The sequence below is a fragment of the Natator depressus genome, chromosome 2 (assembly GCF_965152275.1).
Source record: "Natator depressus isolate rNatDep1 chromosome 2, rNatDep2.hap1, whole genome shotgun sequence".
Lineage (NCBI taxonomy): Eukaryota > Metazoa > Chordata > Testudines > Cheloniidae > Natator > Natator depressus.
The window spans coordinates 15,092,608-15,164,696 of record NC_134235.1 but is presented as its reverse complement, the minus strand read 5'-3'; the positions used below and the strand labels follow the sequence as shown (position 1 = coordinate 15,164,696).

Below are 72,089 nucleotides of genomic sequence, written 5' to 3'. Positions count from 1 at the left end.
AATCCCTCCTGGCCAGAGGAAAAATCCTCTCACCTGTAAAGGGTTAAGAAGCTGAAGGTAACCTCGCTGGCACCAGACCAAAATGACCAATGAGGAGACAAGATACTTTCAAAAGCTGGGAGGAGGGAGAAAAACAAAGGGTCTGTGTCTGTCTGTCTGATGCTTTTGCTGGGGACAGAACAGGAATGAAGTCTTAGAACTTTTAGTAAGTAATCTAGCTAGGTATGTGTTAGATTATGATTCCTTTAAATGGCTGAGAAAATAGCTGTGCTGAATAGAATGAATATTCCTGTCTGTGTGTCTTTTTTCTGACTTAAGGTTTTGCCTAGAGGGATTCTCTATGTTTTGAATCTAATTACCCTGTAAGGTATCTACCATCCTGATTTTATAGAGGTGATTCCTTTACTTCTATTAAAAGTCTTCTTGTAAGGAAACTGAATGTTTTTTCATTGTTCTAAGATCCAAGGGTTTGGGTCTGTGGTAACCTATGCAAATTGGTGAGGATTTTTACCAAACCTTCCCCAGGAAGTGGGGTGCAAGGATTGGGAGGATTTTGGGGAGGAAAGATGTGTCCAAATTCCATTTTTTTCAGGAACCCAGATAAAGTTTGGTGGTGGCAGTGGAAATCCAAGGGCAAAGGGTAAAATTAACTTGTACCTTGGGGAAGTTTTAACCTAAGCTGGTAAAAGTAAGCTTAGGAGGTTTTCATGCAGGTCCCCACATCTGTACCCTAGAGTTCAGAGTGGGGAAGGAACCTTGACACACACTCTGCCAGGATTAGGCTTTCGGGGAAGGTGCCCCTTCCATTTCAGTGGACACAATCTAAACAGGGTCCTCATCTCTTCCTCCCTTTGAGAAGCAGGATGGGCTTGTGCTTAAATCACTGGTGTGAGACTCAGGCTGTCTAGCTCCAGTTCCCAGCTTTACCACAGACTTCCTGTGTGAGTTTAGGCATGTCACTTAATCTCTCTGATCTTGGTTCCCCCTCCACAATACAGTGGAGAATGATAATCCCTTTCTCCCACCCTCTGCCTTGTGTGTTTACAGCACAGTCTCTTCAGGACAGGGCCTTCCCTGGGTTAATGTCATTCTCTAGCTTCTTCTTGATCCACTCTTGCTCCTCATGTTGCTTCCTTCTGAAGATGAGAACACCTATTGTGTAGGCTGAAAAGCTCCCATATTCTTTGACTCACTGCTTCTCTTACTACCATTCATAATTACCACATTCTTCTATGCACTTTCTTGCTCTATTTTAACTCTCCATTTCACTGTAGCTACATGAGGTGACTTTAGCTATGTCTTTTGTCCTTGATTTTTCTCTGTGGCTTCAATTTTTTTTGGATGCTCCTGTATTTTTTCCTCCAGAAAGGTGAAAACTTGCTTATATTTGAAACAAATGTATTTCTCCCTACTTGTTGAAGAGAACAAACACTACACCTGGAATTACTTGAGTTCTTTTGATATTTTTTCTAATCCCAGATACAAATGTGATCAAACAGCTTGGGTCTAGAGCTGGTTGAAAAATGTTTGGGACAGTTTTCTGTCAAATAATGTTGTCTTCTCAAAATTGAAATATTTTGTTGGTGCTGTCTAGTTTTTATTATAATTATGTCAAAAGTTTTCATTTCAACTTAATTGTTTTGTTTCTTTTTGTTTCAAATTTTATAATTTAATATTACATTATATGTATATATTTAATATTGTTTCAGCATTATTGAAATAAAATGTTTCAATGTGCCTGAAATGAGGATTGTGTTGTTTTTTAATTTCCATTCTGTGAAAAATTTCTATATTTTAACTTTTTATTCTCATGAAAAACTAAAACAAATTTCAGAGTGTTGGAATTTCCCACAGAATGGTAATTACTTTTTCTGACCAGCTTTCTATAGGCATTTGTGGTGAGTAAAAACCTATGTGGTAGCTTAGCCCATTCTCCTGCCAGTACAGAATTGTTTCCCAGAGGATATATACATTCGTGTTTTGCCCAGTATAATTGGCATTCTCCTGAATTTATAATGGAAGAGTTGTGATGAATAAAGGTCATTAATTTACTTACTCCAATATGTGTAGTGCATGATGATTTTGACCATAAAGCATCAGATTTCAGACACTTTTTTCTCTCTCTTTTTTTTTTTTTTTTTTTTAAGAGGTTCCACAGGACCCGGTCAGTTTTCAAATATCTTTAGATGGCTTTGAATACCGTGGAGGCCCTCTGACACCATGGCAATGGACAGTGCATAAAAACATCTGGTGACATCATGACTTTAAGGTCTCCTGGTGCTCCACCTTGGGTAGTGGTATCTCCGCATTGCCCCCAACACTGCTGTGGAACTAAGTACAGCTCAACATGAGCATGACCTGTAGAATCAGGCTCCAGAAGTTGGTGTGATTCTTAATGCTTTAGACCAGGTTTTCCTGATGAAAGGCAGATGAGAAGACAAAAAGCATTAGAATGAGCTAATTAAAACCACTGACAGGAAAGAGCTGTCTGATGCCTGGGCCGTGAGCGACTGGCAGGTGCCTTTATTATTTAAAGGGCTGGTGACATGCCACCTAGGAAATTACAGGGTAGCAAGTTTAATTTCAGCTGCGAGGAAAGTCTTAATAATGATCTAGTGAAGATGGAGTGGGAGGACTGCTAAGGGAGGCGCAGCCTGACAGCTTGATATTTTGGTATGTAGCACTGTTTCAGGAGCGAAAGGCTGGGCTTCTCCCAATCTTAATGATCTTCTTTAAGAGAAGAAAAAGGGAATGAACAAAATATATGATTAGATTTTAAAAAATGGTTCAATTAGGCTAAAGGTTCTAATACATGTTACAGCGAAGATCTAATGAGCCTGATTCACACCACACTGAACTCCATTCATTTCAACGGAGGCATTCCTGATTTATGCTAGTGCATGTCAGAGGTGAATCAGGCCCAGCACGTGCAACCAAAAATGGAAGAAAAGCAGCTTTATTGTTGTTAAAGGATAACAAACAGAGAAGGTGGCCCTTGATGGAATTGTTTGCATGGTAGAAAAATATTTCTAGGCTATCCATGGATTGTTACCTAAGTTGTGCAGGTTGGAGCTTTTATAGTTAATGACACAAAGCAGTTTCCATTCAGACCCTGTTTTCATCTCAGATCTGATCAAAACTGTGGGGGCTTTTGAGTGTGAAAATGTGTGAAATTTTTCACTGTTTTTTTTTCACATAAGTTCATACCAGTGAAATTTCAGGAGCTTTAATCACATTTTCCTCAGAAGAGAATGTGGAAAATACAGAAATCATGTGGCAAAAAGTGCACAGGTTAGTGGACAAAATACCAGATTGGCTGTTCAGAGGCCAGGTTTCTATTCTCAGCACTGATAATGGCCCAATGTATGACCTTGCTTAAATGCTTCTGCTTCTCTTTCCTCTTACACCCTTTATCTGTCTTGTCTTCTTAGACTGTAAGCTCTTAGGGGCAAGGACTGTCTCATATTATCTTTGTACATGGCCTAGCACTTGGGTCCCCCCTCAGTCTAAACCTCTCATCCTGCAAGCTGTCCTGTGTGGGTGCACCTCTGAGTCTGTGCAGAGCCCTACTGAATTCTATGGGTCTCTGTATAGGGGCATGGATCTGTCTGTGCAGAACCCCTTGTAGGATAGGGGCCTTAAGTTAATGGTGATAGAGAAAATTATTATTTTCAGCAGAGCAGGAGTTAAAGACCCTTTTTCAAGTTGATCTCAGAATGACAAAAATAATACATTAATGCTTCTTCACTCTCCATTGTGCTTATGCTTTGCAAGACACATGGTGTAACTTAACCCTCCAACTTCGGCATGTTTGATTTTTTTCTTGGTGCATGCCCATTGCTGGCAGTGTGCAGGGCTGGCACTAACTCCATCAGGGAGTTGACTCAAAGTTACTTTGCCTGCATCAGTTCATGTAATTACTTTTATTTCATTACTTGCTATTTTAAACAATATTAACAGGTGAAATAACAAGTGTTCAGGATGTACTATGCATATGATGCTGTGGCGGGCGCTGTAAAGCACAGACCTAAATATCATCATCTATATTTTGCATATGAAAAGGTGATGGGAAATGTGTTTTTGTTTACATAAGTAAAAGCTATTTTAACATCCCAAATAAATAATCCAATAGACCAGGGATCGGCAACCTTTGGCACACGGCCTGTCAGGGAAAGCTGCTGGCAGGCCAGGGCGGTTTGTTTACCTGCAGCGTCCGCAGGTTTGGCCAATTGCAGCTCCCACTGGCTGCAGTTCATCATTCCAGGCCAATGGGGGCTGCAGGAAGTGACGTGGGCCGAGGGTTGTGCTGGCCGCCGCTTTCCTCAGCCCCCATTGGCCTGGAACGGCAAATTGCAGCCAGTGGGTCCTGCAATCGGCCAAACCTGAGGACACTGTAGGTAAACAAACCGGCCCGGCCCGCCAGTGCCTTTCGCTGATGGGCTGTGTGCCAAAGGTTACCGATCCCTGCAATAGACTATGTTTAAATTTTAAAATAGCAAGGAAAACCAATTTTAAAATACAGCAGCTTCCTCCTCTGCTTGCCAAGCCTGGAGTTCAGAGTTTTGTGTTTTTCACTGCTGTTGTACTGTTACCATGAGGGTTTGAAAGCTTAAGTCTAACGTACACCCCCCCCCCCTCTCTCTCTCACTATGAGGGAGTGGGAAGTCTTCCTTTATTTTGAATTGTGTTTGTTGATTCATGGTAGTGATTGGGATGGATTGGAGGTATAATTTACTTTTTTGGTTTTGTAATTAGTTTTGCATTATACTTTTTGATTGATGTGAAAATGTCTAGAGCCTAGGCTAGAATCTCATTTTTGTGTTTAGTTAAATCCAAAGAAAGTAATTAAGCTTTGGCATACTGCAAATGTAACCTCTGGAAACATCTTTTAAATGACTATATTTGTTATGTAATACGTTGATGTAAAATGTTTTAGGTTCAAGGTCTTTGTCTCTTTAAAACTCTTAAATTAAAATTAAGACCATTTCCTGTGTCATGTGAGAGCAGAGGAAACACCTTCAGCAAAACTGGAAGGCATGTTGTAACAGCCAATTGGAATTACCAGCTGAGGTCCTCCTGTTCATATCTGGAGATTATGAAGCATCTGTAGTTTGGGATTAAGGGAGACTTGGAGGATTCCAAAGACTAAGTAAAAGGCAGTACAGGACACATCTGTAAGACGCAAACTTGAACAACAGACGTGGTTTTGTGTCCTCATTTGACTTTTGTGAATTACGGCAGAAGCTGATCATTTTCTAAACCTCAGACTGCAGTTGGAGCCATATGTATGGTAATCGGAGGAGCCAACTGCTCCAGAAGAAAAGCTGGTGTGTTCCACACAGAAAGGAACTCTGATTATTCTTATTTTTACCTTTTACCCTGAGACCCAGATTTAAGATGTATCAGTCCTTGCACACATTCTTTCCCTAATTACAGACTGTATGTCTGCTACCTAGTAAATATGGGTCACTAACTTTGCTACACCTCAAGCAGTGCAATGAAGCCCCTGAACTGTCTTAGAGGTTCAGAATGTCATTATCTGTTGTGGGAGCCAGAGAGTCCTGGCTCCCAGTTCTACTGTCATTGAAATCAGTGGGAGCTTTGCCACTGACTTTCATGAAAATAGGATTGGGTAAGTTAGGTCAGATCTTGGCAGGTGAAAAGCTTCTCAGTTCAATTTCCTAAGCATTAGCATTGGATCTATTTATTATGCAATGCCTAGTCGAGAAGAAATATAGAGAAACCATTATGGGTGAGGCACACTGAATAAAAAGTAAGTGATATTTCCTCTGAGATAAGAGAATACATACCAAGCTTCACCATGGGCAGTAAACACAAATGGGTTATTAACCCTGTAAAAATAGGGATTCATATATGGGAATTACCACTGAACCTTAAAGTGTGGGCTACTCTGAAAAGTGTCATGGCAAAGGCATCATGGATTCTATATTCCTTAACTCCCAAAGGATTTATTTAATTGTCAGGCCCATAGACTCAGCCAGCGGTGTGAGAGAGGAGCTGAATTCTTTCTCATACTTCAATTATAAAGGCCTTCAGTGATAACAGTACAACACCCACTGCTTTCAGCGCCGGGGGACAGGCGTAACTGATTGGAACTTAGTAAACATGCTGATGTTGATGCACAAGAAGGAATAGAATCCACCTCAGTGAATTTTAGCTATGTCAGCTCTGCTGGGCTAACAGGAGTGCAAAGGAGGAGAAATATCTTTTGTCACTAAAGTCAGCAGATCATACATGCTGGGAGCTCATCTGTTGAGCAAGAAGGTGCCATTTTTTTTTACATAGTGTCTTTTCAGTGTAGAATATCACTAGCATTTCAGATAAATTGGTATTATATGTTAAATGACTTTGTTCTCTCTAAGCAGACTAACTATATTATGTTCAATGTAATCAACATTTTAAATTAATACAGATACTTTCCCAAACCAGAATTTCAATACTTGTGTATGCTACAGGGGGAAAAATAGAGAGATCAGTGCATTATGAAATTCATATATATCACCAAAGAAATACAGGTCAGCCTGTTTTATCTTGGGTCCTAAATCCATATGTTGGATCCTATATCCATTATGTTGACATCAATGGGGCTTGCAGGGACTCAGCATTTCTCAATGTCAGGCCATTTAGATGCATAGGTTCAGAAATTCAAGTTTGAAAATTTTGACCTTAACGCCTGGCTCAGCAAGCTACTTAAGCACATGCATAACTTTAAGCATGTGAGCTAGTCCTATGGAATTTATATTAGGCATGTGCTTAAGTAACCTGCCGAGCCAGGGTCTTAAATCACAAACAGTTACTGAGATTTCCTTTACAAAGAAACTGGAATTTGAAATTTTCAGATACCCATTCCAAAATTCTTGTTATCTCCCTGGGTGTTTGTGCAATACCCAGCACAATGTGCATGTTGCTATATTTGTTAAGTCTTGGAGTATTCAGATGGCCAAGTGGCTCTGAATTTTTTTAATCGGAAACTATTTGAATTATAAAAGGGCAGTTTTCTCCCTGTCACTGCCTCAAAACATTGCTTCTCAGTTTTATAGCCTTCATAAAAAGAGAGGGATGAAGATGCACAAACCATAGTTAAGTTTAATGAGTAAAAACCAGACACCTGAATGTATCCCTTGTAGAAACTTGGTATGAACTCGGTTTAATTTATTTTCCTCTAAAACTAACCCCAGTGTAATAGCTATTAATTAGCCTTATTGATGTACTATACAGCTGAGATGATATATGGTTCATTATCTTGTTGTTTGTTTTTTTTTAATACAAAGTTTGCTGCTGCATCATAAAATAAATGCCATTTCAACTTCAAACTTTGGCTGGCAAATAGTAATACTTGCCGCATATAAAATGTTATTGCTCTTAAAAAGTCTTTGCAGTCTGTTGAGCTGAGATTTCAGTTACCCGAGGATGCTTCTGTACTGCTGAAACTGTCAGTTTGCAACATTCTTTGCTAGGATTACATTTTTTTGCTGACAAAAGCAGGATATTTAATTCTTACAAGAGGGGAAAGAGGTCTCCCCCTGACAGCAGTAACTATGGTTTCATACCTTTGTCCAAGTTCTCCAATATATTTCATAAATACTCATGGTTTAAGCCTCTCAATTTTTTCAACATTTTTGAATTGTCAAAAAAATTGTTTTCAGGTCAGGCCAAGATTTTTTTTGGAACTGACAAATCAGTTATTGGCACAGTTCTATTTACATTAATACCTATTTCTAATCTAAAATACTTTACTATTATCACTGAAACCTGGCTCTTTGCAAAACCAAACCAGTTTTTAAATCTGGCACCTATAGTCTTATTTAGACACCAAATCCCTATGTTTGTGTCTAGATACAGACTTAGGTTCTTACTTAGTCACTCACATTTGAAAACTGGGCCCTTTGCTGTGGTAGGAGGTGCAGATCTTGTCCCACATCTAGCAAGGAAAGTGGGTTAATTCCACAATTGCCTGACCTGGGTGCTAGGAGTCGCAAGGTAAGCGGGTTGGGTGGGTCAGCTGTGGGGAATCCATTAATTCCTCCAAGCACACCATATAACCTGCCTGTGTCAAGTGTGAGGGCCTAATTCTGGCAGCAAATAAAAAATAAATTAATTAAATTTCAGGAAGAAGGCTGGAGTTGAGGAGTTTCCTGGCCCTTCCATCTTTTTTTCTTCCTTGTAAGGAGTTGAATCTTTCCCCCTTCAATATGGTACCTTTCACTGAAGGATCTCAAAGTGACTTTCAAAAAGTAACCAGTTGAGTGTCTGAGGTAGTAAGGGATAGCCCTATAAAAGGATCACTTCTCTCACCACTAAAATGGAGCAGGTTGAAAATTTTCCAGTGGAAGGCTCCTCTATATTATAAGTAGCCTGCCTGTATGTGGTGGGGCGTCTGCCCTACGCTGGCAGAAGAGGGGTTAAAGCAGCCCCGGGTGGCTGAGCAGGAGACAGCCAATTAGGAAAGGGCTTGTAGAGACAGCCAATTGGGAGAAGGTTTAGGGAGACAGCCAATCAGGGCCAGGCTGGGCCATATAAGAAGGACTGCTGAACAGAGCAGCTTCAGTCACTCTCTGGAGCTCAAGGAGGGAGGACTGGCTGTCCTGGAGGAGGGAGAAGAGCATGCGCCAGGGTCAGGGGAGTGTTGGTGAGCTCCTGCCTGAGCGCTGCCAGACTGAGGCCCTGATAAAAGGGCAGAGAAGGCACTAGGGCTGCGGGGAAGTGGCCCAGGGAAACAGATGGCAGGGGTTTGAAGTGATGCAGTGTGTGCCTGCCGGCTAGAGGGTCCCTGGGCTGGAACCGAGAGTAGCAGGTGGGCCCAGGTGCTACTGATGCAGGTGGCTAGACCCTGGACTGTAGCTTGCCACTGAGGCAAGTGGCTGGACAGAGGACTGCCAGCCCCCTGGAAGGAGGGGGAGAGAATTGAGTGGGGCACAGCCAGAGGGCTGTGTCCAGAAGAGAATACCATGTTCCTGAGAGTGACACTGCTTCTGATGGCAGAAGCAATGGTGGTGAGATGCCACTAGGTGAAGGCACACTGGTGAACCAGAGTTAATTCCCAGGATGGCCAGCAGGAGGCACTGCAGTGGTGAGTTAAGCCCTGTTAGTGTGTATATCCTTTTTTGGTGGTGTTTTAGAAAATGTAATACCATTATCAGAGCCTTCCTGGGGACCCTGGTCAATGACCATGACTATCATTTAAAAATCTCCAGCTCCTTATAGGAAAGCCTCTAGTGGGGGTGGGCTCCCAGATCTACAAAATTACTTTTATGTTTTTCTCATGTCACACATCAAAGTGGATCCAGCATGCTAACACCCTTGCCTGCCCAAAAGGTCTGGCTTATTCCAACTAAGCGGTACCAATTTCATCCTTGCCATCATGGAAAAGCACCTATTTGATGCAACCCAGATTTGCAGATTGGGAACAAATTTATAATTTGGAAGAACTGCCTGAGATGGAGCATCATATAGATTTCCCAATTAGTCAGTGATCAGGGCTTTGTCCCTTGTCTAACACTAAAACAATGTCATGACCCGGCACTCTCAGCGGAGTGGCAGTACTTATAACAAAGACACTTCCTAACATATCAGTTTGGACCAGATGCTATGGGACTGTCTGAGGCCCCAGAACACCTGGGAACTTTAGAAATACTTTCATTAACTCCCCAGGTCCATGCCCATTATGTATACTTTGTTAACGAAGAGGAACTCTATTTGTCTGGTGTTCTTGGTAACATTCTTACCATGGGCGGTGGGTATCAAAGGCCAGGGCAGGTTAAGCCTCCCCTAACCCAGGCTGTGGCCCCACCAATGTTCTGCCCCAAGGCCCTGCCTCCCTTCCCCGCTCCTCTGAAACTGGCGGGAGCTCAACTCCCACTGGCAGCCTGGTGCTTGGGCCCACTAGCGGCCAGGGGCTGGAGATGCCCTGGGCGGCTCGGGCAAGCCCAGGGGGTGGTCAGGCCAGCAGCTTGGGGCAGGCAGGCCAGGGCTGCGGGGAGGGGGAGAAGGGGGCTTGGGGTTCCTCCAGCCGTGGTGGGGAGGGGCACTTGGGAAGAAGGGGTGGGGTTAGTGGGTTAGCCTCCCTGAAGGGGGCATTCACCAGCCACCCATGATTCTTACATAATGTTAAATACTTTTGTTGCAATAGTAGCCTGAGAGCCATAGAAGAGTTTATTCCAAATGTATTGGACACCATAGAGACCGCACAGGATATGCGCTGATTTGTGTTGGTACTGTAGCAAATAAAAAGGAACACTGATACATGTGCCGTGGGACTCTCCAACTGTCAGGCAGCTGTGGAAAGAGGTGGACACGAGTTAAAATAGTGCTTGGTTTTAGCAAGCAAACCTCAGCCAAAAATTATATCCTTAGGTTGTTTACCTGCTAAACTGGGCTTGCTGCTGCAAAGATGGTTTTTAAGGGCAGCAATGATCACCAAGTGCATAATTTTACAAAAATGGAAGAGTAGGTTTATGCTCAGAATCAGTTCACGTGAGCATTTCTATTAAACAAGTTTTGCTGGTCAGCTTCCCAAGCCTGACACTTTGGTTTGAAATCAGAGCTTTCCTTCTCCTAGGTGAGCTGTTTGTTAAGGATAATGAGCCTCACCTTCCTCTATCAGCCACCTAAAGACCTTCCTCATGCGAGTTGTTTTCTCCTACACAGGTGGTACCCAGCGACTGCATTGTGAGACAATGTAGGCTTCTTATGGACTTAAGAATACAGAGACCTCAGAAGCATCTGAACTCCTGGGCACTGGAAAGGCCTAAGTGATGGAAACTGAAAGATGGGAATGAAAATATCTTCAAACAAGGAGTAATGCATAGACTTCCTGACAACACAGAGAGATATGTGGAGGACAACTGGTTCAACTGAAAGTCAACTTTGCTGGAAAGAGCACATGAAGACCTGGGTCTGATGAAACCAGTACCGAAAAGGATAAGAAAGGAGACTTATTGGTGGAATCCTCAAGTTAAAGAATTGGTTGAGGGAGAAAAAGGGTAAACTTCAAAAAATGGCTGACCAATGGCTTGAGCAGTGATAAGGCTTCCATAAAAGCCAAACAGGAGACCAAAAGACGTGTGGACAGCTAAAAGTATGGCCTGTGATGAGCTATATAATCTTTTCTTCCTCATATCCTCCCATTTCATCTATAGACTTGCCAAGGAAAAAGAGAAAATGATTAAGGAGTTTGCTTATATTAGAAATGAATATGGTATATTGCAAACAATGGTGAACCAAACAACATTATTTGGAGTGATTGTTTTGAAAGAGTGCTGAACGAGGAGAACCTAAGGCAGGAATTAATGTGTAAGCCAAATCAGGGCATGATAGATTGCATACAGGAGGAAGAGGTTGCAGAGGCACTTAGGAAAATGAAAAAGGGGAAAGCAACCTGGACCAGATGAAGGGCCAGTAAATGTGGTGAAGATATTGGGAAGGGAAAGCATCAAGTATCTTACCAGTTTGTTCAATTGTATTTTTAAGAAAGAGAGAAATGCTGGATGAGTGGCATCAAAGCTTTGGGGTTAATTTTTTAAACATAAAGGAGATGTTAAACAGTGTGCTAATTATCACCCAGTTAAGCTGACATCACATGCTATGGAAGTATGAGAAGATTATTGAGAAGTGTCTGTAGAATGGTTGAAATTTGGTCGCTATAGATTCATGTCAAGAAGGAGTACAATTGATGCGATATTTGTGCTATGAATCCTCATGGAGAAGTTCAGAGAAAACAGACAGCAACTGGTTATGGTCTTTGAGGATCTGGAGAAGGTATACAATCATGTGCCAAGAAAACTAGTTTAGTGGAGTTTGCGATGGAGAGGTGTACCAGAAGGTTATGTCCTTCTTATCCAGGATTTGTATGATGGAGTGACTAATGTAGTCAAAACTAAATGGGGCTACAGTTGAGAATTTCCAGTAAACATTGGCCTGAATCAGAGGTCAGAGTTGAGCCCCTTTGCTTGTGGTTGTTATGGATATAAGTGAGTATTCAAAGGAAGCAGCCTCAGAACATGCTGTTTTGTGATTTGTGAGACCTGCAAGCCAACTTTGAACAGTGGCAATTTAGTTTTGAGCAATCTGGGCTTAGAGAGAAAGTTGGTAAAACAGAATCTATTACAACTGAGCAAGGAGGACTCCACCACAAAGAATGACAGGCAGAGAGCTTAGAGTGAAAAGACTTAAATACCTGGGATCAGTAGTTGCTGATGATGCTCAGCATCATACTAAAGCTGTGTGATGCAAATGGCAGGAGCTGACCTCATTCTCTGTGACAAAAAGATGAAAACAAAGTTAAAAGGTAGAGTGTATAATACTGTAATTTGACCCATCTTAATGTATAGAACAGAAATTGGTCAGTCACAAAGGAAATAAGTATGCTCTCCACCATGGAAATGAAGATGTGGAGCTGTTCAAGTGGTTGGAGACTCTGTGATAGGCCCTTTAAAACCTCATTTCATTTCCCATGTGGGTTGCTCCAACTGAAGACAAGTTGAGGGAGTCTAGGTGGTGTTGGTATAGGCATATTTAGCAGAGACCTGAGAGATGGCTCTTTCAATGATTGTGACCAGAAGACAACCAAGAGGGAGACTAAAGTCTTGGTATGTGGGCTGGATATCAGCTGACTTGAAAGACCAATCTTCATGGCATCCTGATGTACTATCATGAGTTTTGGAAGAAGGCTATAAAAGTTCCCAACCCTGAATAGGGAAGTAGCAAGAAAGAACAAGAGACCAGAAGTATTTGGATCTGTCTGAGTTAACAGCCAAAGAAAGAATAACTTATCACCATGGAGAGGAATTCTATGAATCTGAGAAATTTGGACCCTGTTTCTAGATATATTTGGATACAGTGTTGAGATGGCTCAGTTTTCCAGTGGACATTTTGTCATAGTCAGAACTTTCTGCAGGAACATGTCTATCTCAACTAGTTACATTCTGACATTACCAGTGAAATATTTCAATTCTTCATTTAGAAATTTTTTAGTAATCATAATTTATAATGTAAAATAAGAAATGTTGAAATTGGTACAAAATGTTTCAATTTTATTTAAAACATTGTTAAAACATTTTTTTTTAAATTTCATTTTGTGGGAAACTTTGGTTTTGTTCCCAAAAAACAGCAATCATGAGTCAACCACGTCTCGCAGCCATGTCTAGGGTGGATTGCAGCAAGAGTGTTTAATAACATGCAGTACAGACCAAGAAGGGATTATGGAGATAGTAAGAAGTTGATACATCAGTGGAAATTAAGGTAGCAGAATATCTTGCACTGGAATTTGTCCAGGATATGAGGATTGACACCTTCTACTCTGACCAAAAGAGTGACTATCATAGGCCAGGAATCTCACATTTAAGTGTCTGAAAGGTGACAAATCCAATATTGCTGTGGACCCTGACACCATACGAGCAGCATCGCTTCGCTATTGATTGAGGAAACAGTGTACTTACTGAATTACCAACCCCTGGTAATATGAATCCACCTATTCTATCGAACTCCTGGCCCATTGGGAAGCCAGTGAGACCTCAGCACAAGATGGCACAATCGCCACTACTAACATGAACTTCTATAAACAATTATAAAGAATGAAAATTGGGTTAAGATGAAAAAGTTCAGGCAAAACATTTTCTCTCCAATAGGCTAAAATAATAGTGTGCAAAAATTCCATTGGTAAGTGGGGTTGTCTTTGTCCCCCTGGTTTTATCATATTGGCAATAAATCTCTGGACAGTATAATGGAGTTTATAGTCCAAGATTGTCCTCAGAATGATTAATACAGAATACAACAGCCAGCCAGTCATCCTTTGTCTGAGCAGTGGGTAAGATACATAGTACTGTACCAACATATTATATATTATTGGAATGGGATCCAAACTATTATAAATTGAAAGCTCATTCTGAAGAATTGCATTGTTTCCCTAAACTAAGTAAATGTTAAAAACAGCCAGCCCTTCAGGAGACTTATCTCTGGAAATGAACGTAATGTAATTCATGCTGTATAAGGCAGACTTTACTCCTGATGGATGCTGTTCAGTTGGTATTAAACTCTGATTTGCAGAGTAGGATATTCCTTGAGGAAGCAAAATTGCTTGCCAAAGCCAGCAATACGAGTGCACAGCAATTAACAATGTGCCAAATCCTTTGTTAATAACTCAGGTAGTCAGCAAACATGGTCACCAGCTGGTCTGAAAATATTGTGAAAACAGTTTATGAACCTCCTCTAAATTTAAAGTAGAACTCTATATAATCTCTGGTATTTTAATCACATCTTTTACTTAAGCTGTCTCTTAAACACCAGCGACCCTCATGTGAGTTGAGAGGAGCTACTCTAGCTGTTCTATTTCTATCAGGGTAGGGAATCATCACATTCCAGCTACTGTGGGAATTCCATTTAGGGCTGGCCAGAAAACAAGGCTTTTTCATGAAAAAGTTTGAGGTTTGGAAATTTGTTCTAATTCCACAATGAATCGTTTGTGGGGAAAATGAGAACGAGAGACTAGCTGATAGCCCAATGGTTAGTACATTTACTTCAGATGTGGGATATTGAGTTTTGAGTGAGTCCTGGTGCCGTATCATGGAGCACAGGGGCTTGATTCTGGACCACTGGCTATTTTGGTTTGGATCTCTCTTGTTTTGACCAGAAATTCCATCCTGGACCTGCAAGCTGAGTTGAAACTGATACTTTCTAATGAAAAGTTTCAGTTTTGATGAAACTGGTGTTTTTGCACTGGAAAAACATTTCCTAGTTTATTTCTGTCACCATGGGAACAACATAATCAAATAGAGTCCAAACCTGCAATCCCTTAACTCTTTTTTTTTCTGTAATTCTTACTTGAGCAAATCTCTCCTTAATTTCACTGAGCTTTGCCTGGGTAAGGGCTTTGGGATTTAGCTCATGTAACATAACGTTTACGGCACTCTGCATTTATTCAGTGCTACCCCCACGTCTTTGCCACTACATCACTGGGTCTGGGTCTTCCAGTATGAACTAGAGAAGACCAATTTCACATCCACAAGGCAGGTCATGTAGTAGTCTCAGGAGGGTAAGGATTGGTAGAAGAATCACTCCTCAACACTCTTTGCCATGATGCCTACAAAGAACTTGGCAACAATTAGGTTGCCGGTGTGCTGAGACCACTGCTGATCAGGCTCTTTCCTTGTGCTCTCATCTTTCTGTATCTGGTGTCTCTTGTCTTAAACTTAGATGTCTCTTTGATGGCAGGGACCATTTTTTGTTCTGTGATTGTTTAGTACCTATCACACTCAGGTGCTGCTGCAATATTAAAAAGATTGATAAGGTAACTAAATTTTTGCTGACAAAATCATGAAATAGATGCTTGTTTGCAGCAACACCTTGTAAGAGTAACCACTGCTTATGAGTAACCTTTCCCCTGGGAACACTTGCCCTACTGTGACTTGTCCACTCGGTAACAGCAACAGCTGCTGCATAAAAGCAACATTTGTGACATCACATCCGGGGCAGAGATTGCGGGGTCGGGGGACATATAGGGGCATTGTCTGCCCAAACTGCATCTTTCCACTCTCCTCCCAACCCTGGCCCTTCAGCACAGCTCCAAGGCATGCAGCTCCAGGGTACACAGCCCAGTCCATCTGCCCTGCCTGACGGAGCCTGCATGAAGAGCATGTGTAGGGATCAGTTTGGGCAGACGGTCTAGAAGAAGAGGATTTTTCAGGGTTGGGGGAAGCTGGGGGTAAGGGGATCGGCAGACCCAGCTGGAAGGCTTCCTCCTCCTTTCTTCAGCATGTGGCTTGCAGGTGGCAGGGCTGGATGTTGCTATTTTTCAGTGGAAAGTATCAGGAACCCCCTCCCCAACTCTGCACTGAGCTGTACCCTCCATCTTGGTTGCTGGCAGCTGGGTGTGCTATTTTGCAGTGGAGGTATGGGGGACCCACTCCCCAGGGCTCTGACCTGTCCCTGTCCCTTCCCCATCTCCTCTGGCCAAGATAGGAGCCACACCCCATGATAGGAGCCACCATTGCAGGCTGCGCATGGTGCCCTCCCCAGCCATCCATCCCTCGCCAGGGTGGAACCTGAAGCTGCCAGTGAGAACATCCTCAGATGGTTTCAGGCAGGGCAGAGGGGAAGTGAGGTCATGGCAGAGCTGAGTAACCACAAGGAATATGCTGCAACATCTGAAGTAGTGTGTGTGACCCACAGATTTCTTGGTGCCCATTGGCAGAGGGCACTGGGGTGCATATGGTTACGGGGTCCCCTGGGACTGGTCTCTATATCATAGTTAATCAAAGGTTTCTATTACACCAGTCATCAGAAACATTACATATCTGCATATACATTTAGTAATAAAGAGTTGTGTATATAGACCCTGAAAACTATTCTCTTAAGGCTTGTGAGTTGGGGCCAGTCACCAGAAGATGATAAACAAGTTTTGATTTTTTGTTTTTTCTGACCAGAGATGCTTATCTCTGTCTGGCGATATATAAATTGAGTACTCCATACCTCAGAATGGATGCCTATTTAGACTGAGCAAAATACTAATCAAGTGAGCAAAATGGTTGCTAAGTCTCCTGGGTAGGTTCTCTATAGGAAAAACAAGCAACAGGGAGTAAGTACCTTGTTTACAAGTGAAGTCCATGGATTGTTGGAACTATATCTGGGGATCTAGAGAGATGCCCAGATATCCTTCACCTAGGGGACAAGCTGCCAGCTGATGTGTTATGAATGGAGGATCACAGCGGGTCTGGCAGTTTAATGCTGGGAGAGAAACTTTGGGTGAGCTAATCTTTGAGCTAGGGAAATGTCTGGTTAGTTAAGTTTGGCTTTAGGAAGCATGTTATGATTTGTATTTCATATGTAACCATTTGTTTCCATTAATTCTTCTTGCTTCTCCTTGAATTTCTGTTCTTTGTTAAATAAACTTGTTTTCATTATAAACTAATCTAAGTGTTGTGATCTGAGCGGTGATAAGGTGAAACTGGTAAACTGGTGGGTACTATTGTTTGGGGAACAGTGAATCTGTGAATACTGTGAGTGCCCAGTGGAACAGTGGCTAGACCCTGCAAATGAAGAACTTTAACAGAAAAGTGCTGATTTCAAAGTGAGTGGTCATTGTATTTGATTGGAAGTCAAAGGCTCAAAATGCATTCCTCACTCTCCATCCTCAAAGGAAAACCCCACATGAATAGTGACCCTGTTGGCTTCTTTTCTGAGAGAAGAAGCTGTAAGTACGGATTCAAGGAAACACCTTCATCTTTGTACAGTTTGGATTCTAACAGGGCAGAATGAAGGAGGAGTGCTGGGCAGAGACGGGCTCCATCTTACGAAGAGAGGGAAGAGCATCTTTGCCAGCAGGCTGGCTAACCTAGTGAGGAGGGCTTTAAACTAGGTTCACCGGGGGAAGGAGACCAAAGCCCTGAGGTAAGTGGGAAAGCGGGATACCGGGAGGAAGCACAGGCAGGAATGTCTGTGAGGGGAGGGCTCCTGCCTCATACTGGGAATGAGGGGCGATCAACAGGTTATCTCAAGTGCTTATATACAAATGCACAAAGCCTTGGAAACAAGCAGGGAGAACTGGAGGTCCTGGTGATGTCAAGGAACTATGACGTGATTGGAATAACAGAGACTTGGTGGGATAACTCACATGACTGGAGTACAGTCATGGATGGTTATAAACTGTTCAGGAAAGACAGGCAGGGCAGAAAAGGTGGGGGAGTAGCACTGTATGTAAGGGAGCAGTATGACTGCTCAGAGCTCCGGTACGAAACTGTGGAAAAACCTGAGTGTCTATGGATTAAGTTTAGAAGTGTGTACAACAAGAGTGATGTAGTGGTGGGAGTCTGCTATAGACCACCGGACCAGGGGGATGAGGTGGATGAGGCTTTCTTCCGGCAACTCACGGAAGCTACTAGATCGCATGCCCTGATTCTCATGGGTGACTTTAATTTTCCTGATATCTGCTGGGAGAGCAATACAGCGGTGCATAGACAATCCAGGAAGTTTTTGGAAAGCGTAGGGGACAATTTCCTGGCGCAAGTGCTAGGGGAGCCAACTAGGGGGGGTGCTTTTCTTGACCTGCTGCTCACAAACCGGGTAGAATTAGTGGGGGAAGCAAAAGTGGATGGGAATCTGGGAGGCAGTGACCATGAGTTGGTTGAGTTCAGGATCCTGACGCAGGGAAGAAAGGTAAGCAGCAGGATACGGACCCTGGACTTCAGGAAAGCAGACTTCGACTCCCTCAGGGAACAGATGGCCAGGATCCCCTGGGGGACTAACATGAAGGGGAAGGGAGTCCAGGAGAGCTGGCTGTATTTCAAGGAATCCTTGTTGAGGTTACAGGGACAAACCATCCCGATGAGTCGAAAGAATAGTAAATATGGCAGGCGACCAGCTTGGCTTAATGGTGAAATCCTAGCGGATCTTAAACATAAAAAAGAAGCTTACAAGAAGTGGAAGGTTGGACATATGACCAGGGAAGAGTATAAAAATATTGCTCGGGCATGTAGGAAAGATATCAGGAGGGCCAAATCGCACCTGGAGCTGCAGCTAGCAAGAGATGTCAAGAGTAACAAGAAGGGTTTCTTCAGGTATGTTGGCAACAAGAAGAAAGCCAAGGAAAGTGTGGGCCCCTTACTGAATGAGGGAGGCAACCTAGTGACAGAGGATGTGGAAAAAGCTAATGTACTCAATGCTTTTTTTGCCTCTGTTTTCACTAACAAGGTCAGCTCCCAGACTGCTGCGCTGGGCATCACAGAATGGGGAAGAGATGGCCAGCCCTCTGTGGAGATAGAGGTGGTTAGGGACTATTTAGAAAAGCTGGACGTGCACAAGTCCATGGGGCCGGACGAGTTGCATCCGAGAGTGCTGAAGGAATTGGCGGCTGTGATTGCAGAGCCCTTGGCCACGATCTTTGAAAACTCGTGGCGAATGGGGGAAGTCCCGGATGACTGGAAAAAGGCTAATGTAGTGCCAATCTTTAAAAAAGGGAAGAAGGAGGATCCTGGGAACTACAGGCCAGTCAGCCTCACCTCAGTCCCTGGAAAAATCATGGAGCAGGTCCTCAAAGAATCAATCCTGAAGCACTTACATGAGAGGAAAGTGATCAGGAAAGGTCAGCATGGGTTCACCAAGGGAAGGTCATGCCTGACTAATCTAATCGCCTTTTATGATGAGATTACTGGTTCTGTGGATGAAGGGAAAGCAGTGGATGTATTGTTTCTTGACTTTAGCAAAGCTTTTGACACGGTCTCCCACAGTATTCTTGTCAGAAAGTTAAGGAAGTATGGGCTAGATGAATGCACTATAAGGTGGGTAGAAAGCTGGCTAGATTGTCGGGCTCAACGGGTAGTGATCAATGGCTCCATGTCTAGTTGGCAGGCGGTGTCAAGTGGTGTGCCCCAGGGGTCGGTCCTGGGGCCGGTTTTGTTCAATATCTTCATAAATGATCTGGAGGATGGTGTGGATTGCACTCTCAGCAAATTTGCGGATGATACTAAACTGGGAGGAGTGGTAGATACGCTGGAGGGGAGGGATAGGATACAGAAGGACCTAGACAAATTGGAGGATTGGGCCAAAAGAAATCTGATGAGGTTCAATAAGGATAAGTGCAGGGTCCTGCACTTAGGATGGAAGAATCCAATGCACCGCTACAGACTAGGGACCGAATGGCTAGGCAGCAGTTCTGCAGAAAAGGACCTAGGGGTGACAGTGGACGAGAAGCTGGATATGAGTCAACAGTGTGCCCTTGTTGCCAAGAAGGCCAATGGCATTTTGGGATGTATAAGTAGGGGCATAGCGAGCAGATCGAGGGACGTGATCGTTCCCCTCTATTCGACACTGGTGAGGCCTCATCTGGAGTACTGTGTCCAGTTTTGGGCCCCACACTACAAGAAGGATGTGGATAAATTGGAGAGAGTCCAGCGAAGGGCAACAAAAATGATTAGGGGTCTAGAGCACATGACTTATGAGGAGAGGCTGAGGGAGCTGGGATTGTTTAGTCTGCGGAAGAGAAGAATGAGGGGGGATTTGATAGCTGCTTTCAACTACCTGAAAGGGGGTTCCAAAGAGGATGGCTCTAGACTGTTCTCAATGGTAGCAGATGACAGAACGAGGAGTAATGGTCTCAAGTTGCAATGGGGGAGGTTTAGATTGGATATTAGGAAAAACTTTTTCACTAAGAGGGTGGTGAAACACTGGAATGCGTTACCTAGGGAGGTGGTAGAATCTCCTTCCTTAGAGGTTTTTAAGGTCAGGCTTGACAAAGCCCTGGCTGGGATGATTTAACTGGGAATTGGTCCTGCTTCGAGCAGGGGGTTGGACTAGATGACCTTCTGGGGTCCCTTCCAACCCTGATATTCTATGATTCTATGAATAACTGAATAAGACAGAGATCCCTAGAGTTATTCTGGGTAGCCCTGAGAGACTTTAGGAAACTGGCAGATTCTAAATGGTAGCAGAGATGTAGTAATTATAGACTCTGACTCACTTGTATTTATATATTTTACCTACTTTAACCTCTCAACTCTCACTTCCTTTTCTTAGCTAATAAACCTTTAGTTAGTTTACCATAGAATTGGCTGCCAGGATTGTCTATGGTGTAAGACCTAGGGTTCCAATTGATCTGGGTCAAGAGACTGGTCTCTTGAGAGTGGCAGCAACCTTGATGTGATGTGATTTTTGGTGTAAGTGACCTTTTACCACAAAGTCCAGGTTGTGTGGATAGATGTGAGAGTCTATAAGGGGACTGTCTATAACTCCACGGTAAGACTGGTATAGTGATCCAGGAGTTCACATTTGCTTCTGGCTTGGTGAAATCTCATTATAGAACACCCCCCCACAGTTCAGGCTTTCTGCTCTGTTTCTGACAGTCTGCCCTGAGGTAGGCTCAGGGTTGAGACACTCCAAACAGCATGACACTGAGTGTGACAGCATGTTGCTCCCCCTGTGTGCTGACAAGCTGTGAGTGCTTCCTGCGGAGAATTCCTCCCAGAGCTCCCTAGGGCTATGGGCTATGCCTTTAAAGGTACAACTAAAAGTCTATACTTCCTAGTTCACAACACTTTCTAGGTCAGTTTCTGCTTTTCCTAGTGCCTGAGGACCCACCATATTTAAAGATCCTGAATGAGAAAACAAAGCAGCAGCAGGGCATGAATATACTAATGCAGCCTCTGCCTCTTGTAAGGTGAAAGCCAGGGCCTGGTGCGGAGAGCCTGATTGCTACTTTCAGATTAATTAAACAGTAGGAAAGAAGCTACATTTGTAAATATCTGAACAGAGCATTACCTGATCAGCACATTCAAAGTAGGGACATACATGGAATTAGTGAGCATTGGTCTGCATCTGTGCACTGGCCTGAGTCCCCTGGTCTCTTCTGGAATCTCTCTGAGCTGAGTTGTCCATCCCAGATGGGGCCCATCTGCTGTCTCACAATTGCATGAGTTCTCCAGTCAAAGCCACTATCTGGTCTTAAGCCTCACAATAACCCTGAGAAGTAACTATATATTATCCTCATTTTGTCAAGGGGGAAAGTAAGGCAGAGCTGGTTATGTGGCTGCCCCAAGCCCACAAGAAGGGCCAGGCATTCTGGGCCACCTCTGTCCCTTGAAAGGCCCAGAGAGTAGAATTTAAGCTGAATCAGCAGGGGTCCTGATGGGCCAGTTGTAAGGGTCTTGTAGGATCAAGCTGAATCATAGAATCACAGAATCCTAGAATATTAGGGTTGGAAGAGACCTCAGGAAGTCATCTATTCCAACCGCCTGCTCAAAGCAGGACCAATCCCCAACTAAATCATCACTGCCAGGGCTTTGTCAAACTTGACCTTAAAAACTTCAAAGGAAGGAGATTCCACCACCTCCCTAGGTAATGCATTCCAGTGCTTCACCACCCTCCTAGCAAAATTTTTTTCCCTGATAGCCAATCTAACCCTCTCCCACTGCAACTTGAGACCATTACTGCTTGTTCTGTCATCTGCTACCACTGAGAGCAGTCTAGATCCATCATCTTTGGAACCCCCTTTCAGGTAGTTGAAAGCAGCCATCAAATCCGCCCCCTCATTCTTCTCTTCTGCAGACTAAACAATCCCAATTCCCTCAGCCTCTCAAGTCATGTGCTTCAGTCCCCTAATTATTTTTGTTGCCCTCTGCTGGACACTTTCCAATTTTTTCCACATCCTTCTTGTAGTGTGGGGCCCAAAACTGGACACAGTACTCCAGATGAGGCCTCACCAATGTCAAATAGAGGAGAACGATCACGTCCCTCGATCTGCTGGCAATGCCCCTACTTATACATCCCAAAATGCCATTAGCCTTGGCAACATGGGCACACTGACGCATATCTAGCTTCTCGTTTACTGTAACCCTTAGGTCCTTTTCTGCAGAAATGCTGCCTAGCCATTTGGTCCCTAGTCTGTAGCAGTGCATGGGATTCTTCCATCCTAAGCGCAGGACTCTGCTCTTGTCCATGTTGAACCTCATCAGATTTCTTTTTGCCCAATCCTCTCATTTGTCTAGGGCCCTCTGTATCCTATCCCTACCCTCCAGCATATCTACCTCCCCTCCCAGTTTAGTGTCATCTGAAAACTTGCTGAGGGTGCAGTCCACCCCATCTTCATAAATGATCTGGAGGATATTGAACAAAACCAGCCCCGGGACCGACCCTTGGGGCACTCCCTTGATACCGGCTGCCAAGTAGACATGGAGCTATTGATCACTACCCATTGAGCCCGACAATCTAGCCAGCTTTCTATCCACCTTATCGTCTTCATCCAGCCCATACTTCCTTAACTTGCCAGCAGGAATACTGTGGGAGACCGTATTAAAAGCTTTGCTAAAGTCAAGGAATAACACATCCATCTCTTTCCCCTCATCCACAGAGCCAATTATCTTGTCATAGAAGGCAATTAGGTTAGTCAGTCATGACTTGTCCTTGGTGAATCCATGCTGACTGTTTCTGATCACTTTCCTCTCCTCTGAGTGCTTCAGAATGGATTCCTTGAGGACCTGCTCCATGACTCCTCCAGGGACTGAGGTGAGGCTGACTGGTCTGTAGTTCCCAGGATCCTCCTCCTTCCCTTTTTTTAAAGATGGGCACTTTATTTGTCTTTTTCCAGTTATCTGGAACCTCCCCCGATTGCCATGAGTTTTCAAAGATAATGGCCAATGGCTCTGCAATCACATTCGCCAACTCCTTTAGCACTTTCAGATGCAGCACATCTGGCCCCATGGACTTGTGGCTGGTCCAGCTTTTCTAAATAGTCCCGAACCACTTCTTTCTCCACAGAGGGCTGGTCACCTCCTCCCCATGCTGTGCTGCCCAGTGCAGCAGTCTGGGAGCTGACCTAGTTCGTGAAGTCAGAGGCAAAAAAGCATTGAGTAGATTAGTGACAGAGGATGTGGAAAAAGCTAGGTTGCCTCCCTCATTCAGTAAGGGGCCCACACTTTCCTTGACTTTCTTCTTGTTGCTAACATACCTGAAGAAACCCTTCTTGTTCCTCTTAACATCTCTTGCTAGCTACAACTCCAGGTGTGATTTTGGCCTTCCTGATTTCACTCCTGCATGCCTGAGCAATATTTTTATACTCCTCCCTGGTCATTTGTCCAATCTTCCGCTTCTTGTAAGCTTCTTTTTTGTTTAAGATAAGCAAGGATTTCACTGTTAAGCCAAGCTGGTCACCTGCCGTATTTACTGTTCTTTCTACACATTGGGATGGTTTGTCCCTGTAATCTCAATAAGGATTCTTTACGATACAGCCAGCTCTCCTGGACTCCTTTTCCCCACCATGTTATTCTCCCAGGGGATCCTGCCCATCAGTTCCCTGAGGGAGTCAGTCTGCTTTTCTGAAGTCCAAGGTCTGTATTCTGCTGCTCTCCTTTCTTCCCTGTTTCAGGATCCTGAACTCGACCATCTCATGGTCACTGCCTCCCAGGTTCCCATCCACTTTTGCTTCCCCTACTAATTCTGAAGTTTGAGATACACTGAATTAGTGATGAGTGCAAGTGATTCCGATTTAGATAACTGGACAGTATGGTTCTTAGTGAGTTTTGTTTCATTTCAGATCCCTGTAGTGTAAATAATAACCTCTGTCCAAGCATAGTCAGCAGAAATGCACTTTTCTTGGTTAACATAATATAGTTGTCTTTAAAATGGATATTTTCTTTCCACTAGTGAAATATACTGTGCCATCTCAGGAATAAGAGGTCTCTTCCTCAAGCTAAATAGTTTCAGCTGGCCTGATATTTTTTTAGAACAGGGGGTTCCATGTCTAAATTTCTATCGAATCAAATCCCTTTCAAGTTGCACAGTCATTTTCACCAAGTCAAAGTGGCTGTAAAATGCTACCATCCTGGTTTAGATGTACTGCTTGTCAGAGTGAGGGTGACAACACCAGCAGCAAGGCAGTGGAGAAGCTAAAGACTGAAATAACCCATTATGTCATCCATTCTATTCCACGGCTAGTGTGGGATTGATTCCCTATAGAACACCTGCCAGTGCTTTATCCAGGCAAGTTGCCACGTAATAGAGTGAAGCTTGTATACTTTCTTTTGGGGGCTTATAGAGAGGCTAATAATCGAGAGTGTCTCGGGACAAAACTATGGTGTGTACCCCCAGACACAGAGGGAGTGCAGAAACAGTGAGGATTCAGTAACACAGGTAGAGCTTAGCTATGAGGATGCTCTCACCTGGGCTAGACTAATGCAGGTGCCAATCATTCTGATTAACTGTGCATCGTAGACACAGCGTTAGACTATAAAGGAAGGAAATAGAGAAGTGACAGAAGTGTGCATGATGCCCCACTGTGTTCCATCAGTACAAAACTAGAGAAAAGCAGCAGTTACAGAAGTAGCATAGGTGAAAGGACCATTGAGTTTAGCCATTGAATTGGGCTGGTCACTTAACCTTTCTGTGTCTGATTATTCACATTGCTAAAATGGACACAATACATATCTAACTCAAGGGTTTCAGAATCACTCCGTGTTGGCTCAACTCTGCTCCCATTACATTCAATGGGTATGCCTTCACTGCTTAACTGTAGTTATCCACACTAGTGGGACTCCCCTAGAGTTAGCTTATGGAGGATATGTCCATCAATGGCTATTAGCCAAAATGGTCAGGGATGCAACCCCATGCTCTGGGTGTCCCTAGCCTCTGATTGCCAGAAGTTGGGACTGGACAACAGGGGATGAATCACTCAATTGCCCTGTTCTGTTCGTTCATTCTGAAGCACCTGGCGTTGGCCACTGTCAGAAGACAGGCTACTGGGCTAGATGGACCATTGTTCCGACCCAGTATGGCCACTCTTAGCATAAGAGAGGAGCTATAGTGCAAAATAACAGTCAAGTTGCTGCAATGGGCTGCATCCACATAGGCACTGCATTAATTTGTGTGACTCTAAAACTTCTGGGGCACATCCCATCATTCTTCTCACTGTAAAAAAACTGCGCTACTCTATGAATTCCTTCAGTCAATGGTGGGAGAACTGAAGGGAGTTTTGCCTCTCACTTCAATGGGAGAAGACTTAGGGCAATGCTGAGCCCTTGTGATATCTCAGCCTTACTGTTTATAAAGGGCTGATGTTTGCCATATTCTCATGGCCTCTGAGTCATTGCTCAGACCACATGATATTCTAATTTCTGATTTTAGTGCAGATCACACAGGAACTGAGCGGCTTTTTCAGACACTTGCAAACCCTAATGTTATCAGTGCTTATCCTGCCCACCTACAGATTATTTTCTTGATAGAAAACCAGAAACTCTTTTTTTAAGAGTGTGCTCTCTAAACCAGGGTTTATAATCTTAGCCACTGAAGCACCCACAAAATGTTACATGCTGTTGCCATCACCTCTAAAACAGATCTTTGATCCCATTTTTTTTTCTTCCCTCCATTTCTGGGAAATATAGGTCCCAAACCAGAGCCAAGAAAAAACAAATTGCTTTTCAGTTGAAGTTGTCATTGCGTCAGATGTTCTATCGACGTCAGTTGTGTTGATGCCGCATCTCCATACAGTGCTTCGCAGCATGAGGCCTTTGTCCTTGACTTGTGTTACAGCCTTGCCTGTACTAATGAGATTTTTAGCAACTGTTTTTACCCGGGGAAGAAAATGCAGAGATTTCAGGTGGATAACACTGTATATGAAAGGTTTTGACACTTGCCAGTGAGGAGTTTGCTGGGGTCAGTGGCAGCTCTCGGCAACATTTTAGATGCAGCACAAAGTCGTCTTAGCTTGACATACACACATTTAAGGAGTATACTTTTGAAAGTACCCCTTTGCTCTTCATAGTGTCTACCAGCTTGTTCACTATAGTGTGGGTGCCTTGCTAAAGTCCTGCTTCTTTTTTTTTCTGGAGTCCCCTAAGTGGAGACCGAGGCCTTAAAGTCTCTTCCCAGTTTGGAATAGTCAGCAGAAAGAGGAAAGTTCTATGCAGCTAAATTAGTAGATGTGAATGGAATGGTGCTTGGAACTGGGAGGAAGATAAACTTGTTTTACCATGATTTTGTTTTCTCCACTTCCCAAATGGAGATGTGCTCCGGGGGGGGGGTGAGGGAGGAGGAGGGGAGGGGCTATAAATGCAGAACTGTGTTGTGGGATTAGAGATTTAAGAGGAGAAAGTTTAGTTGTATTCTGGGCACTCTATCTTCTAAGGGTGATTTTATTTAATATAGGAGATGGAAACTCACAGGATTTGCATTTATCAAAATGCTGACTCTGCCACCAAGCTTCACTCTCTCTTTATAGCTATCCACAACTCTTGGCAGTCTTTGGATGTTATTATGGTGGCAGAAGAATTCAGCCCTGCTGAATGATTTTTCCAGTTGCAAGCAATTCTTTTATAAGAGGACATGCCGAATGTGACAGTGTTTGAAGTGAAAGAGGGACTGACCCTGCTGTCTTGCTCCCAGGGGTAACTCCACTGACACCAGTGAGAAGATCAGAATCAGGCCCAGAATGTTGAAACTACTATTTTTATGGTCTGGTTTCATTTTAAAGCCCAAATATTCACTCCATTCTGGGACATGGTGAAATGAATGTGATAAGAGTTTTGCTGATTTATAGGATCCCTGGCTCAGTAGAAGCACTTTTTTCAGGGTATTGTAAATCCATGCATACGTGCAGTCGTTCAGTTGCCAGGATATCTGCTCCCGAAATAGCAGGGGAAGTACGAGTTTCAATTCCATGCATCATTCTATACTGGGATAATATTTTGAAAAATAATTTAAAGTCATAGATGAAAGGTAATTTGGATAAATTGCTGGCACTTTATGTGGTTGATGAAAAATGTGTATAATTGGGGAAGCATTAGGGATAACAACCACATGTGGAAGAATGATCTGGGTTCTTGCATTTCTGCAGTGATAGATACAATGTCTCTTTCATTGCTTAACTTACAAGAACAGATGTAGCTCCCAACAGAGTCACAGACTGCTTCCCCCACCCTTTTTTTCTGCAGTGAAGCCACAGTGTTTTTTTATACTGAGATCTTGATGTAAGGTCCTCTGTAGCTTTTAGCTTGAGGTAAAACCCATGTAGGGGTGTATAGGGTTGACCTTGGTTAGCTACATGGAGGTAAAACCTACCTATGCCTTCCCTTCAATAGGATTTTAGCTCTACATAGTTCTCACTGAGAACACACACCTCCTTTTGCAGAGAAGATAAAACCACAGTACACGGTACACATTGGTACAGCACTGAATTGTTTGAAAAACACATCAGCTTCAGGGGTAGAATAAAGTCTATGGACCTGATTCTCCATTTCCTTGCATCCTTGTTTAATCATTTAAATCTGTGCAGAGTGAGGACAAAGTAGGCATGCAAAGCACAGCCAGATCCAAACTGTAGCATTTCACATCCTCTTTGGGGAGGTATAAGTGACCCCGCAAAAAGTAAGGGAGCAGAGAATCAGGCCCTTGTGCTCCTGCACATGTGTCTGTGTTGAGTATTCACTAAGTCAGTAGCTTATTGACCATTAAGATGGCTAAACTTATTCTCTATAAAAGTGAACACCTAGATAAAATCTTGCATTTCAGGATTCAGAGCCATCAGGCAAAGATCTTTCTATGATTCTGAAAATATCTAGCTGCTGCTGAAATCCTAAATTAAGCCTCTTGTAAGGTACTCTCTTTTGCCTCGTGTAAGATACTCTTGGGTTAATATAAAAGCTCTCCTTTGCCTTCTCATGCACATGCAAAATTCTCTATCCCTCTGGAACAGATACACTGAGCTGTTCTCCTCTAGAAAGGTGGAGAAAGATGTAATTAACGGGCAATTCTTACAATACCTCAGGAAAGAGTTTGATCTGAGTCTGAAATTGCTGTTACTTGAATGAACTGACAGAAGCCATGTATTGTAGATGCTGCTGTCAAGGTTCCTCCCCTACTCTGAACTCTAGGGTACAGATGTGGGGACCTGCCTGAAAAACCTCTTAAGCTTATCTTTACCAGCTTAGGTCAAAACTTCCCCAAGCTACAAAATATTCCACCCTTTGTCCTTGGATTGGCCGCTACCACCACCAAACAAATACTGGTTACTGGGGAAGAGCTGTTTGGACATGTCTTTCCCCCAAAATACTTCCCAAAACCTTGCACCCCACCTTCTGGACAAGGTTTGGTAAAAAGCCTCACCAATTTGCCTAAGTGACTACAGACCCAGACCCTTGGATCTTAAGAACAATGAACAATCCTCCCAACACTTGCACCCCCCCTTTTCCAGGGAAATGTTGGATAAAAAGCCTCACCAATTTGCATAGGTGACCACAGACCCAAACTCTTGGATCTGAGAACAATGAAAAAAGCATTCAGTTTTCTTACAAGAAGACTTTTAATAGAAATAGAAGTAAATAGAAATAAAGAAATCCCCCCTGTAAAATCAGGATGGTAGATACCTTACAGGGTAATTAGATTCAAAACATAGAGAACCCCTCTAGGCAAAACCTTAAGTTACAAAAAAGATACAGACAGAAATAGTTATTCTATTCAGCACAATTCTTTTCTCAGCCATTTAAAGAAATCATAATCTAACACGTACCTAGCTAGATTACTTACTAAAAGTTCTAAGACTCCATTCCTGGTCTATCCCTGGCAAAGACAGAATATAGACAGACCCACAGACCCTTTGTTTCTCTCCCTCCTCCCAGCTTTTGAAAGTATCTTGTCTCCTCATTGGTCATTTTGGTCAGGTGCCAGCGAGGTTACCTTTAGCTTCTTAACCCTTTACAGGTGAGAGGAGTTTCCCTCTGGCCAGGAGGGATTTTAAAGAGGTTTACCCTTCCCTTTATATTTATGACAGCTGCATCCGCTATATTCCAGTAACAAACATTTAGCTGGCTGGAATGATTTGCATAATCTTTGATGCCCGATTGAACAAAGGGACACATTCTGATCTCACTTCCACCAGTGCAAATCCAGAACAACTCCATTGATATCAATGAGTTTATTCTGGATTTATACCAGTATAAAGGAAATCAGAGTCTGGCCCAAAAGAGGATTTAGTGAAAGGAAAGGTCATTGTCAACTTAAAGTTGATGCCCACTGTGATGAATTATTGGCACAAACAACAACCATTTAACCTTCCAGTTGTCTCTCGTAATGAAAGTATTAATGGATTGCTCATCCTAACATCCATGTGAAGGTCAGTGTTCCAATTTTATAGACAAGGAACTGATCAGAGAGAAGCAAATGCAAAGATTTCCAAGTGTCCATTATGCATCTGAACCTTACACAGGATGAAAAATTAATATTAATCATGTGCCTGAGATTTTTGTTACATGGATATGAAGCATTACCTTCCAATTTGAACAAAAACCCAGAGAATTAAAACGTAGACCTCTTTCCTTCAGGACAACTGATGTAATGCACAGAGCAGAGAGAGGCTGGAGCCACTAAATCCAGATCTAAACTTCAACCTCCTTTTCTCCTGGTCTACGCTACAAAATTATGACAGCATGGTTATGTCAACTAGGAATGTGAAAAAAATAACACCCCATGGCAGACATAACTGAGCCGGCAAAATCTCCAGTGTAAATGCAATTATGCAGACAGAGTGCTTCTGTTGGCATAACTAGTGATGTCCGGGGACGTGGCAAATCTCCTGATTCCATTGGCATATTCTGAGTTTATACTGGGGGGCCACACTGGCATAGCTATACCAATATAACAGTGCTGGCATAGGCTCTGTAGTGTAGACATGACCTTTAAATTCCAAGAAGGATGGTCTTATGGAAAAGGATCCATGACTAGTGCTGGGCAAATAACAGATTTTTCAGTTTACTGGCCATTCCAAAAATATTTATATTAAAATCATTAGCGGTCAAACCAAAAACAATATTTATGGAAATATTTGGCAAATCAAAGTCCAAACCATTGCATTCTGAGTCAAATGAAGCATTTTCTTTCAGCAAATCTAAATTTTGAATTTTCAACCATTTAAAAACACTTTTGTGTGTTTAAAGTTAAAGGGAAACTTGAAAAGAAAAAAAATCAAAGCATCTCATTTTCAAAGTATCAAAATGAAACATTTATTTTTTTTAGGTCCTCCCTCCCCCCCCCCCCCCAACCAAAATAATCTGGCAAAATCTACTCAAATTCACAAAATGTATTCATGAATCTGCATTTTCACCAAAACATTTCATTCAGCTATATTCAGGAGATCTGGGTTCAGTAACCAGGTCCACCACAGGCTCCCAGTGTGACTTTAGAACATAAGCATGGCCATAAAGGGTCAGAAAAATGGTCCATCTAGCCCAGTATCCTGTCTTCTGATAGTGTACCATGCCAGATGTCCCTTATTCATTTCCTTTCTAAGATGAACAGTCCCAGTTTTAATCTCTCCTCATACAGAAGTTGATACCCCTAATAATTTTTGTTGCCCTTCTCTCTCCTTTCTCCATTTGTAATACATATTTGTTAATACGCAGTATTGATGGTGTGGGTGTACCATAGATTTATACAGTAGCATTATATTTTCTATATCTTGCCTAATGTTTCTTAAATTCTGTTAGTTTATTTGCCTATTGCTGCACATTGAGTAGATATTTTCAGAGACCTACCCATAATGACTCCAGGATCACTTTCTTGAGTGGTAACAGCTAATTTAGACCCCATCATTTTATGTGTAGTTGGGATGCTTTCCAATGTGCATTACTTTGCATTTATCAACATTGAATTTCATCTGCCATTTTTGTTGCCTGGTCACCCAGTTTTGTAAGATCCTTTTATAGCTCTTCGCAGTCTGCCTGGGACTTAACTCTCTTGAGAAGTTTTGTATCATCTGCAAATTTTGCCACCTTGCTATTTTCCCCTTTTTCCAGATCATTTATGAATATGTTGAAGATGTCAAGAGTAACAAGAAGGGTTTCTTCGGGTATGTTGGCAACAAGAAGAAAGCCAAGGAAAGTGTGGGCCCCTTACTGAATGAGGGAGGCTACCTAGTGACAGAGGATGTGGAAAAAGCTAATGTACTCAATGCTTTTTTTGCCTCTATTTTCACTAACAAGGTCAGCTCCCAGACTGCTGCGCTGGGCATCACAAAATGGGGAAGAGATGGCCAGCCCTCTGTGGAGATAGAGGTGGTTAGGGACTATTTAGAAAAGCTGGACGTGCACAAGTCCATGGGGCCGGACGAGTTGCATCCGAGAGTGCTGAAGGAATTGGCGGCTATGATTGCAGAGCCCTTGGCCATTATCTTTGAAAACTCGTGGCGAACGGGGGAAGTCCTGGATGACTGGAAAAAGGCTAATGTAGTGCCAATCTTTAAAAAAGGGAAGAAGGAGGATCCTGGGAACTACAGGCCAGTCAGCCTCACCTCAGTCCCTGGAAAAATCATGGAGCAGGTCCTCAAAGAATCAATCCTGAAGCACTTACATGAGAGGAAAGTGATCAGGAACAGTCAGCATGGATTCACCAAGGGAAGGTCATGCCTGACTAATCTAATCGCCTTTTATGATGAGATTACTGGTTCTGTGGATGAAGGGAAAGCAGTGGATGTATTGTTTCTTGACTTTAGCAAAGCTTTTGACACGGTCTCCCACAGTATTCTTGTCAGCAAGTTAAGGAAGTATGGGCTGGATGAATGCACTATAAGGTGGGTAGAAAGCTGGCTAGATTGTCGGGCTCAACGGGTAGTGATCAATGGCTCCATGTCTAGTTGGCAGCCGGTGTCAAGTGGAGTGCCCCAGGGGTCGGTCCTGGGGCCGGTTTTGTTCAATATCTTCATAAATGATCTGGAGGATGGTGTGGATTGCACTCTCAGCAAATTTGCGGATGATACTAAACTGGGAGGAGTGGTAGATATGCTGGAGGGGAGGGATAGGATACAGAAGGACCTAGACAAATTGGAGGATTGGGCCAAAAGAAATCTGATGAGGTTCAATAAGGATAAGTGCAGGGTCCTACACTTAGGATGGAAGAATCTAATGCACCGCTACAGACTAGGGACCGAATGGCTAGGCAGCAGTTCTGCAGAAAAGGACCTAGGGGTGACAGTGGACGAGAAGCTGGATATGAGTCAGCAGTGTGCCCTTGTTGCCAAGAAGGCCAATGGCATTTTGGGATGTATAAGTAGGGGCATAGCGAGCAGATCGAGGGACGTGATCGTTCCCCTCTATTCGACACTGGTGAGGCCTCATCTGGAGTACTGTGTCCAGTTTTGGGCCCCACACTACAAGAAGGATGTGGATAAATTGGAGAGAGTCCAGCGAAGGGCAACAAAAATGATTAGGGGTCTAGAGCACATGACTTATGAGGAGAGGCTGAGGGAGCTGGGATTGTTTAGTCTGCGGAAGAGAAGAATGAGGGGGGATTTGATAGCTGCTTTCAACTACCTGAAAGGGGGTTCCAAAGAGGATGGCTCTAGACTGTTCTCAATGGTAGCAGATGACAGAATGAGGAGTAATGGTCTCAAGTTGCAATGGGGGAGGTTTAGATTGGATATTAGGAAAAACTTTTTCACTAAGAGGGTGGTGAAACACTGGAATGCGTTACCTAGGGAGGTGGTAGAATCTCCTTCCTTAGAGGTTTTTAAGGTCAGGCTTGACAAAGCCCTGGCTGGGATGATTTAACTGGGAATTGGTCCTGCTTCGAGCAGGGGGTTGGACTAGATGACCTTCTGGGGTCCCTTCCAACCCTGATATTCTATGATTCTATGATTCTATGTTGAATAGGACTGGTTCCAATACAGACCCCTGGGGGAAACCACTATTTACCTCTCTCCATTCTGAAAACTGATCATTTATTCCTACCCTTTGTTTCCTATTTTTTAACAGTGACCAATCCCATGAGAGGACCTTCTCTCTTATCCCCTGACAGCTTATTTTGTTTAAGAGCCTTTGGTCAAGGACCTTGTCAAAGGCTTTCTGAAATTCCAACTATATTCTAACTGAATAAACTTGTCCACATGCTTGTTGACTCCCTGAAAGAATTGTAATAGATTGGTGAGGCTGATTTCCCTTTACAAAAGCCATGTTGACTCTTCCCAAATATACTGTGTTCATATGTGTCTCATAATTCTGTTTTCTATAGTTTCAACCAATTTGCTTGAATTTAAGTTAGGGTTACAGCCTGTAATTGCCAGGATCACCTCTAGAGCTTTTTAAAAAATTGATGTTATGTTAGCCATTCACCAGTCACCTGGTACAGAGGCCAATTTAAGCTATTGGTTACACATCACAGTTAGTAATTCTGTAATTTCATATTTGAAATTCAGAACCCATGGGTGAATATCATCTGGTCTTGGTGACTTATTACTGTTTAATTTCTCAATTTGTTCAAAAACTTCCTCTTTGACACCTCAGTCTGGGACAATTCCTCATATTTGTCACCTAAAAAGAATGGCTCAGGTGTGGGGATCTCCCCCATGTCCTGTGCAGTGAAGACCAATGCAAAGAATTAATTTAGCTTCTCCGCAACAGCCTTATCTTCCTCAAGGGCTCCTTTAGCACCTCATTTATCCAGTGGCCCCACTGATTGTTTGACAGAATTCCTGCTTCTGATGTACTTAAAACATTTTTTGCTGTTAGTTTTTGTGTCTTTTACTAGTGGCTCTTCAAATTCTTTTTTGGCCTGCCTACTTATACTTTAACACTTGACTTGTCAGACTCTGTTCCTTTCTATTTTCCTCAGTAGGATCTGACTTCCAGTTTTTAAAGCATGTCTTTTTGTGTCTAATCACCTTTTACTCTGTTTATTCATGTTGCCTTTTTTGGTCCTCTTACTGTGTATTTTTTAAAAATATTTTGAGTGTACATAAAGTTTGAGCCTCTTTTATGGTGTTTTTAAAAAGTTTCCATGAAGCTTGCAGGCATTTCACTCTTGTGACTCAACCTTTTTAATTTCTGTTGAACTAGTCTCCTTATTTTGTGCCGTTCCCCTTTTTGAAGTTAAATGCTACTGTGGTGGGTTTCTTTGGTATTTCCCCCATTCCAGAATGTTAAATTTAATTACATTATGGCTATTAGTGAGCACTTCAGCTTTATGCACCTCTTGGACCAGATCCTGTGCTCCACTTAGGACTAAATCAAGAATTCTCACCCCTTGTGGATTCCAGGACTAGCTGCTCCAAGACCCAATCATTAATGATGTCAAGAACATTTATTTCTGCATTCCATCCTGAGGTGACATGTTCCCAGTCAATATGGGGAGAGTTGAAATCCCCCATTTTTATATGGTTTTCTGTTTTTATAGCCTCCCGGATCTCCCTGAGCATTTCACAATCATTGCCATCATCCTGCTCAGGTGGTCTGTAGTATATTTCTACTACTATACTCTTATCAGTGAAGCATGGAATTTTTATCCATAGAGATTCTACAGAAAGATTTTTACGATACCTGACTATACTTTGCTTTTCTTTCACAGGTAGTGCCCCAACCGGGACAACCAACTGTCTCTCCTATATATCCCCCCCGCTCCACACACACACAAATGTTAGCTTAATGTACAAAATATAATTAAATGTATGTACTCAGGAAGGTACCAGTCATATAAGTAAAAGCTGATGGTATGTAAACAAAGTTTCTGCAGCAAAATGAACTAGTTATGTTAGTAGCAGAAACCACAGAGACTTTCTTCGTATAAGCGCTTGGCATGGAGTCCAGTTATGACAACAGCTCTTGTAACACTCAGAAATAAAACTCTTACTGCCAGTGCTTGTGGATTATCATAGGATTGTTTTGAAATTTTGTCTTGGAAGGAGGTGAGGAGAGTCATGCCAAAGTGTCTTGCAGACTTGCTAAAAAAGCCAGAAAGTGTCTCTTATCCTCCTCCTTTCAGAGCGTGGATATAGGTGTAGGCAGCTGCTCAAAAAGTCAAGCGCGAGTTAGAATTCTCTTAGTGCATGTTTAAAAATACATGCGGAGGGGGAAGTTCCCCTCTGGAGTAATTTGGCCTTAATGACAGCATATATAGATGTATTTTCCTGTGACCATAGCTTTGTAAAGGAAGGACCCTGTTTTTTACTGTAGCAGGGGGAAATTCTTCTGTAGAACACAAGAATAGGTTAAAAGAAGTAATCCCTTAAGCTACCTTTGCAAATTCTTTCTTTTACATGTATTAAATTATGGTGCATGGAATCTAGATAATTCTGCAAATAAGCCAGACTGGATGTTTTTCTAAAAGATCTGCTCTAGGAATTACTTTGGGAAAGTTGTATGGCTTGTGTTAAACAGGAGGTCAGACTAGAGGATAACAATGGCCCCTTCTGATCTTGGAATCTATGAACTAGAGCTAGTCAAAAAATGTTCAACAATTTTTTTCCCCATTGAAACTGAAGTGTTTCGTGGACATTTATGAGTTTCAACAGTGAGACAGCCACCCCTAGGAAATCCATTAGCCTGAGGGTTTGGTCACTCTCTCAATTTGTCCTATTGGAGCTGGTACAATTTGTGTAAATAATTACCTAGTGATTGGGGCAGAGAGAGTGAACCCAACTCTGTAATCCAGGGAGTAGGGAACTCATGTGGGATGTGGGAGATCCAGGTTCAAGTTCCTGCTCCAAATCAGGCAGAACAGGAACTTGAGTCTCCCATTTCTGGAAGCGTGAATGATGAGTGATAGTAGCATGAGTCTTTTGGCCAGCTACCAAGCAGAAAAAAGTAACTGTTGTGTGGTCCATCTTCTGTAGACCCAAGAGCATCATCTTGTTCGGAGCTTGACAATTTGGGAAATGGGGAAGTTAGAACTGACCTGGAACATAACGCTCTCAATGCCCGCTGGCCAGAAACCCCAACTTTCCAAACCACTGCTTTCTGGAGGCTTCATCTTTCTTTCTAATTTCAGAGATCGGAGTCTGTTTTGTGATCCCAGAATAATGATCTGGGTGTGGTATTGTACGTGTGTTGCTTATAGAGCAATTTCCTCTTTATCTCATTAATTATACTTTTGCCATAAGTAATGAGACTTTTTTAGTCACATTGCTAAGAATAGCAAAGAGTAAATAAGAAATCATAGACCATAAAGGTTTATTAGAGCAAACAAGTCAAAACAAACCAATGGGAAGGTCAAGTATGTACACTTAAATGGAGGTTTTATTTAATATCTGAAGTATGGTCCTGAAATAAAGCCATAGAGCTAGATGTTAGAGGGCTTATTCCTTCACCCGCTTACTTCCCTGGTCCTTCTCGCATGAACAGAGAACAACATTACCCAAAGTCCAAAGGTACAAACAATTTGATGTTTATTGGGGTAAACATCCTGCAAGCAATGATTCTAATTTCCTTCCTTGGTGTCCCCCTTCCCAGCTCTGATGCCACAGAGCTTTGCCTGTGTCCCTGTTCCCATTTCCCCCCTTTAGCGAAACATAATTCCAATTCCCCACCCCCATTCCCTGTTACCATTCCCCCCTTACTTCCTGATGGACTGCAGACTATATAGTAAAACTTGAGTTCTGCTTAGCTATACCTTAACCAATCATTTTACTGAAATTTAACTAACCAATCCTAACATATTGTAACCTAATTATCTAGCCAATTATATCCCACCACCTTAATTGGTTTACACCAACAAAATTAATTATACAGCAGACAGAAACAACCACAGAACCAGACAGAGATTATACAGACAAACTATCATTGTAGTCTCCACTTCCCTATTGAACAAAAAGAAATGAGGATTTCACATCCCAGCTATTGATAAGTGAGTTCTTGCCAGACAGGATGCTATCAAACTAAATTTCATTTTACATCTTCTAGGCTCTTCCCTTTATCTGGAGGTGATAGGAATAAAATCCTGTCCTGATAATGCCTATCACCCCTCTAGCACCTTATTTCAATGTGACTAGTTTGGAATGTAAGGATGTGACCATTCGCTTCCCAGTTTATGGCTGCCTCTGCTGTTTAGCCAAAGATCTTAGCCTGAGAACATGGCGTTAGTCTATTATAGTGAGAGAAGACCTATGAACAGGCAGACTATGATCTCTTTTGTATCTCTATAACTAGCTAAGTGATAAGAATACACCTAAATTCTTAAAGTAGAGACCTTTACAGACAGGCCTGAATATCTCTATCCTAACACTGAACACTCCTAAACTTTGAGATGGGAGAATGTATTTCAAAATCCAGATCAGGATCCAAACATCTCACATGTATCCTATGTCTGTAATGGGCTGAATGAAAAATCTAGATCAGGACAGTCCCAAACTATTAGCAATGTTACAGCAGTGCTTAGAGGCTCCAACCAAGATTGTGCTAGGCACTGTACATACATATGCACTGTCCTAAAAAGCTCACAATGTGAACAGACAATGGAAAAGAGTGAGAGAAAGGAAGTGTTATCGCCATCGTTTTTCAGATGGGGAATTAAAGCACAGAGTAATTTAAGTGATTTACTCAAAGTCCAGGACCAGATGGGATTTACCCAAGAGTTCTGAAAGAACTCAAATATGAAATTGCAGAACTACTAACTGTGGTATGTAACCTAATAAGTCAGTCTCTCTATACCAGACAACTAGAGGGTAGCTAACGTAATGCCTAGTTTTAAAAAAGGCTCTAGTGGAAATCCTGGCAAGTAAGCCTAACTTCAGTACGAGGCAAACTGGTTGAAACAATAGTAAATAACAGACACATAGATAAACATGATATGTTGGGGAAGAATCAACACTGCTTTTACAAAGGGAAATCAGGCCTCACCAATCTATTACAATTCTTTCACGGAGACAACAAGCATGTAAACAAGGTGATTCATTTGGTAAAGTGTAGTTGGACTTTCAGAAAGCCTTTGACAAGGTCCCTCACCAAAGGCTCTTAAGCAAAGTAAAGAGTTCTGAAATAAGAGGAAAGGTCCTCTCGTGGATCAGTTACTGGTTAAACGATAGGAAACAAAGGATAGGAATAAATGATCTGTTTTCACTGTGTTGAGTAGTAAATAGAAGGTCCCACAAGGATCTGTAAGGGAACCTGTGCTATTCAATGTATTCATAAATGTTCTGGAAAAACGGGTGAACAGTGAGGTGGGAAAATTTGCAGCTGATACAAAATTATTCAAGCTAGTTAAGTCCAAAGCTGACTGTGAAGAGTTACAAAGGGGATCTCACAAAACTGAGTGACTGGTTGACAAAATGGCAGATGAAATTCAATGTTGATAAGTGCAAAGTAATGTGTAATATGTGAAAAAATAATCCCAACCATGCATACATAATGATGGGATCTAAATTAACTGTTACCACTCAAGAAAGATCTTGAAGTCACTGTGGATAGTTCTCTGAAAACATCTGTTTCAATGTGCAACAGCAGTCAAAAAAGCTATCAGAATGTTACAAACAGTAGGAAAAGGATAGATAATACAACAGAAAACAGCTTCCATATGAGGAGAGATTAGAAAGACTGGGACTGTTCAACATAGAAAAGAGACAGCTAAGAGGGGATATGCTAGAGGTGTATAAAATCATGACACATGTGGAGAAAGGGAATAAGGAAGTGTTGTTTACTCCTTGACATAATTTCATAAGGTGACCCCTAGTTCTTGTGTTAATAGGAAGCAGGTTTAAACCAAACAAAAGGAAGTTCTTCTTCACACAACGTACAGTTAACCTGTGAAACTCATTGCCATGGGGTGTTACAAAGGCCAAAACTATGAATGGGTTCAAAAAAATTAGATACGTTCATGAAGGATAGGTCCACCAATGGCTATTAGACAAGATGGTCAGGAATGAAATCCCATACTCTGATATCCCTAAACCTTTGACTGCCAGATGTTGGGACTGTCCAATAGAGAATGGATGACCTGATAATTATCCTGTTCTGTTCTTTCCTTCTGAAGTATCTGGTGCTGTCTACTGTCAGCAGAAAGGATACTGGACTAGATGGAGCATTTGTCTGACCCAGTGTGGCCATACTTATGTTCTTATTATATTGAGGACTACAGGCATGGAGGGGGAAGGGAAGGGAAGTTTGCATGTTATATAGTATTGCTTAGCTAGTCAGGATTTAGGGGGAAATGGTTAATGGATGCATTAACAGCATTAAAGGAAAACAAACTTGAAACAGTACATAATCTTGCAAATACAGAGATGGGCAAATCAGTTCCTATAAAATAAATGGCCTAAATAAAAAACCATTTTTCTGGCTATGAAAATATTTGGTTTTTGCCCCTCACTTTCTCCCCCACCCCTGAGTTCTGCCTCCCTCCACAAAACATTTTTCTTTTTGCTGCTGCCTGTGAACTTTCTTGTTTTAGCTCGGACCAGAAAAGGAAGTGCCTGAAATACCATGGATGAGGTATTTCTGGTACAGCTGGAAGCAAGAAATGCCGTAGATTTATTCCAAGTGGCTTCCCTCATGAGATTTCCAGCCCAATTTTGCACTGTAAAGAGATTCAGAGGGTCTGAATAAGCACCTGAGCTGCCGGGTGCTCATCTGAACAGAGCTGAGTCTCCGAATCGTGGGAGGTTTGTGCATCACTAATAACGTCCTCTTACATCTCAGCCACAATGTGACGAGGGATGGAGCCTTCCCTAGGGATGAGTGCCGTGCCAGAAGAGCAAAAGCCCAGGTCTACTAATCAAGGCCAGGTCTCTTACATGACAACCTGCCAGCCGCTAAGCTAGCTTCTTTCTTTACGTTTAAGAAAGAAAAGCATCTGTACGCATAATTATTCCAGCAATGTTAGATTGAAAACAGTTACCCAGTTAGACTTCACAGTAAACAATTTAACTACAATTGTGACTGCTCCATATTGTTAACTGATATTTCAGACAGAGTAAAAACTATATTGCCCTGGGATATATTACTATTGCATGACTGACACACCCCAGACAACTGCACAGAAACTAGATGTGTATTTCAAACTCTGACAGAAGCAAACTCTAATCATGAAAGCAGCAATTAACCTATGGATTCTTAATAAACCTATAGTTCATTTGTATTGCAGTAGTGCATAAGGGCATCAATCAGAGCTACATTGTGCTAGGTACTGTACAAATACTTTAAAAGATGGTCCCTGCACCTGAAGAGCTTACAAGTATGAAATCATCCTTTTCTTTGCTATTGAATAGTACCTGATTATGAGTTTAAAAATAAACTATAAAGTATCAGCCTAGTGATGGCTATTAAAGATTTAGAGAAGAGTGTGGAGAGCATGTAGGATCTGGAAGGAGATAATGTTCATACAGCAGGTTAATAAAATTTGCAGGCAATAGTAAATCAGGAATAGATGACACAGCAACCAACACCGATTTGGTAAATTAGGTTTATAAAAGCACAAATAAAAATCATTGTAATATTCCACAACTGACAAGGCGAGACAGGAAATAGGCTATCCGGTACAAAAAAAGTAATTCTTGTGGTGTTTGTACTAACACATCCGTATTTCATTCTGCTAAACAAGTCTCTTCCTCCCCCCCCCCCACCCCTTTATCTATTTTGTTAGATTATTGTGTAAAGTTTATTATACAAACTAACTATAAAGTATCTGTATATCACATGTGGCAAACTCCCACTGACTGGCGCAGTGCAAGTGTAGAAGCTAGGGATTTTACCATGCTTAGTGGCATTGCATTGCTACTTTGGATTTTGGAAACCAGGTTAATGGAAGATCCCAAGTGTTAGGAGCAGGGAGATAAGAATGTTGGCCCTCCTTTCACTGTGAAATGCTGATTGCTGTGGTGTACAATGATGATCGCTTAGACCTGGGTGGTCACAGAATTTGATGTGATAAAGATGGAGAAAATGGCAAGGAAAGACAGCAAGGGTACTAGATGATTGCAACATGACCATGTTAATAATATTGCTCAACCTTTAATGTCAATGTTTCTTGACTTTTTAAAATGTTACCCATAATATAACCTATGTTATATTAATGCAGGTAACTCCTACCACATCCACCCCTACGTGCCACTGCTTTGATAATCAGGATTGTATGCAACTGTAGTCAATCTCACCCATACTTAAAGGTTACTGGGATTTTACATCACACAGACGAAGCACAGCAGCAATCCAGCATAGCTCACAGGACGTCTATTAGTTAACGTACACTTACTAAGCATTTAAATATTATAATTGAGCACAGGTCCAACCTTATCAATCAGAAATCATGCAGACAGCATGGAAAATTTATATCTAAGCCCTACAAATGTGTCCAAATGCTGCTCACTTTGCTCATGTAATAAGTCCCAATGCTTTACTCACCTGAGTAAAACAAGAAGAATTCAGCTTTAAAAGCAAGCAGATTCTCTGCCTTGAAGATCCTGCAGCCTACATACATTTCTCTATACAACTTCTATTTGGAAACTCTAGGAGAGAAGGGAAAACCAAAGTAAAACTACAGCCTATTAAAGTTAGTTATGCTCCATTTGATGAAGATAGGGAGGATTCTTTTCTGCATGTCGTTCAGGTAACTGAGTCTAGACAGGAGTGAAGGAGTTATTTGGACTGCTGGGTCACATTCTCCCTTAAGTTCTGTTTAGTAAGGGAGTTAACTTTGCTTTGTTCCAGATATAATGTCTGTTGCTTTGTAGGCAAACACAAAAGCACGCTCAGAGAGCCAACTAAGGTTGGCTCAAGGATGCAACCTTATTCTAGATACTACATTTTCTTTACAAAGAGGCATCTACGAGGTTATGAAACGCTGTGACTGTAATGAGCTGTCATGTCACAGCAAGTTAAGTATCGTTCAGGAATTGGGAGGCTCTCCTGGAGAGCTGGTAGCTGGAGCCCAACAGAGATTCCCTCTCTGGGGACATAACAAACGCTATGTGTTTATACTACAAACTGATATGTGAGGACATGAAACACTGTTGTACTGTATACAGGGTATCATGACCCATCAAAGCACACACCTTCTCCATGGGATCCTTTGCAGGGTAACTGCACTAATTAACTGGAAAATCTCTCTGCCTTGTGTGTGTAGACAGGAGCAACAGTTTCTATGGTGATGGATGCAATATGATAAGCAAACTGAGGTAAAGATAAGGTAAATAAGAGAGAAAGAAGACAGCAGACAGCTAATTCTACCTGCCCTGCAGTGTAAATGTTGTGGAGTAACTGGAAACAGACACCTTTCTGACAGCACAGTGGAATTCTAAGACTCTAAAATAGTAAATACTGAACTTTAGGATTTTTAAAGAGTCCTGCAATATATTATACTGCATGAAAATCCAACAGGCTGACTATTTGACAATGGTTAGACCACTGGTGTGCTGAGATCACTGCCCATCATGCTGACCAGCATTATGTCATTGTTTCTTTGTGTATCTGTGTTTGTCGCCAGCTGTTGTCTCTTCTCTTACATTGTAAGCTCTTTGGGGCAGGTCCTGTCTTTTTGTTCTGTTTGTGCATGGCCTTGGAGAATGGGGCCATGCTCCATGATGGGGGCTCCTCAGTGCTACCATAAAGCTAAATGAAACTAATAATAATAATAATACCTACTCGCTATTCTTGTTGACTCATTTTGGGACTCAACAATGAAGACTTCTAATGATAATCTAGATAAGAAAATTCATTAATGATCTAGAAAACAAAGCCAACAACATGGCAGTGAAATAATCAGAGGATGCTAAGTCCTAAGGAGCTGTAAGCACTGGTTAGAATAGAGAAATAAAACACAGCAATCGAAAGAGATTAGAAACATAGGAGGAAAATGAAATTCTTGAGGTGGTAAGAGAATGTTTTCTTTCCCACTGTTGCAGACAATTTCAACTTTTCATCAAAAAAATTTCAGCCAAAACCATAGTTTTTTGTGATGAGTGAATTCAGTTTAAACTAAATGGAAGGTTGAACAAAAATAGGTCTACAGCTAGTTTCCTTGATTTCAGAAGCGCAAACTTAAAAAAATTAAGGGAAGTGGACTCAGAACCCAAGGATGTGAAGATGGAGGAGGGTTGGAATTACTTTGTCAAAGTTGTAGAACTTATCTGAAATCTGCACCCCAAGCAAGGAGAAAAAACTCCTAGGGAAGGGTTGTAGACCAAACTGGAAAAGCAAGCATCTCAAACAAGTTATTAAGAGAAAGCGGAAAGTCTATACAGAATGGAAGAAGGGATGTATCAGCAAGGAAAGCTACCTTCTGGAGGTCAGAAAGTGTATTGGAAAAGTAAGAATGGCCAAAGGCCAAGCTGAGTTGGACCTTGCAAATGAATTTAAAATCAAGAGTAAAAGGCTCTTTAGCCATATCAATAAAAAGAAAAGAAGGGAAGAAGTGGGACTGTTAAGTACTAAGAACAGGGGTGGAGACTAAAGATAATAATGGGATAGCCTAACACCTAAATGAATACTTTGCCTCAGTTTTTAATAAAGGTAATGAGGGAGCTGGAGGCAGTGGCAGGGTGGCTAATGGAAAAAGAACACGGAAGTTGTAATTACCACATTGGAGGTGGAATCAAACTCAAACAGTTTAACTGAACCAAACTGGAGGGCCTGGATGGTCTCTAGCCAAGAATAGTAAGAAACTGGCATACGAAATTGGAAGCCCAATAACAAGAGCTTTTAATGAATCTGTAAACTCGGGGTCATACCCTATGACCGGCAAATAGCAAATATAGTACCTATTGGAAAGATAATGGAGCAAATAATTAAGCAATCAATTTGAAAGCACCTAGAAGATAATAAGGTGATAAGTAACAGTCAGCATGGATTTGTCAAGAACAAATAATGTCAAACGAACCTAATAGCTTTCTTTGACAGGGTAACAAGGCTTGTGGATAGGAGGGAAGTGGTAAGGCTTTAGTAAGGCTTTTGATACTGTCTTGCATGACCTTCTCAAAAACAAATTAAGGAAATACAACCTAGATGGAGCTACTATAAGCTGGGTGCATAACTGGTTCGAAAACCATTCCCAGAGAATAGTTATCAGTGGTTAACAGTCAAGCTGGAAGGGCATATCGAGTGGGGTCCTGCAGGAATCAGTTCTGGGTCTGGTTCTGGTCAATATCTTCATCAATGATTTACATAATGGAATAGAGAGTACACTTCTAAATTTTGCGGACGATACCAAGCTGGGAGGGGTTGCAAGTACTTTGGAGGATAGGATTAAAATTCAAAATGATCTAGATAAACTGGAGAAACACTCTGAAGTAAATAGGATTAAATTCAATAAGAAGAAATGCAAAGTACTCCACTTAGGAAGGAACAATCAGTTGCACACATACAAAATAGGAAACGATTGCCTGGGAAGGAGTACTACAGAAAAGAATCTGGAGGTTGTAGTGGATCACAAGCTAAATATGGGTCAACAGTGTAACACTATTGCAAAAAAAAGCAAACATCCTTCTGGGATATATTAGCAGGAGTGTTGTAAGCGGGACACGAGAAGTAATTCTTCTGCTGTACTGAGCGTTGATTAGGCCTCAGCTGGAGTACTGTGTCCAGTTCTGGGCACATTTCGGTTCTGGGCACATTTCAAGGAAGTTGTGGACAAATTGGAGAGAGTCTACAGAAGAGCAACACAAATGATTAAACATCTAGAAAACATGATCAATGAGGGAAGACTGAAAACATTGGATTAGTCTAGTCTGGAGAATAGAAGACTGAGAGGGGACATAACAGTTTTCAAGTACATAAAGGCTGTCACAAGAAGTAGGGTGAAAATTGTTCTCCTTAATCTCTGAGGATAGGACAAGAAGCAATGGGCTTAAATTGCAGCAAGGGCAGTTTAAGTTGGACATTAGGAAAAACTTCCTGTCACGATGGTTAAACACTGGAATACATTGGCCAGGGAGGTTGTGGAATCTCTATAATTGGAGATTTTTAAGAGCAGGTTGGACAAACGCCTGTCAGGGATGGTCTAGATTATACTTAGCCCCGCCATGAGTGCAAAGGACTGGACTAGATGACCTCTTGAGATCCCTTCCAGTCCTATGATTCAAGAAAGGGAATAAATAGTGAACCAGGAAACTACAAGCCCATTAGATTGACTTCAATTGTATACAAGGTCTTAGAACAAATTTTGAAAGAAAGAGTCATTAAACACAAAGAGGTAAATGGTAATTGGGATAAAATGTCACATGGTTTTACAAAAGGTAGATCATGCCACACCAACCTGATCTTTCTTTGAGAAGATAACTGATTTTCTAGACAAAGGAAATGCAGTAGATCTAATCTACCTGGAGTTCAGTAAAGCATTTGATACAGTTCCACATGGGAAATTATTAGTTATATTGGAGATAATGGGGATTAATATGAGAATTGAACGGTGGGTAAAGATCTGGTTAAAAGGACTCTGGTTAAAAGAGAGACTACAAAGGGCCATGCTGAAAGATGAACTGTCAGGCTTGGAGAGAGGGTCCTCAAGGATCAGTCTTGGGACCAATGTTATTTAACATTTTCATTAATGACCTTGGCACAAAAAGTGGGAGTTTGCTAATAAACTTTGAGATGACCTAAAATTGGGAGGTATTGCCTGTACAGAGGAGGACTAGAATATCATACAAAAAGATCTTGGCAACCTTGAAAACTTGCACTTTGCACTGTTCTTTCATTCCATTTCTTTTACGCAAGTTCATGTACTTATGGACTAACAGCAAGAATATTTGCTATAAGCTGGAGACTTATCAGTTGGAAGCTACAGAGGAGAAAGACCTGGGTATACTGTTCAATCTCAGGATGACTATGAGCCTCCAATGTGATGCAGCTACGCAAAAGGCTAATGCAGTCCTAGGATACTGGTATTTCCAGAGAGACAGGGAAGTGTTATTACCATTGTTCAAGGCACTCATGAGACCTCATCTGGAATACTGTGTGCAGTTCTGGTCTCCCATGTTTAAGAAAGATGAATTCAAACTGGAATGGGTGCAGAAGAAAGCTACTAGGATGATCTGAAGAACGGAAAACTTACCTTACAAGAGGAGATTTAAGGAGTTTGGCTTCTTTGGCCTAACAAAAGTAAGGTTGAGGGGAGATATGATTGCTCTCTATAAATACATCAGAGGGATAAATACCAGGGAGGAAGAGGAGTTATTTAAGTTAAGGGCCAGTGTTGGCACAAGAACAAATGGATATAAACTGGCCATGAATAGCCTTAAAATTAGACAAAGGATTCTAACCATCCGAGGCGTGGAGTTCTGGAACAGCCTTTCAAGGGTAGTTGTGGGACAAAAAACCTAACTTCTTTCAAGACTTAGTTTGAAAAGTTTATGAAGGGGATGCTATGGTGAGATTGCCTACAATGGCATTGGGCCATCCAGAACTGCTATTAGCAAATATCTCCAATGGCTGGAGACGGGACACTAGAAAGGGAGGGCTCTGAGTTACTACAGAGAATTCTTTCCCAGGTGTCTGGTGAGTCTCACCCACATGCTCAGGGTCTAAGTGAGCACCATATTTGGGGTCAGGAAGGAATTTCCCCTAAATCAGATTAGCAGGGACCCTAGGGTGATTTTTTTTTGGTTTTTCTCTGCACCATGGGGCATGAGTCATGTGCTGGTTTGAACTAGAGTAAATGGTGGACTATCTGTAAGTTCAAGCGTTTAAAACAAGGTTTGAGGACTTCACTAACTCAGCCAGAGGCTATGGGCCTGCTACAGGAGTGGGTGGTTCTGTGGTCTGCAGCATGCAAGAGGTCAGACTAGATCAGGAATTGGCAACCGTTGGCACACAGTCCATCAGGGAAATCTGCTGGCGGGCCAGGACAGTTTGTTTACCTGCAGCATCTGCAGGTTCAGCAGATTGCAGCTCCCGCTGGCTGTGGTTCGCTGTTCCAGGCCAATGGGTGCTGGAGGAAGCGGCGGCCAGCACATCCCTCGGCCCACGCCGCTTCCTGCCGCACCCATTGACCTGGAACGGTGAACCGCAACCAGTGGGAGCTGCGATTAACCACAGTGTCTGCAGGTTCGGCCAAACAAACCGTCCTGGCCTGCCAGCGGATTTCCCTGACGGGCCATGTGCCAAAGGTTGCTGATCCCTGGACTACGTGATCATGATGGTTCTTTCAGGCCTTACAGTCTGAGTTTGAGACCAAATGGGAGAAAGGAAGTGGTGTTATGTCCATCTTAGAGATGGGGAACTGAGGCACAGAAAGATTGTGGTTTACCCAAAGTCAAACTTGGGAGTTGAACCTAGCGCTCCTGGGTCCCAGCCCAATGTGTTCACCACAAGACTTTCCCTCTGTGCTACTATGTGTATTTGCAGTGCTTAGCACAGTGGGGCTCTGATTTCACTTGGCCTCTCTAGGTGTTGTACTAATGATAAATACTATTGAAGTTAAGGGAAGTTTTGAATGAGTGAGGACTGAAGTATTTAGCCCTCTGTCACCAGGGTCTTATACTTACTCTTACCCTACTGAAGAGAAGGGAAGCTAAGCCACGGCAGTGTCTTCCAAAAGAGAAAAGGGAGCTTTTAATTGTAGTAATTTTTTCTCCCACAGACTGTTGGACTCTAAGATGGCAATATGGGCAGCTTCTAGGCTAGTTCCTTAATCCTGAGTGATCGAGGGAGCGCAGCATGTGTCACAAACTTTTCCAAGGAAGCCTGGAGGGTAGTGTTCACTTGAGTTCAAATCTGAATCGCCAAGATAACATAATGGCAAAACAATTTCAGTGCAAGTCTAAAGGGATGACATTAAGATGTCATGACAATGGCAAAGTGATGCCACTGCAGATCTGGGGACAGGACTGGCCTGTGTTGAGAGGATGGGAAAATCTGTCAGTGGGAGCTGCAGGACAGTTTAAAAAAGACCCTCAAGTCACTTAAATACTAAGTGCCATATTTTCAGGTAGGCCCAACGAGCACAGATGCAGCTGAGAAAGGAAGTACGTAGGAGTCCTTTGTGCTTTCTAATCCTAAACTTGGCTCCGTATCGGCCCACTCCCTGCATGGATAAGAGCAAGCCATGCAGTTCCAAGGAACTAGGGGTGTGCATTGCAGCAAGAGCTATGCACTCCTAGCAGGCTGCAGGTTTCTAGCAACTTTAACTTCTAGCAACTATAATACATTTTAACTGCTTGCACAATGCCCTAGGTTCCTGAGCCAGGCAAGAGGCAATTGGATAAGAATACAACAAAATAGATACTAATACTATTAATATGGTGCCATGAATAAATACCGTGCTGTACAGAAGCATCTCTTGTGGCAAATTGATAACAAGCCTGCTCCTGTTTTGAAGAATTTACAGTGTAAAGATCAGAGCAGCTCGGTATTGCACAAGATAAATACAGGGAAGCATTTGGGAACAGTATCTGGACTATTTCACAGAACCGGTGGATTCCTTGGAAATGTTTGTAGGAGGGGCACTCGGTGAATGTTAACCAGGAGTTTTTTTTCTTAGGCAGACATGAAAGGAGGAAGAATTATGGGCCAGAGTCTTAGCTGATGTAAATCAACATAGGTCCATTGGCTTCAGTGGTTCTCACTCAGTTGGTGGAGCAACACCGATTTGCACCATCTGGGGATCTATGTTGGGAATAGACCGGGGAGACAATGGGGATTGCTCAACCGAGTGAAATGTAAGGAATGGGATAGCAGGTAGGAGGAACAGGGAGCAGATATAACCTACTGGTTTTGTTGTGTCCCCGATCCACAAAGCAGGAGAGACTGTTACAGCCCCCACTACAGAGGCTGACTGTTTAACTCAAGCTGTGGTGGTCCCTGTTTCAATCGCCAGTGTCAACCAAGATGGCAGCCATCACCTAGTTATAGACCGGGGGTGGAGATAAAATATTATTCACCACAATTGCAGCTTTGCTCTGTCAGCTTCTGTGCATCTTTAGTTGCAACCCAGCAATAATTCCAGTCTGAACTGAGGCCGAGTGCTTTCTGCATCGCTTGGAAACATACAGATCCATGTTCCTGGGTTTTTTGTTTTTCTTTTAAATCGTTGACATTGACATTATAGTGCAGTAGAAGAATCTTGATTAGAGTAGCCCAGTAGAGCTGGGTGGGAAATGGCTTTCCTGACCCATGAAAGTTTTTGACATTGCAAAAATGTTCCTACTCTGCAGCGTGACGAACCTGAGCCCTTGAGAACTTTTAGGTGAACTCTGAGATTAGGAGCCCAGAATAGCCAATAGCCGGGTCAGGGAATTCACATGGGATGTGGGAGACTTATGTTCAAGGCCCTGCTCTGCTACTCTCCCATATTGCCCCACAGAGTGTTTTGACCAACAGGCAAGGGTCTATTCTGGCATGGAACTCTCTCAATCTCTCCTGTTGGAACTGTTCCACGTTGTGTAAATAATTAAATATTCATTGGAGCAGGGACTTGCACCTGGGTCTCCCACATCTTAAGTGAGTGTCCTAACCCCCAGGTGATTCTATAGTAGGCTCTTGGATTTTAACCAGAAATTCCATCCTGGACAAGAGAAATTCTTCCTGATGAATGTTTAATTGATACTGGTACATTCATGTGAAAAGTTTGTTTAATAAATAAGCCTTTTCCTACCCTCCCCCCCCACCCCCCAAAAAAACATGTTTCATCAAAAAATTCCTGACCAGCTCTATTCATAAGCAAACTTAAGGTAGCAAACTAATGTACAGGAACATTGGATTGAAAAGCTAAATAAGGAGACAGACTTGCATTTTGGCATCCATGTGATTATTATAAGTAGGGCCTTACCAAATTCACAGCCATGAAAAACATGTCACTGACACAATAAGCCCTCCCCCGGTAAATCTAGCTATTGGAAGGGTGGGGAGGGGAAGGAGCAAGGCTGGGGGGCACCCCAGCCGGCGTCTCCTACCATTCCCCAGGCTCCAGCTGCTAGTCCCCAGGCTGGGGAGGTATGGGACTTACTCTTCCCCTGCACAGCTGCTCTCGGGGGGAGATCAGAGCCATCTCTGGATACCTCCCCCTGCTGCAGGAGCTTCCTGCAGCCACAGGAGGTTCCCAGAGGTGGAGGTGGGTCCAATCTCCCCCGTAATGCTGGGAGCTCCCCAGCTGGAGTCTCCTAGCTGTTAGCCCCAGCCAGGGTGGTGAGAGACAGGACTTGCTCTTCCCTTGCACAACTGCTCTCGGGGGGAGATCAGACCCATCTCTGTGTACCTCCCCCTGCTGCAGGAAACTCTAGGACTAGCAGCTAGGAGCCCCTGGCTGGGGTGCTCCTAGCAGCATGGGGGAGATCAGACCCACCACTAGGAACTTCCTGCAGCTGCAGGAAGCTCTCTGGCTGCTGCCTTCAGAGCCCAGCTCTGAAGGCAGCCCAGAAATGTGGGTGGCAATCCTGCAGCCTCCCTACAACACCTTTGCAATTCCCCCCAGCCCCATTTTGGGTTGTGACCCCCCACCGTTACAACACCATGAAATCTCAGATGTAAACATCTGAATTCGTGAAACTGACCAATTTTCAATTCTATGGCCGTGAAATTGACCAGACTGCACTGTGGATTTGGTCCGGCCCTAATTATAAGAGATATGTGTATACTCAGAAGCTTATCTCTCTCACCAACAAAAGTTGGTCCATTAAACTATATTACCTCACACACCTGGTCTCTCTAATATCGTGGGGCTAACATGGCTACAGCAACACTGCATAAATTAAAAAAATAACAGTTTGAAATTCTGAATTCCCAAGGTGATTGTTAATTTGTTTGGGGTTAATGCATGTATATATACAGTGCACTGTTCTTTCACTGGGAGAAGAGATGAACCGACATCCCATTCTTCATGCTTGAGGCCAAACCACCCGCCGTGGGGATGGATGTCACTTACTAAATGTTCAGTCATCATCAGTTTGTGCTTTGTCTGTTAAACGAACTGACAGTAGCTTCCCTGGCTCACAATAGCTTTGTCACTTTTAAGATTCATGAAAGAGTCAGCATTTCATTCCTTATTCACTGCAGCACTTTGTCACACGGCAATGCAACATAACAAACTGATTTACTGAAGTGATGTCTGCTGACCACTGAAAGCAACATGCAGTATGCATTTAAGGGGCTCAGTCATGCTTCCACTAAATCAATGGCAAAACTCCCATTTACTTCAATGAAAACAAGACTGAACCCTAATTGTTGCCTAGGAGAGAGATGCTTTCAATCTCATTTGTCTTCCCAAGGAGAAATGATAATGTCAATATGAGTGAATTTATCTGCTGCTATTATCAAAGCTTTGCGACAGGCTGGGGCAAGCTCTTTAGGCCCTCTCTCCTTCCTGGAGAAGAGCACCATGATTAAACCCGGTATGGAAGCTGAGGAATTGCCATCCCAGTTGTCCAGTCTCTAGCAGTGAGCACTGCCAGTTCCTTCTGAGGAGGGTGCAAGAACTCTGACAATGGTCCATTCTAGAGAAAATGGTAGTTTGTGTGGAAAATTTTAAAAGCAATGCAAATTTTCCATTTTTTCCCCTCAAAATATTTCACAGAAGTGTTCTGCTTTTTCTATTAAAAAAAGCGAGCATTTTTTAGGTTTTAGAAAACCAAAAGCTGTTTAATTTTTGTTTTTCATCAAAAAATGGAAAATTTCATGGTTGTTTTTTTTTTTTAAAAAAAAAGGACCATTTTTCATCAATTTTTTGATTGACTATTTTTGACTCACTCTAGTCTGTTATGGAATAACTTCCTCTGGGGAAATTCTTTCTACCCCCCCCCCGCCCCCCACCCTGGTCAGTAGATCTCAAGCACTGAGGGATGCAGAAGCACTAACACCACCTGTAGGGAGAAGAGAAGTTGTTTTGGTGTGGGAGGAGGAAGAGGGTATAGGGCACCAATCTGGGGCAGGAAGACAGGTGCTAGAGCTGCATTAGAATTACAGCCACTGCCTCACTCATTTGCCCTTGCAAAAGTGTTATTTTTAATTGGAAACAGCACTTCTGAATCTCCTCATCCAGTTAATTATACAGGCCCATTGTCATGAGCTAGCAGCCGGCATAATGTACTCACGGTGCATTGTGTGCACTCCAGCTTCATGGTTAGCCCAGTACTTTCTTTGAATGTGGATTGTAATTGTAAAGGTGTATTGAATACCCTATCTGTTCAGATGAATAGATAAGATATGTAAGTGATGAAAATGAGGGCACTTGTGAAACAGACCGGGGTGACTTCTTCGTGTAAAAGCCGGTCCTTTGTCTTGAAATGCTCTTAAGGAAGGTAGCTGCCTGTTAGGGAATTGGAGGAGACAATAAGAGGGGGTGTTGCATGTTCAGCCCAACAGGACATGAGTGACACTCCCTCTTTGACAGATGCTGAAATTGCTTGCAACTCGATTCGCTCCAGGGAGGCTTCTCTACCTAAGGGTATGTCTACACTACCCACTGGATTGGCGGGCAGCAGGGATCGATTTATCATGTCTAGTCTAGATGCGATACATCGACCCCCGAGCGCTCTCTCATCGACTCCTGTACTCCAGCACCGTGAGAGGCGCCGGGGAGCGGCACCAGTCGACTCACCGCGGTGAAGACACCATGGTAAGTCCATCTAAGTATGACGACTTCAGCTACGTTATTCACAAAGCTGAAGTTGCCTAACTTAGATTGATTTCCGCCCCGCCCCCCTGGTGTAGACCAGGACTGGTGGTTCCTTTTTTAGCCACTCTCATGCAATTTGATTTCTGGTTACTATCAGGATAGCAGTGAAGGGAGGCAGGCATTCCTATTGTATCATGAGGGTTGCACTGTCTATGTTGTGCCAATTTTGTGGATAAACAGAAAGGACTTCTGGGCAAAATGTGGGTGCCCTTAAGTTGAGCCAAGTTCAAAAATCAGGCCTTTGATCTAGGCACCTAAATTTGGAATTTAGCACCTCTGAACTCCCCTAGGAGCTGCTGATACACAGCACCTGCGAAGAGCAGGTCACTTCTTGAGATGCCTAACTTTTGGCACCCAAGTTTGACAATTTGAACTGAGTCTCCAGAGCAGTCGGCAGGGCTCCTTCATGAGCATTAAACTCACACGCCATTGAACACAGAAACCCATGCAGCTGACCGTCCGCACCCTATTTTACAGTGGTCCGTAGCGACATCCTCTCCAGGCCATTGATTAAATATGCAGAGTAGAGTCTTGCTAGTTTCTCACTCTGCTCATTCGCAAACCTGATCATGTTCATCCCCGCAAAAAGGCAGCCTCCACCACCCTCCCAATAGAGATTGAATAGCAAAGTGCTGCAGGGCATGCTTATCAGAATTTAAAAAACAAAGAAACTTAATTTGCTTTCCTTAGCAAAAAAAATATAGCACAGTACATTTACCTCCAGCTCTGGAGTCTGCTTCAGAGCTTAATATAACAAAACATTTAAACAAAGATTAAAATGGACAATAAACTTCATGATAGGGTGACCAGATGTCCCGATTTTATAGGGACAGTCCCGATATTTGGCGCTTTGTCTTATGTAGGCGCTTATTGCCCCCCCACCCTGTCCCGATTTTTCACATTTGCTGTCTGGTCACCCTACTTCATGATCAGTTTGTGTTGTAGCTGTCAGCTTCCTATACCCTTTCTTTTCCCTTCTCTTGCTGTGTGTCACACACCAGTGTCCAGGCAGTGCAACCTAGGGGTCAGAACAGGCATCTGGTCTAGTGGTCAGAGTGGAGTCAGAATGCAGAACTGGAGGCATAAGTCAGGGGAGAGGTGAAAGGTCAGAGCCAGGAGTTCTGAGGAAGGTAGGGACTAGGGTTGGAACAAGGGCCTATACAGAAATCAGATCTGGTGCAGCTGCAGGCATGGAACACACTGAGCAGCAACTGTGCTGTTGTGGCTACACGGCTTAAATAGTGATCTGTTGGCTCTTCTGTCCAGCCAGGGAGCACAGGCACTTAGTGAGGGTTTATTGGGCCCAGCTGAGCTCATTGGGTCACCAGGAAACTGCACACAGAGCTAGCAGAGTTCCCGACACTATCTTAGCTAATTGCCCAGATGATTCCAAATGCATCCCCATGCTTTTTATTACATCATGCCCCTAGAATGCTCAACTGTTCCTTCTATGGCCTGATCCACAGCCCACTGAAGTCAGCAGAAACACTGACATTGACTTCAATGCGCTTTGGATCAAGTTCTCAAGTCCCTCTTGCAAACTCATCTCTCCCGGGATGCTCCCAACAAAGCAACTGAGCATTTTCATTATCTTGTATCGTTACCTTCTAGGTATTAAAAACCTGATATACCTGATCCATTGTGAAGTGGTTATAGAGAGAAACTGTAGTAGCTGCATTAATAGTGAGTCTCATCTTTCCTTGCCATGTCTCTTCTCTGCTCCTCACCACCCCACCACTCATTTTGTTAAATTCAGAGTGTACTCTTTTGGGCCAGGGTCTTTTATTTCTTCATGTCCTGTGAAGCACCTAGCACACTGCTGCATGCTATAGAATAATAAATGGTGCTACAAGCGGTGAAGTGCAGGTGGGGGCTCTGGATGGACTCCCATTGAAGTCAACGTTGGGTGTTACTCGTTGCTGGTTTGAGCAGGCAGGGATCTGCCATTTGTGAGGAAGTCAGGCTGGATGGCTGCAGGAGAGTGGAGTAGCTGTTCAAAAAATTGAGTAGAAACTCATAAATGTTTCTCTCCATGGAAATGGTTAGTAAAAGGCGAAAGATTTATACAATCTGAAGAGAAGGAAGACGGGTATGTTAGCCCTAGAATGATAAAGGCCTTTTTTCCTATAAGCTGAGAAGGGGTTACCTCAGATCAATTAGGGACATATGAGTCCAATTAAGAGCTGCCTGAGACCTTTAAAAACCCCTCCTTAGCCGGGGGCAGTAATAGGCTTCTCAAGGATGAGAAGCTATTCTCCACGCTACAGGGGGAAACAACAAAAGCTAAGGCCCTGTTAAGTGGAAGGTACTGACACCCTGGGGCTAGTGACAGGACAATACCCACCCTCCCCTCCAGCAAGCGAGATGGGAAGGTAGCTCCCTTTGTTTTGTGTTTATAAATTTGTTTCTTTTTGTTTGGTGGAGGATGGGGGCTGCCCAGTTCTCAAGGCAGAGCATCTTCTCATGCTGCCTTCCTCTCCCCAGAATTCCACTGGGGTGCGCCTCCCAGTTTGAGAACCTCTGCCCTAAGGTACTTGTGAGGTTTTTTTGCCTGTTGACATATCTCTAAAATAGAAACAAAATTTTTAAAGGTTGAAAATAGAAAGCATCAATATTGTTTACTTGTAAATAAAAAGGAAGGTTATATCCATAGGATTCAAAATTCTGCTCTTTCACTGTGATCTTTATGTTAAAGATGAAGATTTGGGGGTTGGACTAGATGACCTTCTGGGGTCCCTTCCAACCCTGATATTCTATGATATATTAAACCTAGGATTTGCATGAATTGAAACAAGCTTGTCAACTCTTTCATATGTTTAGCCTGTTTCTTGACAGGGTGTATATTTCCAAACACTGACCAGTTTCTTTCATATGCTGCAGAAAATAGAGAAATCTGAAGCAGAAGAGAAGCAAGAGGAATCTGAGATTGTGTTGTACAAAGGCCTTACCACCATATTGTAGCAGCAATATGCTTGGCAGATTCTCAGCTTGCGCTCCTGAAAGAAGTTCTGTATTCTGCAACCTTTGTAAGTACTTTTCCAACATTTAGGCCTAAGCGTGTTGCTTGTTTGGTAATCCAGTCAAATGCTGTAACAATGCTATCATCACTAACATTGCTACCTTTGAACCTTGGATCTAAGAGGTTTGCAACAGCATGTATTGGTTTGCAGCAAAATTCTTCCTATCTGTGAATAAAGTCCTTCACTTTTACTTCTTCCTGACTTGAGTGGAGATGCACTTAGATTCTCAAAAACAATTGACTTAGTCTTGGCCATAAATTGAGCAAAGTCCGATGACAAATGCTTTGTCTGATTCAGATAGTGATTTGCAGAAGCAACTTGCTGTAGAATCTTCAGAGTCCTGCAGGTGAACCTAAAAGATATCCTCACAAGTAGAGTGTGCCTTACACTTTTAACTACTTTAAGATCCTCAGTTATCACTGTTTCTTGAAAAGCTGCTTTATTTTTAATAAACTTTCAAATGACATCACTCCACTTCCCCATCTTGTTTTGCTAGAAAGTTTGTGTTTACATTTTATTCTTACTATACTTTTCTTCCCGCTGCTCCTTAAAGACTGCAGATACAACATGAGTAGTTTTCACATATTTTATAACTTTTTGCTCTTTTCTAGATCTTTTCCAGTGTGCCCAACTTCATGAAATTTGAAGCATTTACGCCATGGGAAGCACATCCTATTGCAGTAATACGTCCATTATGATGTCTCGTGCTGCTTTCCTTTACTGGCTTTGTCAGTCTGCAAATCAAATACTTTCCCACTTCCAACCTTCTCTACTAATATACTCTGCTATATGGATGTTCTCTTCTGTATTAATGTTCTTGTGTGTGTTTGATTCCACCTCAACCAGTTTTTAAAATCTTTTTAATAACTTATCCCTGTACATTTGTCTACCCATCTGTAAATACTTCCAGAGAAAATGCTTTGGGTTTTTTGCAGAGTTTGCGTTACACGTTCATATTCTGACTGCAGAAGAGGCTTGCTCAGAGAATGTCTTCAGGGTGGCAGCTGCTTCTTCCCCCATCCAGGGTGACCATACATCCCATTTTGGCCAGGACAGTCCCCTTTTTAAGCCCTGTCCCAGCCATCCTGATTTTTTGGCAAAAGCGGGCATTTGTCCCATTTGCTCTGCCAACTGATGAGGAGGGGAAAGAGTTAACATGATTGATGAACATATAAACAGAGGAATATTGAATAGGACTAGGGGAAGTGATATTATCTTGTATACAGCATTGGTGAGACCAATGCCAGCATATTGTGTCCACTTTTGGTATCCACAATTTGAGAAGGATGTTGAAAAATTGGGGAGAGTTCACAGAACAGCTACAAGACTGATTCAAGGTCTGGAAAACATGCCTTACAATGAGAGACATAAGTAGCACAATATATTTTGCTTGTCAAAGAGAAGGTTAAGAGGCAATTAAATAATTTTAAAGTACCAACACACAACAAAGATACTTGATATACTACAAGGGCCAAGGGACGTACTGGCTGCTGCTTCCCGCAGCCCTCATTGGCTGGGCACAGTGAACCGCGGCCAGTGGGAGCCGCGATCGGCCGAACCTGCAGACGCAGCAGGTAAACAAACTGGCCGGGCCCGCCAGGGGCTTTCCCTGAACAAGTGGCATCCCAAGTTTGGAAACCACTGCACTACAGGGTTCTTTAACATTTAATAGACCAAAGCATAACAAGATCCAATGGCTGGAAGCTTAAGTTAGAAAAAAATCAAGCTGGAAATAAGATGCAATTTTTTAACAATGAGGGTAGTCAGCCATTGGAGCAATGTACCAAGAGAAGTGTTACATTCCTCTCACTTGGAGATTGGATGTCTTTCTGAAAGATGTGCTCCAGTGCAACCACAGGTTATTGGGATCAACAGTTTTCGTTTGTGTAGTAGGAAAGAATGATTTGTTCTACTGCAGGAATCACTGGGTGAAAGTCTATACGCTGTGTTATACAGGGGATCAGGCTAGGAGTAAAATTTTCAACAGCCCCCGAGTCCCATTTCCAGAAGTGGTTTAGGCTCCTAAACCTCATTGAAAGTCAAAGGTTTAAGAGCCTAAGACACTTAGGTGCTTTTGAACATTTTACCCTGGATGATCATTATGCTCCCTTCTGGGATTAAATTCTACGGGTTTGTCTGGACACAGACACTCAAGAAAATTAATTCGAATTAACTAAAGGTATGAATTTAAAGTGGATTAGTTAAACCACATTAAACCCCAGTGTGGATGCTCTTATTCAGACTAAGTGTATGTCTACACTTAAAATGCTACAGATGCCCCATTGCAGCTGCAGTTCAGTAGCCCTTCAGTGTAGACACTATCTACGCTGGTGGGAGAGATTCTCCCATTGGCGTAGTTAATCCACCTCCCTGAGATTTAGGGTACTTAAGTGATCTTAACTATGCCACTCAGGGGTGTGGATTTTTCACACCCCTGGCTGATGTAGTTATGTTGACCGAAATTTCCAATGTAGACCAGACCTTAGAGTACTCCTTAAATCTTCATCTACATAGGGGTTAATACAGTTTAACTAATCCACTTTGAAATTAATTCAGATTAACTGTCCTGAGGATTTGTCTACACTTAAAATGCTTCAGCAGTGCAGCTGCGCCACTGTATTGCTTCAGTAAAGCTGCCATCTACGCCAGTGGGAGGGGTTCTCCTGTTTGTTGTAGGTACTTCACCTCCTCAAGAGGCAGTAGCTAAGTCAATGGGAGAATTCTCCTGTTGACCTAGCACTATCTACATTGGCTTTTCCATACCCCTGAGCAGCATAGTTATATCAACCTAATCTCCTAGTGTAGACCAGGCCTGAGTGTCCTCATGTAGACAAGTTCTGTGAAAGATTACATATTGAGAATTCCAGCATTGGAGAGAGCACGAGTAAGGAGTAAGACTGAGATCCATGCAGTTGCTGGCAAGAGAAGCTTCTCTCTAATTTGCTATGAGTTCTATGACACTGTTACAGTGTATAATGAAACTAGTAATGTGACAGAGAATTGCTTAGATTTTATAGTGAGAAAGAAGTTAGTCTGCATCCTATAGGAATCAGTCACTCAGGTCATTCTTAAAAAACTGAGTGACATCTAGTTCCGACATTTGTATAGGCTACAGATGAAATAACAGAAAGAACAGGCAGTGTGCATTACAGTTACATAAGAGCTTAAGTGCGTAGGTGGAACACAACATGCCAGAAAAACCAAAAAAAACCCTCCTCCCTCTTTCAAATAATACTCTATTTGTTATGTTTCACTATAATTTCCTATGTACGAGCACTTCTTTCTTTTTGCCATTTAAATACCAGCAAGTTGTACATGGAAATGCACCCAGGAATTTTGTTTCTTTGCAATGGCAGCTTGATAAATACATAGTTCATCTTGCATAGGTTTGACTGTCGTGTCAAAACAATTTGAAAATGTGACAGAGATAAGCCAGAATTATACCACCTCTTCTGGCTTGTTGTGTGCTGCTGCACTGAAGTCTAGGCCAGGAAGTTCCTGCACCTTGTAATGTATGTCACAACAAAGATTTTTCTGATGTTTGTGCGAAGGGCCTTTGTTGTTTGGCGATATAGCATCTGTACATGTAAAATGTGGTGGTAAGCTGAAAGGTGATCTTTAAAAATGGCATCATGAATCCCACGGATCTCAATGATGACACATCAGACTTGCCTAATTTACAAATTAAAGTGGTTATTTCAGACCTAAAAATGCTGCACATTGAGCCTGGGAGCTGAAAGTCAGACGGTGCTCTGTCCTTCTCAAGTTATCATCGCCAATCAGAGATTATAAGTGCCAAATCCTGCTCTCAGTTACAGCTGTGCAGGCCCCTTGTTTCCTGTCGGGTTGCATAGGCATAACTGTATAATCATCCCCTTCCTTTCATTCACACCTTGGTTCATAGTAAGATTTGCCCCCAACCATACACTAATCTAATCCCTTTCTAGGAAGCCCTGTTTCCTCACTTTTGCTTTGATTTCCACTATCTCCTCTGCAGCAGCAGGCGCTGCCGGTACTTTACATGTTCTGCGTGTTGCTTAGTAACAACATTATTTTCCATTCACATCACTCGCACAGCTGTGGCTACACTCTATGTTTAGTGTACTAGCTTGATCAGCGCTAGCCTGGGTGTGTCTCCTTGAATTGGGAATTACACCCCCATTTGAACTGTAGACCAGTGGCTCTTAACCTTTCCCAACGACTGCACTCCCTTCAGGAATCTGGTTGGTCTTCTCTATCCCCAAGTTTCCCTCACTAAAAAGCTACTTGCTTCCAAAAGTGTATATTGCAGTAGAAACAAGCTATTGTATGAAATATTAATTTGTATTGACTTTGCTAGTGTTTTTAATGTAATCTGTTGTAAAACTAGGCAAATATCTAGATGAGTTGACGTAGGAAGACCTCTGCGTACCCTGAGGGTACACGTACCCCTGGTTGAGAACCACTGTGGTAGACGTACCCTTAAAGGTACAATGCACAGAAAAGACAAGGCATCACAATTTAGTAGTTACATGCACCACAAAATGGAAATCAGTTATGCAGTAGTTTGATGAGCCCCTCAGTAAAACTTATACCACCTTATATAAGCATGAGTGGAACCAGTTTTGCAGGGAAAACAGCAAACCCAAACCTAGCCATCCTGAACATAACCAAAATGTTGGGGTTAGATAAAGTACCCTGACCCCAAGCTGTGCATTTGTATTCCAGTTCCTCTTATTCTTTCCTTGCTAAAGTCTGTTGGCTAAAGACCCTAGCTTGATTCAGTGATCCCATCATTGTATCCCCTACACTTCTCTTCTTCTCCTCCAAAACTCCTTGCCTCGCTCTAACTCCCAATTACTTCTCTCTTGGAACACAGGATTTCCCATGCTGGACCTAGACCATTGTTCTCAAGTCCAGTATCATGTGGCCAACAATGGTCAATACATGCTGGGGGATAGGTTGTAGATCCTTGATGATGTGCTGGAGAGGTTTTAGTTGGGGGCTGAAGGTGATGGCTAGGAAGCGGAAGTGAGCAACTGACCTACTGAGAGTCTCTGGGTGAGCATAAAAAGGGAAAAGAATAGTAGTGATGTTATGGTGGGGTATTATAGACCACCAACTCAGGAAGAGGAAGTAGATGAGTTCTACAAGCAGGTTACGAGATTAGCTAACACACATGAGTTAGTATTAATGGAGTTTTTTAACTTCCCTGATATCTGTTGGAAGACTATTACAGCAAAACATAAAATGTCCTGCAAGTTCTTAGCATGTGTAGTGGACAACTTTCTGATTCAGTAAATTCAGGAAACAACTAGGGGGTCATCCATTTTGGATCTGGCTTTAACCAAAAGGGACGAATTAGTTGCAAACATGAAGGTGGTCGGGAACTTGGGAGGAAGTGATCATCTGATAGAATTCAAGGAGAGAGCTAGAATTCAGAGGGATCTTGATAAATTCGAGAACTGGGAGATAGACAACAAAATGAAATTTGACAAATGTAAGGTGTTACACTTAGGGAAGAAAAATCAAGTGCACAAATGCACAAATACAGAAGGGGGATAACCGGCTCCTACTGCTAAGAAGGATCTGGTAGTTGTAGTGGATCACAATCTCAACATGAGTCAGCAATGTGATGCTGTTGCAAAAAAATGAAATGCAATTTTAGGTTTCATTAACAGAGGCATAGCTTGCAACTCATGTGAGGTGATACTGTGCTCGTCTACTCAGCACTGGTTAGGCCTCAGCTGGAGTACTGTGGCCAGTTTTGATCACCAACATATAGAAAGGACGTAGAGAAACTGGAAAGGATCCAGAGATGAGCAACAAAGATGATCAAAGGGATGGAATGCAATCCATCTGAGCAAAGGCTGAAGGAACTGAGTATATTTAGTTTGGAAAAGAGGAGATTAAGGGGGGACATGATCGCAGTCTTCAAATACTTGAAAGGAGGCTATAAAAAAGATGGAGAAAAAGTTGTTCTCTCTTGCCACAGCAGGCAGAACAAGAGGCAATGGGTTCAAACTCCAGCACAGCAGTTTTAGATTAAATCTCTGGAAAAACTTCCTAACTGTAAGAACAGTAGGACAATGGAACAGACTGTCTAGGGAGGTTGTGGAAGCTTGTCCACTGGAGGTTTTGAAAAGGAGGCTGGAAAGCCAGCTGTCTTGGATGGTTTTGACACAACAAGTCCTGCATCTTGGCAGAGGGTTAGATTAGATGACCCTTGAGGTCCCTTCTAACATTATGGGTCTATGATTCTAAATTCTCTAGACCAGATCCTGCTCCCACTGAAAGCAGTGTAAGTGCTGATGTTGAAGTTAATGGTAGCGGAATCAGGTACCTAATATAGGAAGCAATGGATAGATCAGGGATTCTCAAACTTCATTGTACCGCGACCCCCTTCTGACAACAAAAATTACTACATGACCCCTGGGGGTGGGAGCACAAAAGCCTGTGCCTACTCGAATCCCACCACCCCGGGCCAGGGATCCCAAGCCCCACTGCCCCGGGCCGGGGGTGTGTGTGTAAAAGCCGAAGTCCAAGGGCTTCAGCCCCAGGCCGGGGGACTGCAACCTGAGTCCCGCCACCCTGGGCTGAAGCCCGTGGGTGGTGTGGTCTTTGGCTTCGGCCCCCAGCAAGCCCTGGCAACCCCATTAAAATAAGGTCATGACCCACTGTTGAGAAATGTTGGGATAGAAGAATATTGTGCAGATCGTTAACATTAGCTAATAGTTATTTTGGCCTATGTGGAAGTCCTACTGACATTTCTCACTGATGATACTAACCTGTTTGCCACAGGTCATGGCTTTCCAGTGCTGAACTATGCATTGGTCCAAACTATAGTCATGTTTAGCAGAGGGACTCCAGACTCATCAAACTCTAAGAGCTGAGTAGATGTCCCCCCCATGGCTGGATAACATGATCTTCATGTGGAAACCAAGACACCAGCCATAAAATGTTTGATTCCCCTGCAGAAAAAAAAGGAGAATATGGTTTGATAAAGTCTGGCTTCAGTGCTACCTTAGTCTGTGGTTTATTCAATTTATACTGGCCTCTCTATGGTGAACACATTACTCTCCTTGCATCACAAGGATGTCCATGCATATACGACCACTTGGCATCCTTTATGTTGTGAAAAATACTTATGCGGAGGCCAATTACTCCTTTACATAATTCAAAGAGCGTTGACAGGAAATAAGTAACATCTAATCAAGAATAGGGCATTTTCCAGCAGCATGCTTTGTCATTCCACTGCCAGGAACATCGTGCTCCTGGGTCCTCCCCTTTGCCCTACTATTAAGGATTTATTTTATTTCGTTTATTTTCCCAAACTAAAAGTTCAAGACCATTAAAGGACTGCAGTTCATCTTTTAGATAAATTGCAAAACAGCAATATTTCAGTGCAGTATTTCACACTGACGATCCAGCATACAGAGAAACAGAGCATTGGTTCTTGTGCTGCTGACGGCCAAGAAGTGAAATATGAATAATTATCAACAGAGCACTATTTAATGGATTTGTTTATCTGGTAAACAGCATCAAACATGTCGGAGCCTGTCGACTGCTCATGAGCTGTTATGACGTTCATTAGCCAACAATTGAAACTTTTGCTCTTGGAGCTTTGTGACTGGCCACCTACATCACATGCTGTATATTTTTTCTGTTTCCTAATTGGATGATTGAAACTTTACAGATGACTTCCACTTCTGATGAATTTTGGTACTTTGGTTACTAATGTGTGTGCACCGTGGGTAATAGCACTGAACATATTAGCTGAAATTGTGTTTCTAAAAGGGAAAAAAACTGTTAGGGAATTGGTTTTAGAGTATTTGACTGGCTCTGATGAGCAATGATTGTTTGCTCTCATATCTGCCTCTGTCAAATATATTAGAAGTGATGTGTTTGTACTATGGAGGTAGAATTTTGGTTACACTATTGTTAGACTCGCTGAGAGGTATAGGTCTGTGAAGTAGCATTGATATTGGAATCACACTCGGCTATTCAGCAGCATCTTTTGTTCCCGACTAAAGAACTAAGACAAATAAACGGTGCCAAACATTTTAGAGGAAGAAAAGAATAAAAAGGGGGGGGGTGTCACTTTTTTTCCATTTATGTTTTGCTAGATCTTTTTTTGACTGAACCATTTCAAACAACAAGCACACAAAGTACATAATGGCCCTTTGTTTTGTACACCTAGGACAGAAGGTTACGAAGCAACCCTGTGCTAACGGGAAGCTAAAGGGAAAAAATCAGAAAATAACTTTTGCACTTTTGTCTATCCGCAGGGGGAGAAGTTAGGAGAACAACCAGGTTTCCAGTTAGTTGTCCCAAATGCTTATCTTTCCATTTCTTAAAACTCACTGATAGCTGGGGTACAATGAGATGCTAAGAATAACAACATGGTCTTCATACACTTACCTTTTTAAAGGCCAGTAAAAAGAAAAAGGAATTATTTTTGGCATGGCAAGACAATCGATTGTTGGCATATGGTAATACACAGGGAATCCAGATGTCGAGGCATTCTTCCCTCTTGCTGTCTAACTGCTAACTGCTTCTTAGCTAAAGTGCCCTGAATTCTTATTATTTAGCAAGTAGCTGTTCCTTCTTTCAGTACACAGCATAGTACACGTAGCTGCTGCAATTATAATTGTACAAGATCATTCCATAACTTGAAGCAGTATCTGGAACTTGTAGTAGGAAAACTCCTAACTCACAAGGGAGAGAGACTTATGCAGTTGAGGCAATATTCAAGGAGTCCAGTTACAGAGAACTTATGATAAAATTATGAGTATTTGAAAACATGGGACCGAGCAATCACAGTAAAACTACAGTTTGTCAGATAGCTGTGCATGTAAAGAGAGATGCAGTGGCCAGGTATATAAAGCTAGATAATGTTCCAAGTCTGCAAACAGTTACATGCATTTCAGTCAGGGAGGAGACAATGGTGCTCACTTGCTCAAGGGCTTTAGTAGATCAGAACATACGTATGCAGCTCATTGGCTAAAGGACTGTCTGAGTTCTGATGGAACAGTCTGTGTGGTCCACTGCTGAAGTTAGCAGAGCTCCTTAGCTCTACATGAAGAATAGCTGCTTGGCTGTGAGTTTAAGATCTCATAGCTCCACAGATTCATTCATTTTGGATTTTTTCTTTTCCATAATATTTTCTGTAAAAAAGCAAAACAACCTAGAAAATTGCTGTTTTACTGTAATGTTACAGTACAGTTTTGCAACTAAAGCAAAAATATTTCTTTTAAAATGAAGGAATGCAAAAAAAAAAAAACACACAAAAATTAAGATCCCAACACCAAATTTCATCTCCTTGTACATACGTTCTGTTTTTATAGTCGTGTGTGTGTGTGTGTGTGTGTGTGTGTGTGTTGATTAAAACTGTAGCTTAATATATCACTTTTCATGTGTTCTGTAGCAGCCTGCATGGAACTTGCAGGGCGGAGCCTGGCTTGCATGAGGGAAGATTTTGGAGGAGGTATCTGAAAGCCAGTTTGTGCACATGGACTGGGATGCTAAACTGCAGCTGGTGTAGCTCTGTAAATAGTCACTTTATTAAAGAGCCAGTTTAGTTTAATAAGAAGAAAATGTTTATAAATTACTGTATAGGTGCCAGTTGACTTCAGTTGACTTCAGACTTCATATTTTTGCAACTAGGGAAGCACTCTGCTAGAGGGGTTGCAGGCACAGTTGCCAACTTTCACACAGTAAATAAGCACCCCGACTTTCACAATAAACCAAAAATCTAGTTAATCCCATTTCAAAACAAGGCCAAAACAAGCCAATCCCTAAGAATCCCAACACTCTATGTGACTAGATCCCCCCGGCGTGCAGTCTGGGACTGTGGTGGGCCCACTGTGCACCCCTGACTCTCTTCCCCTCCTTGCCCCTGCTTGCTGGGAGCCAATCGAAAAAAGAAGAAGAAACAACAAGCTACAAGCCACGAACTAGCTAACAAGCAACTCACAAGCCAATTAAGCCAAAAACAAGCCAAATTTCTGTGGGTTTTTTTCAGATCTGGCATGTCTGGTTACAGGGAAAGGGGAACATACTTGCACATGTGGTGCAGGAATTAGGCGGTTTGGAGAGGAAATTATTAAAGAGATTAATTTTATGACAACACGCTTGTTTCCTACAGATCCCCTGACCTGCTTACTTAATGCTCCAGTGAAGGATCTACATCTTAACCAGAATGATAAGTTAGGTTCTTTTTCATTATTAGCAGCTAGACCAGTGGTGGGCAACCTGTGGCCCACGGGCCACATGCGGCCCATCAGGGTAATCCACTGGCGGGCTGCCAGACAGTGTGTTTATATTTGCAGGGCCACCCACAGTGCCCAGTGGCCGTGGTTCGCCGTTCCCGACCAATGGGAGCTGCGGGAAGTGACGAGTTGACCAGCACTTCCCTGTGGCCCATGCTGTTTCCCGCAGCTCCGTTTGGCCGGGGACAGCGAACCATGGTCACTGGGAGCTGCGGGCAGCCGTACAATGTAAACACACTGTCTGACGGCCCGCCAGCGGATTACCCTGACGGGCCGCATGCAGCCCATGGGGTGCAGGTTGCCCACCACTGAGCTAGACCTTGTTTGCATATTTTTTGGGAAATGTGGCTCTTCCTCCTATGGAATTGTGATATAGTAAAATATGGAGTTCCTTGTAATGGAATAGCTTTCACGCCAAGTATGTATACAGGTGAAGGAACAAAACAAGGATAGGAATTTGGAAATTTGGTCAGCCTTTTTAGCAGACTCAGAGGAGGAGGGCTCCCCAGCCAGCTAGCCAGAAGCTTTAGCTAGGTTCTTTATTATACAATGTACAGTGTTAACATTTTATTGTAACTTTGCCTTAATAAACAGGTTAGAAAACAAAGAAAAAAGAATAGAGTTCTCTCATTACTCAGCACATGGTACAGGAAGTGTGTGCCACAAAACGTTCAGGACATGCTACACAACTAAGCAAATGCTCCTGTACTGCAGCCGAGCAATCACCTTAACTTTTAGATTTCCTGGGGTGGGAGGAGGTTTGTGGGTTTCAGGGGAGGAGGGTTGTTTTATGAATTTACACTTTCCAGTGGTACAGACTTTTTTCCGTTTGATTAAAGTTCAGTCTTTAATTACAGATGGTTTGTAATCTAGCCGGGGCTGAGTGCCACTGTTACAGCAATTTGTAGTGATTCACTTGAATTTTTTTACTGCCAGTTGAACAAGATGTTGTGCTTTGCCAGATATTTCTAATGCTGCTTCCAGTGCAAAGTTTCAGGTAGCAAAACTCCTACTCTAGTAAAGTCCTCTATCTTTTCTGGCAATGGAGGACAGAGGGAAAGCGCAGGCATAGGTGCAGGAACTAGGGGTGCTGCAGCACCCCCTGGCTTGAAGTGGTTTCCATCATACACAGGCTTTACAGTTCGGTTAAATGGCTCTCAGCACCCCACTATACAAATCGTTCCAGCGCCCCTGTTTGCAGGTGCTTATTAACCTACTAAGTGCCACATACAGGACTGGATTGAGCTAGGGTTGCCAACTCTGATTGAAGCTATTACAGGAGATTCCCCCCCCCCCCCCCCCCGCAACATGATGTAATGTCATTTCCTTAAAATATCCTATTAAAATCTCTTGGATGGCTTTCAATAGTCACCGGGAGATTGGTGCCGATTCTGGGAGACTCCAGGCCAATCCTGGAGGGTTGGCAACCCTAGATTGAGCACTCCTGCACTGAAGCACATCAGGGTGTCCTGGAGGAAGATTCTCGGTGAGGATCCCTTTGCAGAGCTTCACCCTGGTAGAGGGGGGTTGACCTGGAATGAGCTGCACAGCTAAATCCAAAAGTTTGCAGATCACACAGATTTCTGGGGGATCTCAGAAGATTCTCGCAAGGCCAGGGTTATCTATCTGCAAGCCCTATGCCTCTGCACTGGTTCTGCGCCCTGGGCATTATCTCACACACCCATACAGGCTTCTTGTTGGCAGGAGGAATCCAATGAAACAGCACTACCAAGGATGCCCCCTGGGCACAGCAGCCTCTAGGACCTACCTTAAAAGGGAATCCCCCACACAGAAGTGACTTTAACGATCTGCACAGAACAATGAGAGATTTTTCTTAAAGGAAAACTCCAGTGGAATATAAAATAGTTTTTAGACCCTGGGGAAAATATGACTTGTGGTTAGAGGTTTGGCTGTGTGTATGTGTTCTCCCTGTGTGCTGTCCCAGTTCTGTACAGACAGAAGTTGGCAAACCAGACCTTGAGCAAACCACCCGCTGACCACAAGATCCATTAAAGTACGAAGGCACTCAGCCAGGTTAATTGTTGATGAAGCACAGTAATAGCACCTGGTAGACTCTACAAGGATACTAAGGGTATCTCTACACTACGAAATTAGGTCAAATTTATAGAAGTCGGTTTTGTAGAAAGCGAGTTTATACAGTTGATTGTGTGTGTCCCCACACAAGTGCTCTAAGTGCAGGTAGTCAGCGGAGTGTGTCCACAGTACCCAGGCAACCGTTGACTTCCGGAGCGTTGCACTGTGGGTGGCTATCCCACAGTTCCCGCAGTCTCCGCCGCCCATCTGAATTCTGGGTAGAAATCCCAGTGCCTAATGGGGCTAAAACATTGCCACGGGTGGTTCTGGGTACATATTGTCAAGTCCCCGTTCCCTCCCTCCCTCCATGAAAGCAAGGGCAGACAATCGTTTTGCGCCTTTTTTCTTGAGTTACCTGTGCAGATGTCATACCACGGCAAGCATGGAGCCCGCTCAGCTAACTGTCACCATATGTCTCCTGGGTGCTGGCAGACATGGTACTGCATTGCTACACAGCAGCAGTTTATTGCCTTTTGGCAGCAGACAGTGCAGTATGACTGGTAGCCATCATCGACGTAGTCCTGGGTGCTCTTTTAATTGGGCGCCTGGGCAAACATGGGAGTGACTCAGCCAGGTCACTTCCCTTTTAAGTTTCGTCTCGTGGCGATTCAGTCCTACCGGCAGTGCACTGTCTTTTAACCTCCAGCTAGCAGAAGATGATGGCTAGTCGTCATACTGCACCGTCTTCTGCCAAGCACCCAGGAGATGATGACGGCTAGCGGTCGTACTGCACAGTCTGCTGCCAGCAAGATGTATAAAGATAGATGAAGTGGCTCAAAACAAGAAATAGACCAGATCTGTTTTGTATTAATTTTGTATCCTCCCTCCCTCCTTCCCCCTGTGAAATCAAAGGCCTGCCAAACCCAGTTTTGAGTTCTATCCTTGAGGGGGCCATTCAGTTTCTCACAAAGCCACCCCCTTTGTTGATTTTAATTCCCTGTAAGCCATGTCGTCAGTTGCCCCTCCCTCCATCAGGGCAACGGCAGACAATCGTTCCGCGCCTTTTTTCTGTGCAGACGCCCTACCCCGGCAAGCATGGAGCCCGCTCAGATCACTTTGGCAATTAGGAGCACATTAAACACCACGCGCATTATCCAGCAATATATGCAGCACCAGAACCTGGCAGAGCGATACCGGGCGAGTAGGCGATGTCAGCACGGTAATGTGAGTGATGAGGACATGGACACAGACTTCACTCAAAGCAGGGGCCCTGGCAATGTGGGCATCATGGTGCTAATGGGGCAGGTTCATACGGTGGAACGCCGATTCTGGGCTCAGGAAACAAGCACAACTGGTGGGACCGCATAGTGTTGCAGGTCTGGGACAATTCCCAGTGGTTGCGAAACTTTCGCATGCGTAAGGGCACTTTCATGGAACTTTGTGACTTGCTTTCCCCTGCCCTGAGGCACAAGAATACCAAGATGAGAGCAGCCCTCACAGTTGAGAAGCGAGTGGCAATAGCCCTGTGGAAGCTTGCAACGCCAGACAGCTACCGGTCAGTCGGGAATCAATTTGGAGTGGGCAAATCGACTGTGAGGGCTGCTGTGATGCAAGTAGCCAAAACAATCAAAGATCTGCTGATATCAAGGGTAGTGACCCTGGGAAATGTGCAAGTCATAGTGGATGGCTTTGCTGCAATGGGATTCCCTAACTGTGGTGGGGTCATAGATGGAACCCATATCCCTATCTTGGCACCGGAGCACCAAGCCGGCGAGTACATAAACCGCAAGGGGTACTTTTCAATAGTGCTGCAAGCACTGGTGGATCACAAGGGACGTTTCACCAACATCAACGTGGGATGGCCGGGAAAGGTACATGACGCTCACATCTTCAGGAACTCTGGTCTGTTTCAAAAGCTGCAAGAAGGGACTTTATTCCCAGACCAGAAAATAACCGTTGGGGACGTTGAAATGCCTATATGTATCCTTGGGGACACAGCCTACCTCTTAATGCCATGGCTCATGAAGCCATACACAGGCAGCCTGGACAGTAGTCAGGAGCTGTTCAACTACAGGCTGAGCAAGTGCAGAATGGTGGTAGAATGTGCATTTGGACGTTTAAAAGCGCGCTGGCGCAGTTTTACTGACTCGGTTAGACCTCAACGAAACCAATATTCCCACTGTTATTACTGCTTGCTGTGCACTCCATAATATCTGTGAGAGTAAGGGGGAGATGTTTATGGCGGGGTGGGAGGTTGAGGCAAATCGTCTGGCTGCTGGTTTCGCACAGCCAGACACCAGGGCGGTTAGAAGGGCGCAGTGCGCATCAGAGAAGCTTTGAAAACCAGTTTCATGACTGGACAGGCTACGGTGTGAAAGTTCTGTTTGTTTCTCCATGATGAAACCCCCTGCCCCTTGGTTCACTCTACTTCCCTGTAAGCTAACCACCCTCCCCTCCTCCCTTCGATCACTGCTGTCAAAGGCAATAAAGTCATTGTTGCTTCACATTCATGCATTCTTTATTCATTCATCACACAAATAGGGGGATAACTACCAAAGTAGCCCAGGAGGGGTGGTGGAGGAGAAAAGCACCAGGAGGGGTGGTGGAGGAGGGAAGGAAAAGGCCACACAGCACTTCAAAAGTTTAAAACGTTCAAACTTATTGAATGCCAGCCTTCTGTTGCTTGGGCAGTCCTCTGGGGTGGAGTGGCTGGGTGGCCAGAGACCCCCCACCGTGTTCTTGGGCATCTGGGTGAGGAGGCTATGGAACTTGGGGAGGAGGGCGGTTGGTTACACAGGGGCTGTAGCAGCGGTCTGTGCTCCTGCTGCCTATCCTGCAGATCAACCATACGCTGGAGCATGTTGGTTTGATCCTCCAGCAGCCTCAGCATTGAATCCTGCCTCCTCTCATCACGCTACCACCACATTTGAGCTTCAGCCCTCTCTTCAGCCCAACACTTACTCTCTTCAGCCCGCCACCTCTCCTCCCGGTCATATTGTGCTTTCCTGCACTCTGACATTGTCTGCCTCCATGCAGTCATCTGTGCTATGTCAGTGTGGGAGGACACCATGAGCTCAGAGAACATTTCATCATGAGTGTGGTTTTTTTGCCTTCTAATCTTCACTAGCCTCTGGGAAGGAGAAGATCGTGTGATCATTGAAACACATGCAGCTGGTGGAGGAAAAAAAAAGAGGCAGTGGTATTTAAAAAGACACATTTTCTAGAACAATGGTGTCATAAATATAAAGGGAAGGGTAAACCCCTTTGAAATCCCTCCTGGCCAGGGGAAAGCTCCTCTCACCTGTAAAGGGTTAAGAAGCTAAAGGTAACCTCGCTGGCACCTGACCAAAATGACCAATGAGGAGACAAGATACTTTCAAAAGCTGAGAGGAGGGAGAGAAACAAAGGGTCTCAGTCTGTCTATATGCTGTTTCTGCCGGGGATAGACCAGGAATGGAGTCTTAGAACTTTTAGTAAGTAATCTAGCTAGGTATGTGTTAGATTATGATTTCTTTAAATGGCTGAGAAAAGAATTGTGCTGAATAGAATAACTATTTCTGTCTGTGTATCTTTTTTGTAACTTAAGATTTTGCCTAGAGGGATTCTCTATGTTTTGAATCTAATTACCCTGTAAGGTATCTACCATCCTGATTTTACAGAGGGGATTTCTTTACTTTTTTATTTACTTCTATTTCTATTAAAAGTCTTCTTGTAAGAAAACGGAATGCTTTTTCATTGTTCTCAGATCCAAGGGTTTGGGTCTGTGGTCACCTATGCAAATTGGTGAGGCTTTTTATCCAACATTTCCCAGGAAAGGGGGGGTGCAAGTGTTGGGAGGATTGTTCATTGTTCTTAAGATCCAAGGATCTGGGTCTGTAGTCACCTAGGCAAATTGGTGAGGCTTTTTACCAAACCTTGTCCAGGAAGTGGGGTGCAAGGTTTTGGGAAGTATTTGGGGGGAAAGACGTTTCCAAACAGCTCTTCCCCAGTAACCAGTATTTGTTTG

General features: G+C 43.1%; 1 non-coding gene across 1 annotated transcript; it reads right to left on the bottom strand.

Moving 5' to 3' along the window:
- Positions 1 to 54,752: 54,752 nt before the first annotated feature.
- LOC141983559 (U5 spliceosomal RNA) lies at positions 54,753 to 54,867 on the bottom strand. The gene has a single exon (XR_012638399.1). It is a non-coding gene; the product is annotated as a U5 spliceosomal RNA (small nuclear RNA).
- Between the last annotated feature and the right edge of the window lie 17,222 nt (positions 54,868 to 72,089).